Source organism: Petromyzon marinus, chromosome 79, assembly GCF_048934315.1.
Source record: "Petromyzon marinus isolate PM22_M1 ecotype Great Lakes invasive population chromosome 79, UKy_Petmar_22M1.pri1.0, whole genome shotgun sequence".
Taxonomy (NCBI): domain Eukaryota; kingdom Metazoa; phylum Chordata; class Hyperoartia; order Petromyzontiformes; family Petromyzontidae; genus Petromyzon; species Petromyzon marinus.
The window spans coordinates 24,659,117-24,722,051 of NC_133745.1; the positions used below are offsets into that span (position 1 = coordinate 24,659,117).

At 48.7% G+C, this 62,935-nt stretch overlaps 1 long non-coding RNA gene across 1 annotated transcript; it reads left to right on the forward strand.

Moving 5' to 3' along the window:
* The first annotated feature begins 31,708 nt into the window (after positions 1-31,708).
* LOC142907500 (uncharacterized) lies at positions 31,709-56,369 on the forward strand. Its single transcript, XR_012931053.1, has 2 exons — positions 31,709-32,722; positions 55,401-56,369. It is a non-coding gene; the product is annotated as an uncharacterized LOC142907500 (long non-coding RNA).
* The last annotated feature ends 6,566 nt before the right edge of the window (positions 56,370-62,935 follow it).

Here is a 62,935-nt window from a genome sequence, read left to right on the forward strand (position 1 = left end):
GGGAGAGGTGGTGGTGGTGTTTGTAGGCACGGGAGAGGTGGTGGTGGTGTTTGTGGTTGTAGGCACGGGAGAGGTGGTGGTGGTGTTTGTGTTTGTAGGCACGGGAGAGGTGGTGGTGGTGTTTGTGGTTGTAGGCACGGGAGAGGTGGTCACGGACAGGCGGTGAGTGCCGGGTGATGGAGGGGGGGGGGGGGTGAGGGAGTGGATTTCAGGGTGAGTGAGTTAATGAGGAGAATTAATAGGTGAGGAGGGTGAGTGAGTTGAAGGGTGAGGTGAGTGAGTGGGCGAGTGGTGAGTTCACGACAGGGAGATTGGGGCTGAGCGAGTGAACGCAGCTCACGGTAAAGATCCCCTGAGAGCATTCGCAAGAGTTGGACATTGAGTGCCGCTGTCAGGGTCCACACGCAAATTACTCACTTGGCATGATATACAAATTAACCATTGTAAACGATAACTTTAAAAAAAGTCCGCTATTTGTCAGAACTAATGCGATGTGCGTTTACCATATTTGTAGCACGTTATAACCAACGTCAACATCGTCATTTAGAGTAACCATTAGTCCATACGTGTCACTTGCTAATAGTCCCCGGGTCAATCACAACTTTGCCGTGCGTGCAGGCTTTGTCTCTGGCTGCTCGCTAGGGCTGCGATGCCTTTCCATGCCACAAGATGACGTTCATTGCTCCTTCCACACCGCGACAATATTTAATGCAGTGTTCTATAACGCGGTAGTTGCGTTGCTGAATAACACCGCGTTGTGTAAACTCCCTCGTTACAATGACTAATACAGAGTAAAGCACAGTCCGTGATAACAGCGTGAGATGCGTGTGTCGGCTGAACAAAGACTGAGGCCTGTGGGGAGCATCAGGAAGCATCCAGCAGCATCCCAATGCCTCGTGACGCTGTGCCCAGGCAGCCGTACAACCGCACATTCCTACTCGCGCGACGTGGTTCTGTTGACTCAATCGCGTTATATCCACTTAGCATTCGTGTTATAAAACGTGTTCCCTAATACATCCATCGTGCCATATCCAAATGGCGTCATGAAAACACGCGTTGAGGCAGAACGAACTCTATAAACTTTTTATTTTACCAGGTGAGACCCACTGAGCTATGTGGCTGTTTTTCAGAAGCGACCTGTCCACAAATGATAGATCAGCGAAATGGCTAATCACGTAGAAATGTGTAGCACCAGCCACAAATACTCTAGACAGCTTTACACCGAACTACTTGCTTGTGGTAAAACATGTTTGCGACTTTGCTGATCGAGAACTATGCAGATTTAGATTTATAGTAACATGTACTTGGTGTGAGATGAACTTCCAAACAATTTCCTTTGCTCAACATCTTGGAATTAATATATTTTTAAATGGTCAGCTTAAGTGATTCCGTGATGTTTATGTAACTTGACCATTAAGATAATCTATGGAGCACAATTATTTCAGTATTATTTTTCATAAGTAAACTTTAAACTGAACCCATATGTGATATTATATTGCCTGATTATTTTAATTTTTAATGTAGTCTACATGCTCTTCTGGGGATATTACCCCACATTTACCATTCATTGATGTTCCCTTTGACATTGGTAACTGGCATTGTCACACCATAGTAATTCATGGGCAATTATGTAATTCTCTCTGTGTCTATCTCTCTCTGCATCTACCTGTGTGGGTGTCTCTCTCTGCCGGTGTGTTTTTCTCTATATGCGGCTCTCGTGTGTCTCTTTGTGTGTGCCTCTCTCTGTGTGTGGATCTCTCGGTGTCTGTGTCTCTCTTTCCTTTTCCACGATGTGGTGTTGTATTTACATGCAAATTCTACCTCTAGCCCCGCCCACTTACCCTTGGGCTGAGCTTATCTCAAGCCAATATAACTTCGTGTTTCAGCAGCTTTCTCGCTATCTTTTTTCACCCGATGATGGTTGCTTGTGTTGCGATCGAAACGTCGTGATCTATTATTTTTTCTACCTACGTGACTTTACCGAAAGAACCAAAGAGTATTGGGATTGTAATTTTGATTGTGATCGTTGTGGTGGAGGTGGTGATGTTGATGGTGGTGTTAACGATAGCGGTGATTTTGGTGGTTGTAATGGTGGTATTGATGGTGGTAATGGTGGTTGACTATTACCCCTCTCGTGTCCTTACTTCCACCACCAGGTTTAAGAATCTGCTGGTGTCTGTGCTGGAGGTGGATGTCAGATATCTGTGCGGTCTGGAGCGGTGGACAATAGACTTCTGCAGCTCAACCAGGTGGACGCACTGGGCAGAGGGCAAGATGGTGGTGGCCTTAGAGACCCACTTACTCCCACAGAGAGCCATAGACTCACTCACAGAGTACACTCACACAGAGAGCCAAAGTCTCACTGACACAGAGCCATAGGCTCACTCACATGGAGACACATAGACTCACTCACACAGATAACCATTGATTAACTCATTGGTTTTTTCGGTAAAGTCACGTATGTTGAAATACAATAAAATTATATTAAAATAAATCAATCACGACGTTTCGACCACAACACAAGCGATCTTCATCAGTTGTAAAAACAAATAGCACATAGGGTGGCATCAACGCAACACATAGAGAGAGTTAAACTGCACGGAGGTAAATACAACAAGAAGATGAGAGACGAGAATTCAAAAAACCTAAGAAAAATTTACGTGATGCAAAACCAGTCGGCCAACGACACAGTTAGACACTTGCCTGGCAGACCACGAATTTCAGAAGAGTGCTAAATTTCGTGTTCATCCTCTGGGTTGAACATACCAGCATAGACAGAGTGAACAAATACGAGGTATAAGATAGCAGAAATACATATACAGGGACACAAGAGGTAAGAAGAGGAAAGACGGACAGAGAAGCAAGAAAAAAGGGGCCGGAGGGATGAACAGACAGAGGCTTAAAATAAGTAGTAGAGGTGGGGGGAGGGTCCGAAGAAAGCAAGGGGCACGGCAGCAGCAGAAGAGGGAGGGGCAGGAAAATGTAAGGGGGCGCAATTAGTTTAGTACAGAATTGTAAAGGTAACTTCCCCGTAGAAGTGTGTTAATAAAGAATTAAAGCTTTCGTGACTGCATAAATTACTCATTGTTTTTTTCCGTAAAGTCACGTATGTAGAAATACCATAAAATTATATTAAAATAAATCAATCACAACGTTTCGACTGCAACACAAGCGATCTTGTGTTGCAAGATCTTGTGTTGCAAGATCGCTTGTGTTGCGGTCGAAACGTCGTGATTGATTTATTTTAATATAATTTTATGGTATTTCTACATACGTGACTTTACTGAAAAAAACAATGAGTTAATCAATGGTTCTCTGTGTGAGTGAGTCTATGTGTCTCCATGTGAGTGAGCCTATGGCTCTGTGTCAGTGAGACTTTGGCTCTCTGTGTGAGTGTACTCTGTGAGTGAGTCTATGGCTCTCTGTGGGAGTAAGTGGGTCTCTAAGGCCACAACCATCTTGCCCCCTGCCCAGTGCGTCCACCTGATTGAGCTGCAGAAGTCTATTGTCCACCGCTCCAGACCGCACAGATATCCGACGTCCACCTCCAGCACAGACACCAGCAGATTCTTAAACCTGGTGGTGGAAGTAACGACACGAGAGGGGTAATAGTCAACCACCATTACCACCATCAATACCACCATTACAACCACCAAAATCACCGCTATCGTTAACACCACCATCAATATCACCACCTCCACCACAACGATCACAATCAAAATTACAATCACAATACTCTTTGGTTCTTTCGGTAAAGTCACGTAGGTAGAAAAAAAAAATTGATCACGACGTTTCGATCGCAACACAAGCAACCATCATCAGGTGAAAAAATATAGCGAGAAAGCTGCTGAAACACGAAGTTATATTGGCTTGAGATAAGCTCAGCCCAAGGGTAATTGGGCGGGGCTAGAGGTAGAATTTGCATGTAAATACAACACCACATCGTGGAAAAGGAAAGAGAGAGACAGACACCGAGAGACATCCACACAGAGAGAGGCACACACAAAGAGACACACGAGAGACGCATATAGAGAAAAACACACCGGCAGAGAGAGACACCCACACAGATGCAGAGAGAGATAGACACAGAGATAATTACATAATTGCCCATGAATTACTATGGTGTGACAATGCCAATTACCAATGTCAAAGGGAACATCAATGAATGGTAAATGTGGGGTAATATCCCCAGAAGAGCATGTAGACTACATTAAAAATTAAAATAATCAGGCAATATAATATCACATATGGGTTCAGTTTAAAGTTTACTTATGACAAATAATACTGAAATAATTGTGCTCCGTAGAGTATCTTAATTGACAAGTTACATAACCATCATGGAATCACTTAAGCTGACCATTTAAAAAGACATTAATTGCAAGATGTTGCGCAAAGGAAATTGTTTGGAAGTTCATCTCACACCAAGTACATGTTACTATGAATCTAAATCTGCATAGTTCTCGATCAGCAAAGTCGCAAACATGTTTTACCACAAGCAAGGAGTTCGGTGTAAAGCTGTTAAGCAAATTAACCACTGCACACGGTTGTAAAGCTCTCTGCCTCAAAGACAGCACTCTACCAAGTGTCACGACGCAGCTGCGCACGCCGCATGACAATAGGCGGAGTGAGTGAATCTAAGTAGACACTGACCCTGTCAAAGGGGATCCCATGTCTAGAGTATTTGTGGCTGGTGCTACACATTTCTATGTGATTAGCCATTTCGCTGATCTATCATTTGTGGAAAGGTCGCTTCTGAAAAACAGCCACATAGCTCAGTGGGTCTCACCTGGTAAAATAAAAATAGTTTATAGAGTTCGTTCTGCCTCAACGCGTGTTTTCATAATGCCATTTGGATATGGCACGATAGATGTATTAGGGAACACGTTTTATAACGTGGATGCTAAGTGGATATGACGCGATTGAGTCAACAGAACCACGTCGCGCGAGTAGGAATGTGCGGTTGTACGGCTGCCTGGGCACAGCGTCACACGAGGCATTGGGATGCTGCTGGATGCTTCCTGATGCTCCCCACGCGCCTCAGTCTTTGTTCAGCCGACACACGCATCTCACGCTGTTATCACGGACTGTGCTTTACCCTGTATTAGTCATTGTAACGAGGGAGTTTACACAACGCGGTGTTATTCAGCAACGCAACTACCGCGTTATAGAACACTGCAGTAAATATTGTCGGGGTGTGGAAGGAGCAATGAACGTCATCTTGTAGCATGGAAAGGCATCGCAGCCCTAGCGAGCAGCCAGAGACAAAGCCTGCACGCACGGCAAAGTTGTGATTGACCCGGGGACTATTAGCAAGTGACACGTATGGACTAATGGTTACTCTAAATGACGATGTTGACGTTGGTTAACGTGCTACAAATATGCTAAATGCACATCGCATTAGTTCTGACAAATATCGTACGTTTTTTAAAAGTTATCGTTTACAATGGTTAATTTGTATATCATGCCAAGTGAGTAATTTGCGTGTGGACCCTGACAGCGGCACTCAATGTCCAACTCTTGCGAATGCTCTCAGGGGATCTTTACCGTGCGCTGCGTTCACTCACTCAGCCCCAATCTCCCTGTCGTGAACTCACCACTCACCCACTCACTCACCTCACCCTTCAACTCACTCACCCTCCTCACCTATTAATTCTCCTCATTAACTCACTCACCCTGCAATCCACTCCCTCACCCCCCCCCTCCATCACCCGGCACTCACCGCCTGTCCGTGACCACCTCTCCCGTGCCTACAACCACAAACACCACCACCACCTCTCCCGTGCCTACAACCACAAACACAACCACCACCTCTCCCGTGCCTACAACCACAAACACCACCACCACCTCTCCCGTGCCTACAACCACAAACACCACTACCACCTCTCCCGTGCCTACCACCACAAACACCACCACCACCTCTCCCGTGCCTACAACCACAAACACCACCACCACCTCTCCTGTGCCTACAACCACAAACACCACCACCACCTCTCCCGTGCCTACAACCACAAACACCACCACCACCTCTCCCGTGCCTACAACCACAAACACCACCACCACCACCTCCTGCTGCTGCTGCTGTCGCGGTCTCCGCGTGGCGCCGCGGACCCAGGGGGAGTCCTCGCGGCCCAAGAGCGGCGCCACGGCTCCCCCCCTCCCGCTCCTGGCCCCTCCCCCTCGTCCCTCCTGGCCCCTCCCCCTCGTCCCTCCTGGCCCCTCCCCCTCGTCCCTCCTGGCCCCTCCCCCCGGCCCCCCTCCGCCCCCCCCCCCACCCTGCGCGGCCCCGCCGCCCATTGCAAGAATGGCGGGAAGCGGTCGCGGGGCCGACCGCGCGCCGCCTCTCGCGTGATTGGCTCGCTTCGCGTCACGTGGGGAAGGCGGAAGAAGTGTATGGGGGAGGAGCTGCGCGGTTAGGGGCGGGGCCGTGGAGTCACGTGGTTGGCAATGATTGACAATAAGTGGGCAGGGATGGCTGTACGTCAAAGCGTACGTCACATCCGGTAATGACGTTGGTATAAATAACACGCACCTTCGTGACGTGTCTCACACTTGTTTCTGTCCCGCGTGCCGTCAACACGAGCTGAGCATGGCGCTGCTGATCGTTGGCGTTCTGCTCTTGGCCCTGCTCTGGGATGGGGATCTTCATTTATCTTCGTTTTACGCTTTCCATCTCAGACTTTCACCGCGAGACCACAACGCTGCAAACGGAGAGGATGGGCCAGCAGAATGTGGAGCTCTGTCAGAAGAACAAGACGCCCCATCTGAAGCTACAGCAGCAGGAGGAGTTGATGGAGAACCGAGAGACTCTCCAGAGAGAAAACAGGGGCCTGGTTCAACAGCTTAAAGAGCGCCAGTTGGAGCTGGAGTCCACGAGAGTGCCTTACTGCGAGCGTGCGTCTCTCCGTGCGGATTTTCTCCGAGACTGCAATGCAGCACAGCGGCAAATGTCGCTGCGCTGTAAAAAGGAAGGTCTCCGTAGGTCGCTGCGCATCCACCTGAGGGAGTTGAACTTCCTGAATCCACAAAGAGGGCAGGAGCAGTTTAGGCTGCGCGGGAAGCTGGGGCGGCACGAGGAAAAGTGGCACGGCGAAGAGAAGATGCGCAAAGAGTGCCGGCATCTCAGTAGACAGCTGAAAGAGCTGAAATGCGCCATTTCTCAAATTTACAAAGATGCCACCAACGCCACTGCCACCGCCGCTGCCACAGCTGCCACCACCGCCACCAAGCCCAAGAAATGAAGAGATGTATTAATTGGGTCCGAAAATGGCTGAAACGCAAGTCGACCATTTAAAAACATTGGGGCAATTTTGAAAATGACAGCGCCCCAATTAAAACATTATTCACAAAGACAAACGTTCCCCGTATAGAATCAAGAGACTATTGGGGCAAGTGCTATTAGCAAGGAGCAGCACCTAAGAAGGCCTCCACAATACAATCACAAGCACAAACACAAAGGTCCCCCATGTAGCCTCAACACACTGTTGGGGAAAGTGTTGTACAATATATATTTATCTATGTTTAACTTATTTTGCATCATATGTAGTCAACCATACCAATGGGAGGTGTTGTTAATGAATAGTACAACTTTTGGATCCCATTACAGAGAATCGTTAGTAAGTCGAACAGTTCATAAGTCTGAATAAAATAGTGTACTGTATTTAAATTCACATACTGGAAGTGTTGTAAAATGTATTACGGTTTAACCAAAAATTGGAAGCATTGTTAAAGTCATAAATAACACGGAATATTATACATTTGCAAGTAATACTGTAATAAATACTGTATGGTAAACAAAAAATAAAGTTACGTAAATAGAAAAAAAAATTTTATTGTCACTTACCTTGAGTCTGGATGTGGGCCCGTTTGTCGGGAGGGGGCATAATGAGTCCCCATAACTGCACACGGTGGGGTTGGGGGTGAACGCCCGCAAGCACACACACACACAACAGCGACAGTCATCCCCCGAATAGCCTAGCCAGAATGTTGGGGCAAGTGCTGTTAGCCAGCAGCGCCTATGAAGGCTGGAATGTCGCACGAGGGGGTGAGTGGACAGCACCACGCCCGGCTGCCTTTGTCTCCCCAGTGGTGATATTTACACACCACACCAGGCACTTATTTGAGGCTGAGTCGATCGACAGAAAACCCAGCAACCATTAATATAATCGTTAAAGGTGTTGGTCGTGAGTGGGAATCGAACTGGGATCGGTGGGATGGTAGACAGTGTTCACCATTGCACTATCTCTCCCCACATACACACTCACAGGGGTATATGCGTCCGTGCACACACGCATAACAACAAGACAATAATCGCCATTTGCCCCTAAGTGGCAGTGACATCACCACAGCGCTTGTGCGGTGCTTGGTGCCTTTTGAGGTCACTTGAAGTGTCAAAGGCTGGCTGGCAGGAAGTCATGAATAGACACAGGTACCATGGGTTGACTTAAGGTGATGACGGGCAGATGCAAAAGCCGTGCTCCCCACTGTGCCAACTTTCAGTGTTTCAGTCGTATAGCGCTCTGCTCATTGTTATGAGTGTCGCTCCGCTGCCCTACGCTATTGCTGGAGGGCAACTGCCTCCACCTCCCCAGTAGAGTCTTTGATGAACCTCCTCCACATAGGCCTATCGCGACACTGCTGCTACCAGTCATCAGCAAGTTCAATCAGCTCCACATCCTTCTGTACCACATCAGTCCATCTCTTCTGTAGCCCATGCCGCGCCTGTTTAGCATGATCTATCCCCCCAAATTGAAGCTGCTTGGGGATGCGGTGACAGTGCATATAGACTTCATGACCCAGCCAATGGAGCCTGACTTGCCAGAAGAGCCCACTGATGAGCCTTTGTCCAGATATTTCAGGAAATTTTGGCCTCCTCACACAGTCCAGTCTGGTTAAACCCTGGATAGATCGTAGGCAGGCTAGACCAAATGTTTCAAACCATTGCAGATAATCCTAGAGAGAGAAATAAGGGAAGGCATAACTGTGGTCCAGAAGACATGAAGGTTTGTATGGAGTAACAGATCAGGTAGCTTCCATACAATGTTACGCAGCTGATGAAAATATAATGTCGCTCGAATGATTCGAAGTGAGACCTCGGCTACCAAAACAGAGTTGGTCATCAGCAAACTGCCCAAGTACGGAAATATCTCCACTCTCTCCACAACTGCCCCAAAATACATGGGGAATTGAGGGAGGGGAGCATTTTGATGATGTAAAATACCCAGGGAGGTGATTTGTTTTTGTGGGGCTGATGGTAACGGCCCATATTTTAGTAGCATGTTCCGTGTTTAGATGGAGTGTCTCCAACTCCTCCTTAGAGTGGGCAGTAATCACCAGATCATCACGAAAGCTTTAAATCGAAATTTAACCGCCTCTACGGGGAGGGATTCCACACATCCTTAAGATCATTCAACAGACTCCGGGATAAGAAGGCTCAACTAATCGAGTCTCTCACCTTTCTGAAGAGATGCTGCGACTCTAAGCTATCCGTGGTGCTAAAGTTGAGGCTTAAAGGTCGTGATCTGAACGTGGCTCTTTCACTCCAGCGCTGTCCTACCAGACAGTCTCGTCCCTTCACCTGATAAAGGCCGCTTGTGTTGTGGCCGAAACGTCGTAAGAATATTATTGTGTTATTTTATTTTATCAATTTATTATTTTATTCTCATTCTACGTGACTTTACCGAAAGAACCAAAGAAGATGAATCATTGCAGTCACGAAAGCTTTAAATCGAAATTTAACCGCCTCTATGGGGAGGGATTCCACACATCCTTAAGATCATTCAACAGACTCCGGGATAAGAAGGCTCAACTAATCGAGTCTCTCACCTTTCTGAAGAGATGCCGCGACTCTAAGCTATCCGTGGTGCTAAAGTTGAGGCTTAAAGGTCGTGATCTGAACGTGGCTCTTTCACTCCAGCGCTGTCCTACCAGACAGTCTCGTCCCTTCACCTGATGAAGGCCGCTTGTGTTGTGGCCGAAACGTCGTGAGAATATTATTGTGTTATTTTATTTTATCAATTTATTATTTTATTCTCATTCTACGTGACTTTACCGAAAGAACCAAAGAAGATGAATCATTGCAGTCACGAAAGCTTTAAATCGAAATTTAACCGCCTCTACGGGGAGGGATTCCACACATCCTTAAGATCATTCAACAGACTCCGGGATAAGAAGGCTCAACTAATCGAGTCTCTCACCTTTCTGAAGAGATGCCGCGACTCTAAGCTATCCGTGGTGCTAAAGTTGAGGCTTAAAGGTCGTGATCTGAACGTGGCTATTTCACTCCAGCGCTGTCCTACCAGACAGTCTCGTCCCTTCACCTGATGAAGGCCGCTTGTGTTGTGGCCGAAACATCGTGAGAATATTATTGTGTTATTTTATTTTATCAATTTATTATTTTATTCTCATTCTACATGACTTTACCGAAAGAACCAAAGAAGATCTGTCTATGCTGGTATGTTCAACCCAGAGGATGAACACGAAATTTAGCACTCTTCTGAAATTCGTGGTCTGCCAGGCAAGTGTCTAACTGTGTCGTTGGCCGACTGGTTTTGCATCACGTACATTTTTCTTAGGTTTTTTGAATTCTCGTCTCTCATCTTCTTGTTGTATTTACCTCCGTGCAGTTTAACGCTCTCTATGTGTTGCGTTGATGTCACCCTATGTGCTATTTGTTTTTACAACTGATGAAGATCGCTTGTGTTGTGGTCAAAACATCGTGATTGATTTATTTTAATATAATTTTATTGCATTTCTACATACGTGACTTTACCGAAAAAAACAATGAGTTAATCAATGGTTATCTGTGTGAGTGAGTCTATGTGTCTCCATGTGAGTGAGCCTATGGCTCTGTGTCAGTGAGACTTTGGCTCTCTGTGTGAGTGTACTCTGTGAGTGAGTCTATGGCTCTCTGTGGGAGTAAGTGGGTCTCTAAGGCCACCACCATCTTGCCCCCTGCCCAGTGCATCCACCTGGTTGAGCTGCAGAAGTCTATTGTCCGCCGCTCCAGACCGCACAGATATCCGACGTCCACCTCCAGCACAGACACCAGCAGATTCTTAAACCTGGTGGTGGAAGTAAGGACACGAGAGGGGTAATAGTCAACCACCATCAATACCCCCATTACAACCACCAAAATGACTGCTATCGTTAACACTACCATCAATATCACCACCTCCACCACAACGATCACAATCAAAATCACAATCACAATACTCTTTGGTTCTTTCGGTAAAGTCACGTAGGTAGAAAAAAATAATAGATCACGACGTTTCGATCGCAACACAAGCAACCATCATCAGGCGAAAAAATATAGCAAGAAAGCTGCTGAAACACGAAGTTATATTGGCTTGAGATAAACTCAGCCCAAGGGTAAGTGGGAAGGGGCTAGAGGTAGAATTTGCATGTAAATACAACACCACTTCGTGGAAAAGGAAAGAGAGAGACAGACACCGAGAGACATCAACACACAGAGAGAGGCACACACAAAGAGACACACGAGAGACGCATATAGAGAAAAACACACCGGCAGAGAGAGACACCCACACAGGTAGATGCAGAGAGAGATAGACAGAGAGAATTACATAATTGCCCATGAATTACTATGGTGTGACAATGCCAATTACCAATGTCAAAGGGAACATCAATGAATGGTAAATGTGGGGTAATATCCCCAGAAGAGCATGTAGACTACATTAAAAAATAAAATAATCAGGCAATATAATATCACATATGGGTTCAGTTTAAAGTTTACTTATGACAAATAATACTGAAATAATTGTGCTCCATAGATTATCTTAATGGTCAAGTTACATAAACATCACGGAATCACTTAAGCTGACCATTTAAAAAGACATTAATTCCAAGATGTTGAGCAAAGGAAATTGTTTGGAAGTTCATCTCACACCAAGTACATGTTACTATAAATCTAAATCTGCATAGTTCTCGATCAGCAAAGTCGCAAACATGTTTTACCACAAGCAAGGAGTTCGGTGTAAAGCTGTCTAGAGTATGTGTGGCTGGTGCTACACATTTCTATGTGATTAGCCATTTCGCTGATCTATCATTTGTGGACAGGTCGCTTCTGAAAAACAGCCACATAGCTCAGTGGGTCTCACCTGGTAAAATAAAAATAGTTTATAGAGTTCGTTCTGCCTTAACGCGTGTTTTCATAACGCTATTTGGATATGGCACGATGGATGTAATAGGGAACACGTTTTATAACGCGGATGCTAAGTGGATATAACGCGATTGAGTCAACAGAACCACGTCGCGCGAGTAGGAATGTGCGGTTGATCGGTTGCCTGGGCACAGCGTCACACGAGGCATTGGGATGCTGCTGGATGCTTCCTGATGCTCCCCACGCGCCTCAGTCTTTGTTCAGCCGACACACGCATCTCACGCTGTTATCACGTACTGTGCTTTACCCTGTATTAGTCATTGTAACGAGGGAGTTTACACAACGCAGTGTAATTCAGCAACGCAACTGCCGCGTTATAGAACACTGCAGTAAATATTGTCGCGGTGTGGAAGGAGCAATGAACGTCATCTTGTGGCCTGGAAAGGCATCGCAGCCCTAGCGAGCAGCCAGAGACAAAGCCTGCACGCACGGCAAAGTTGTGATTGACCCGGGGACTATTAGCAAGTGACACGTATGGACTAATGGTTACTCTAAATGACGATGTTGACGTTGGTTATAACGTGCTACAAATATGCTGAAGGCACATCGCATTAGCTCTGACAAATAGCGGACTTTTTTTAAAGTTATCGTTTACAATGGTTAATTTGTATATCATGCCAAGTGAGTAATTTGCGTGTGGACCCTGACAGCGGCACTCAATGTCCAACTCTTGCGAATGCTCTCAGGGGATCTTTACCGTGCGCTGCGTTCACTCACTCAGCCCCAATCTCCCTGTCGTGAACTCACCACTCACCCACTCACTCACCTCACCCTTCAACTCACTCACCCTCCTCACCTATTAATTCTCCTCATTAACTCACTCACCCTGCAATCCACTCCCCCCCCCCCTTCATCACCCGGCACTCACCGCCTGTCCGTGACCACCTCTCCCGTGCCTACAACCACAAACACCACCACCACCTCTCCCGTGCCTACAACCACAAACACCACCACCACCTCTCCCGTGCCTACAACCACAAACACCACCTCTCCCGTGCCTACAACCACAAACACCACCACCACCACCTCTCCCGTGCCTACAAACACAAACACCACCACCACCTCTCCCGTGCCTACAACCACAAACACCACCACCACCTCCTGCTGCTGCTGTCGCGGTCTCCGCGTGGCGCCGCGGGCACAGGGGGAGGCCTCGCGGCCCAAGAGCGGCGCCACGGCTCCCCCCCTCCCGCTCCTGGACCCTCCCCCTCGTCCCTCCTGGCTCCTCCCCCTCGTCCCTCCTGGCCCCTCCCCCTCGTCCCTCCTCCTCCCGCTCGCGACGTGGAGTGAACTCAGCCCCGCCCCCCCCGCCCCCCGCGTCCCCCCCCTCCGCCCCCCCCACCCTGCGCGGCCCCGCCGCCCATTGCAAGAATGGCGGGAAGCGGACGCGGGGCCTACCGCGCGCCGCCTCTCGCGTGATTGGCTCGATTCGCGTCACGTGGGGAAGGCGGAAGAAGAGTATGGGGGAGGAGCTGCGCGGTTAGGGGCGGGGCCGTGTAGTCACGTGGTTGGCAATGATCGACAATAAGTGGGCAGGGATGGCCGTACGTCAAAGCGTACGTCACATCCGGTAATGACGTTAGTATAAATAACACGCCCCTTCGTGACGTGTCTCACACTTGCTTCTGTCCCGGGTGCCGTCAACACGAGCTGAGCATGGCGCTGCTGATCGTTGGCGTTCTGGTCTTGGCCATGCTTGGGATGGAGATCTTCATTTATCGTCGTTTTACGCTTTCCATCTCAGACTTTTACCGCGAGACCATGACGCTGCAAACGGAGAGGATGGGCCAGCAGAATGTGGAGCTCTGTCAGAAGAACAAGATGCTCCGTCTGGAGCTACAGCAGCAGCAGGAGGAGTTGATGGAGAACCGAGAGACTCTCCAGAGAGAGAACAGGAGCCTGGTTCAACAGCTTAAAGAGTGCCAGTTGGAGCTGGAGTCCACGAGAGTGCCTTGCAGGGAGAGCAAGTCTCTCCATGCGGATTTTCTCCGAGACTGCAATGCAGCACAGCGGCAAATGTCGCTGCGCTGTGAAAACAAAGATCTCCTTAGGTCGCTGCACGCCCACCTGACGGAGTTGAACTTCCTGGATCCGCAGAGAGGCCAGGAACAGTTTAGGCTACGCGGGAAGCTGGTGCGTCACGAGGACATGTGGCATGGGGAAAAGAGGCTGCATGAAGAGAACCTTCATCTCAGTAGCCAGCTGAAAGAATTGAAATGCGCCGTGTCTCAAATGTACCATGATGCCACCGATGCCCCTTCCACCGCCGCTTCTGCCACCACCAGGCCCAAGAAGAAGAAGAGATTTATCCATTGGGTGCGAAAATTGCTGACGCGCAAGTCGGCCATGTAAAATCATTGGGGAAATTATGAAAATGACACCGCCCCAATTAAAACATTACTCAGCAAGACAAACATACCCCATAGAACATCAACATACTATTGGGGAAAGTGCTGTACAATATATATATGTATCTATATTTAACTTTCTTTGCATCGTATGTAGTCAACCATACCAATGGAAGGTGCTGTTAGCGAATAGTACAACTTATGGGTTCCATTCCTGAGAACTGTCCGTAAGTCGAATAGTTCATAAGTCTGAATACAATAGTGTACTGTATTGAAATCCACATGCTGTAAGTTTTTTAAGATGTTATCACGGTTCAGCAAAACATGTAAACATTGTCAAAGTCATATGTAAGACAAAATATCGTACATTTGCATGCAACACTGTAATAAATACTGTATTGTGAGCAAAACATAAAGTTACTTAAATGGAAAAAAAAAATCTGTTTTTATTGTCACTTACCTTTAATCCGGATGCTGGCCTGCTTGTCGGGAGGGGGCGTAATAAGTCCCTAAAACTGCACACACGAGGGCGGTGGGAGGGGGGTGAACGTCCATACACACACACAACAGCGACAATCATTCGCCGTATAGCCTTACCAGAATGTTGGGGCAAGTGCTGTTAGCGAGCAGCGCCTATGCAGCTTAGAATAGCACACGGGCCAGCACCACGCCCAGCTGCCTATCTTTCTCTCTCCATACAAGAGACTCACAGGCGTACATGCGTCCGTGCACACACGCACAACACAACAACCATTGTTCACCCCTAAGTGGCGGTGACATCACCACAGCACTTGTGCCATGCTCGATGTATTTTGAGGCCACGTGAAGTGTCGAAGGCTGGCTGGCAGGAGGTCATGTAATAGACGCAGGTGCCATGGATTGACTTAGGAAGATGATGGACAGATGCAACAGCCGTGCTCCCCACTGTGGCAACTTTCTTTGTTTCAGTTGTTTGGCGCTATGCTCGTTGTTTTGAGCCTCTCTTCTCTGCCCTATGCTGTTGCTGGAGGGCGACTGCCTCCACCTCCCCAGTAGCGCCGTTCATGAACCTCCTCCACAGAAGCCGATCATGACACTGCTGATACCAGTCATCAATACGTCCAATCAGCTCCACATCCTTCTGAACCACATCAGTCCATCTCTTCTCTAGCCCGTACCACGCCCACTTAGCGCCATCTATCCAGCCAAATTGAAGCTGCTTGGGGATGCCGTGGCTGTACAAACGGACTGCATGACACAATCAACGCAGCCTCGCTTACTGGAGGAGCCCACAGATGGGCATTTGTCCAGATATTCTAGGAATCTGTGAGCTCATAAAGTCCAGTCTGGTTAAACCCTGGATAGATCGTGGGCAAGCTAACCTAAATGTTCCTTTCGAGAGAGAAAAGGGAGGGTATAACTTTGGCCGAGAAGACATGAAGATTTGTATGGAGTGGCATGCCAGGTAGCTTCCACACTGTGTTGAGCAGCTGATGAAAATATAATGCTGCTCGAATAATTTGAAATGAGACCTCAGCTCCCAAAACGGAGATGATCATCAGCACACTGCCCACTCCACTCTCTCCTCAGGTGCCCCAAATACATGAGGAATTGAGGAAGGGAGCATTTTTATGATGTAAAATACCCAGGGAGGTGATTTGTTTTCGTGGGGCTGATGGTAACGGCCCATATTTTAGTAGCATGCTTCATGTTTGGCTGTAGTGTCTCCAACTTCTCCTTAGAGTGGGCAGTAATCACCAGGTCATCCGCATTCATAATATTATTTAACAATATAGATTCATACCATGACCGGCTCGGGCATCGATCAGCCTCCCATTATATCTATACCAGATATAAATTCTACTGGTACATCCATGGAAATAGTCTCAAACTACGTAGTCAAAGAAAATGTTCAGTCGTGTAGGGGCCAGAGGACATCCATGTCGCACATTACTCACACATTCTATCATCCCTTAGCTCCATTACGTCGATTTCCCATGAGACACAGCAGTTGTCTTTATATTGTTTATATATGCTTTATCGAAAGAAGAAAATAGTATATTTGCTTTAATTACTGTAACTCTGTGTTTTATTTAGCTTTGGTAATTTGGGTGATCCAGGTCTCTCTTGCAAATGAGACTCATCATGGTCGCTTTAGTTCTCGCCTTGTTCAACTCAATAAACTGGTACTCACTCCATTATGAACCTACCCACTTCCTTAAATCTATGACTCACGTAAATACTCCCTCTCTCTCCTCATGAGTCATATATTTACCTGATCACACAATCACCCGATCATTCACTGTGTCAACCTCACTCACGCACTTTTTCATGCTCTCAAGAATGACCCACCCATTCTATCACTACATTAATCACCATCCCCTTCCCTCATTGACCCACTGGTAAAATTAAAATACTCGACAGCAACAACACGTGAGATTGTACTCAGGCTTACACTCACATGTGTAAAGAAGCTCCTTTGCAGGTTCCATTTGATAGATGATTTATTTCACGATAACGTATTTACAACGCAAGAGTACGACTCACACGAACCTTCCCCCGTATAGTAACCTGTACCTGTTTCAACCCATCTCCACTGCCCCCACTATAAACTTTGCCATCCAAGAGAAGTGAAGTAGAAGACAATAGAGTCTGCTGAGAGAATCTACCGGGGAAAACTGCTGAAAGTTACCAGGGCGTGGCCGTGCGGGTATATAAGGGGGAGCATGGCCCGCAAATGGGGTGATGCCTTGGGGACTGAAGAACAACTGCAGGTGGATGACATCGGGGCCGACTGTTGGAAATCAACATGGTGGAAACCATCAAGAAAGACTGTTCGAGATTAATCTACTCTATTAGAAACCACCGGGACTGCAGATAGTCATAGCCTTGTGCAACGTGTGAGTTGCACTCTCACCTTGTAAATATGTTATCGTCGGGAATAAATCATCTAGAAAATGAAACCTGCGAAGGAGCTTCTTTACACATGTAAGAATGCAGGACATGCTTTATCAGCAGGCCGTTGTTTTTGTCTACAACAGACTTATGCACACGATCTTGAAAATGGCATTTGATTAGGATTGTCACCTGCAACCCATTATGAAATCGTCCAACTACCAAAACCCTTGTCTGCATTATACCTAAGACTTTTGACTTGTACATCTCGTAATTTTCAGACGACGGGTTGACCAACGTGGCAATGTTATTTTCTCATTTTATTGACAGTAAACAAAAAACATGGCATAGTTTTTAATTTCCCTGTTAACTTGTACATACGAGTGAAACGGTGGCACAATGGTTTGTGCATTGCACTATGAATCAGGCCACTTGAGTTTGATTCTCGGTTATAGTTAACATCAAACAAACTGACCATGAGCCTTTTCGTTATCAACCCACGTTGAAAAGCATGATGGCGTATGGTGAAACAATCTCCATGACTGATCCAGTATGGGAAGACTTCACCCATGACAATGGTTATACATTTATCATTGTTTTTGTTGTATATTAACACCCAAGGAGTAACTTCATACCTGTTAGCCAGCCTATATATACTCATAGATAAACTTTCGCCTAAACAGCACCATTGGGATGAAGCTGACTTGGTATCTTCCATACTCTTTGGTTCTTTCGGTAAAGTCACGTAGGTATAAAATAAAATAAATCACGACGTTTCGGGTGCAACACAAGCGTCCGTCATCAGATGGCAAAGCATGATCTGCTGTTGAGGCAGAATGTTTAAAAGAGTTTTAAATGGGTGTAGCCCAAGGGCCAAAAATAAGTGGGCGGGGCTAGTGATGTTAATGTGAGAAATTAGCATGTAAATGTAAGAACGGAGAGCGGCCTCCTCATAGAGGGCATGAAAGTGGCTATGTTAATGTGAGAGATTAGCATGTTAAAGTAATATCGAAGAGTGGTGGAATCCAAAGGCATGAGAGTGCAATCCAAAGGACATGTGAGCATGAGAGATCTAAGAGAGAGGCATAGAGAGAGACACACAGAGTCGGAAATAACAGCTGACATAGGCAGGTAGGATGGAAATATCAGAGTCATAAAGAAGGTACACCACTCTGTGCTATCGTCTCCACCAAAGAGTATGAATCCCTGCATTCATGAAAGCTTTAATTTAAGATTATTCCAGCAAACTTTACCGTCTTCTACCTCGAACCTTCCCTCGTACGGTACCATGCACCTGTTTCCACCCATCTCCACTGACACCACTATAACTTTTGCCATGTACAGTACCCTACATCACCCTCTTCTGCCCATAAAAATATCTGTCCCGGCTAAAACTCTAATTTAACAGGTCCCTGCAGGGTGGGCTGGTAGGAACATTGGAATTTTGCGCAATTTTATTTTTACACCCCAATAGCACGAGATTTCACTTCGTTAAAGTATTGAAAGGGGACGGACGGACGCATTAATCTATTGCAAGCTGGTACACTCATCTATTGCAGGCTGGTACACTCAGTTTACAACTTCGTTCCTACCAGTAATAGGGAACTCTATGTGGGAATCAATGGGATCGCACACGGGATTCAGTGATGTGGGCATGGAGTACAAAACATTTAACCTCTGGGTTAATGCTTAACATAGGCGCTTGAATCAAGGGGGGGAAGGCATTACAACCCAACTTGACCATTCAGTATCATCACCAAACTCTTACGTGGGCTGCCCTATTGAAGGTGTACATTCTTAGGCAAACAATACGCAACATCATTAGCCCTACATTTACAACAAGCCATCAATATGTACTGTAGGTGTGGTCGAGCAGCACATTCGACCTGGTGACACTCCTTCTCGGCACCTCTCTAAATTAGTCCGTCGGCCTCCCTCATCGTGGCCATCTTCATTCCGGTCGATCCTGAGAGGAGAGTGCCGGGGCAGTATTTCTGTGAGGAGGATGCTCCCCTCCCTGGCATTCATCACGACGCCCCTGGACACGGCTTTGTGAGCCTGAACGATCCCTTGTGATGTCAGTTCTCTATATGGTTTAGGGCGACTCGGATTAACCACCCATCTCTGGCGTCCCATTTGGATGCGAACACTTTGCGGGCAGAGGATTTTAACAATTCCACTGGGCTTTGCCAAGGATGGTGTAGTTTGGCGGATTTTCTAACCCGGACCTCAGGACAGTGTAACCAGGCCCGATCACCCTGTTCAAAGGGTACAGGCGTCTCCGTTCATTTCCGCAACCGTTTGTTTGCTATTTGCGACCTGCCTGACTCTGCTATCGCGGCTTCACGAGCTTCACAGAGCTTTTTTAGTGGCAGTCTGAGGGAGGCTGGTGACGACACAACTTTAGCAGGGAAAGCCACCAGTTGGTCCTCAATAGGTGGCTCAGGGTCTCTCCCATACATCAAAAAGAAGGGGAAGAGCCCGGCCGATGCATGTGGCACTCTACAATATGCCCCTAGGACCCCTGGGATGTGCAAGTCCCAGTCCATCTGATCACCATTTACAACATGGCACAACATTGCGGACAGCGTGCGGTTAAGCCTATCTACTTGTCCATCACACTGCAGGTGGTATGGTGGCGTTCGAATTTTTCTTAGTGCCCACGATATTTCAAACCTCTCGCAACAGGTTAGTAGAAAAATTCTGACCCTGGCCTGCTAGACGTTTCTCAGTGGGGCCCTTGTCCAATACATAGCCATGGAGAAAGGCTTCTGCTATTATTGCAGCCGTTTGGTCATTTATCGGCCATGCAACGAGCCAGTGTGTGCAATACTCCATCCCCTCGAGCAAATATTTATTTTATCCTTGCTGTTTTAGGAAATGCACCCAGGATATCCAACGCTACTAGTTCGTTTACCCTCACCACTGCGATCGACTGCAGTGGAGGCTGTATAGGATGGGGAGCAGGTTTCCTTTTTGCACACTCCTGACAATGATTACCCGCTCGCGTACATCTTTTGACATCACTGGCCAAAAATATCGAGCCTGCAGTGTGAGCAATGTGTTTCGGTGGCCCAAGTGCATTTGTTGTTTGGCGTGCACTTCTAGTATCAACTGTTTTTGCAAGGGTTTTTGCACCACTAGGCAACAACGCTGCATCTTCATGTCCCACCTCATCAGGAGTCCTCGCCATGGGATGAATGGCTCCCCATTTTGACCAGTTTGAGCACATTCAGCTGCCTGTGCAGCCAATGACTGTATAATTTCATCCTGTTTTTGCAATCGGATTCATTCGGTCCTTATCAGCCCAAGATCATGATCTGTGGGTGGTACATCATTTTCTATCATTGCTGTGTTTATTGACATCACCTGTCTCGGCGAGTCAGGGAGGGTCGGTTTACACCATGCTGCTCCTGTCGCTGCTGCTACGAACGATCTCACTAACTTTTTCCACTTAGCCCGAGATGTTGGCCGAATTTTCCCTGTTGTTTCACTCCAGGTCGATGTGATCGAGTGGTGTGCTAGTGATGTTGGTGATGAGGGTTTTGGAAATGAGGTGCACGTGTGATCTGGCTGGGTGTACAGGCGACACGCCTGGGTGTTTCTTGGTTGTCTCGGGATGACTTCCCCTCGGCAACCTCTCGCGATGTGGCCCGACCTCCCGCAGTGGTAGCAGTACATCACCGCATGGTCCTGAATTCCTCCGTGGTTGTGCCATGGTCGCTGATGCTGTAGTTGACACCTTGAATCGTTGAACCCCTGGATGGCCACAGCCATCTCTTCCAAGGTCGCCTGCAGATCACCCTCCATGCTGGGCATTGCGGCGGTCCCTGTTGTTGCTGTCCCTGTTGGCTCCGTTGGTCCTCCTGCTCCTCCATTCTCCATCACCCTTGTCACATGGGCTGCTACTTCACATGGTGCCCTGGGATCTGTGTGTGCCCAGAGGCATTTAGCAAACTACATTGAAGTTTGCTCACTCTCTGGCAAAATCGGCAATGTAATGCCACTTTGATAGAGGAGAATTTGTAGCCGCTCCGCCACTAGCACGTCTCAGGTTGTCATGTCCATCCTTGGAAATGCCACATCTGCAACCGCATGCAAGGTACTTCTATAAGCCATCAGTGGCTCGCTATCTCCTCTTCTCCAGGATGAAAATTGCTGCCTTGCGCTGGACGCAGGACAGAAAACATCGGCCATCCCTTGACAACCTTGTTGGGTTGTGGCAGGTTGATTTTCCGGGATCATAAAGAAGGCCAATAGTGCTTTGTCATCCAACACCGTAGGCAGCAGTCGTAGCACTTCATCGTCAATCAATCGGCTGACTCTGACAGCTGCTTCAAATCTTTTGATGAATGCAATACAATCACCTCCCGTATTTTTATGCATGGTGGTCAAGGTCTGTTGAACAGCTTCTAGTTGTGGTTGAGTCATTTGATTGGTTCCCGCCTGCTGCTCGACGGGGGGAAGTGATGGCTGCTGCCCTATGGCGCTTTCTCCTCGCCATTGCGGTCCATGGTGGAGATGGATCTGGTTTCAGCCGCGCACTACCTGTTCCTTCCTCTTCTCTTTTCTTCATCATCGAAATTATCAGTCGATCCACCACTGAGGTAAGGTGGTCCAACCTGTCCAACAGCTGCCGCCAATTTTCTTTGTTCGGCGATGCTGGTTCTTGGGTCTTTGGCGGAGCATCCACTTCCATCGGGAACTTGGCTGCCAACGGGGTCCGGCTCTCACTCCCGCCATTTGCCGAGTTTGAAAAACCTGGAGCGCTTAGGGTTGATAACTCGTTCTCTGCAGGAGCTCTTCGGCGGGTCTTCCTTCTTGAACTTGTAGACTGTATCCCACCACTGCCACCAGAAGCTTCTTTGCAGGTTCCATTTTTGAGAAGAGAGTGCAACTCACACGCTTCACAAGGGTATGACTATCTGCAGCCCCAGTGTTTTCCACTACATTCATCTCGAACAATCTTTCTTAATGGTTTCCACCATGTACAACAGTCGGCCCCGATGTCATCCACCTGCAGTCGTCCTTCAGTCTCCGAGCTAGCGCCCCAATTGCGGGCCTCGCTCTCCCTTTTCTACCCACGCAGCCTCGCCCTGGCAGCTTGCAGCAGTTTCCTTGGTACATTCTTCCAGCAGACTCAACCGTCTTCTACGTCCTTTCTCTTAGATGGCAAAGGATATAGTGGTGTCAGTGTTGATGGGTGGAACAGATGCAGGGTACTGTACGAGGGAAGGTTCATGTGAGTCGTACTTTTGCGTTGTAAATACGTTATCGTGAAATAAATCATCTAGACAATCTAACCTGCGAAGGAGCTTCTTTAAACACGTGAGTGTTAGACTGCGTATTTCCATTTTACCAGTGGGTCAATGAGGGAAGCGGATGGTGAGTAAGGTAGTGAGTGATGGGATGAGTAGGTCATTGGTGAGATTGTGAAATAGTGCGTGAGTGATGTTGGCACAGTGAATGATCAGGTGGTTGCCTGAGTTATCAGGTCAATATATGACTCATGAGGAAGGAGAGGACGTATTTATGTGAGTCATAAAGTAAGGGAAGTGGGTGAGTTCATAATGGAGTAAGTAGTAATTTATTTAGTTAAAACAGGCGAGAACTAAAGAGACTAGGATGATTCTCATTTGCAAGAGAGACCTGGATCACCAAAATAACAAAAGCTAAGTAAAAACACAGAGTTACCGTAATGAAAAGCATATATAAACAATAGAAAAACAACTGCTGTGTCTCATGAGAAATCGATATAATGGAGTTAAGGGATGATAGAATATGTGAGTAATGTGCGACATGGATGTCCTCTGGCCCCTACACGACTTAACATTTTCTTTGACTACTTAGTAATGAGACGATTTCCATGGATGTACCAGTAGAATTTATATCTGGTATAGATATAATGGGAGGCTGATCGATGCACGAGTCCGGTCATGGTATGGCTCTCTATAGTTAAACCATATTATGAATGCGGATGATCTGGTGATTACTGCCCACTCTAAGGAGTTGGAGACACTCCATCTAAACACGGAACATGCTACTAAAATATGGGCCGTTACCATCAGCCCCACAAAATCAAATCACCTCCCTGGGTATTTTACATCATCAAAATGCTCCCCTCCCTCAATTCCCCATGTATTTTGAGGCAGTTGTGGAGAGAGTGGAGATATTTCCGTACTTGGGCAGTGTGCTCATGACCAACTCTGTTTTGGGAGCCGAGGTCTCACTTCGATTCATTCGAGCGGCATTATATTTTCATCAGCTGCGTAACATTGTATGGAAGCTACCTGATCTGTTACTCCATACAAACCTTCATGTCTTCTGGACCACAGTTATGCCTTCCCTTATTTCTCTCTATAGGATTATCTGCAATGGTTTGAAACATTTGGTCTAGCCTGCCTACGATCTATCCAGGGTTTAACCAGACTGGACTGTGTGAGGAGGCCAAAATTTCCTGAAATATCTGGACAAAGGCTCATCAGTGGGCTCTTCCGGCAAGTCAGGCTCCATTGGCTGGGTCATGAAGTCTATATGCACTGTCACCGCATCCCCAAGCAGCTTCAATTTGGGCGGATAGATCATGCTAAACAGGCGCGGCATGGGCTACAGAAGAGATGGACTGATGTGGTACAGAAGGATGTGGAGCTGATTGAACTTGCTGATGACTGGTAGCAGCAGTGTCGCGATAGGCCTATGTGGAGGAGGTTCATGAAAGACTCTACTGGGGAGGTGGAGGCAGTTGCCCTCCAGCAATAGCGTAGGGCAGCGGAGCGACACTCATAACAATGAGCAGAGCGCTATACGACTGAAACACTGAAAGTTGGCACAGTGGGGAGCACGGCTTTTGCATCTCCCCGTCATCACCTTAAGTCAACCCATGGTACCTGTGTCTATTCATGACTTCCTGCCAGCCAGCCTTTGACACTTCAAGTGACCTCAAAATGCACCAAGCACCGCACAAGCGCTGTGGTGATGTCACTGCCACTTAGGGGCAAATGGCGATTATTGTCTTGTTGTTATGCGTGTGTGCACGGACGCATATACCCCTGTGAGTGTGTATGTGGGGAGAGATAGTGCAATGGTGAACACTGTCTACCATCCCACCGATCCCAGTTCGATTCCCACTCACGACCAACACCTTTAACGATTATATTAATGGTTGCTGGGTTTTCTGTCGATCGACTCAGCCTCAAATAAGTGCCTGGTGTGGTGTGTAAATATCACCACTGGCGAGACAAAGGCAGCCGGGCGTGGTGCTGTCCACGCACCCCCTCGTGCGACATTCCAGCCTTCATAGGCGCTGCTGGCTAACAGTACTTGCCCCAACATTCTGGTTAGGCTATTCGGGGGATGACTGTCGCTGTTGTGTGTGTGTGCTTGCGGGCGTTCACCCCCAACCCTCCCGTGTGCAGTTATGGGGACTCATTATGCCCCCTCCCGACAAAAGGTCCCACATCCAGACTCAAGGTAAGTGACATTAAAAACATATTTTTTGTCCTATTTACGTAACTTTATTTTTTGTTTACCATACAGTATTTATTACAGTATTATTTGCAAATGTATAATATTCCGTGTTATGACTTTAACAATGCTTCAAAATTTTTGTTAAACCGTAATACATTTTACAACACTTCCAGTATGTGAATTTAAATACAGTACACTATTTTATTCAGACTTATGAACTGTTCGACTCATTAACGATTCTCTGTAATGGAATCCAAAAGTTGTACTATTCATTAACAACATCTCCCATTGGTATGGTTGACTACATGTGATGCAAAATAAGTTAAACATAGATAAATATGTATTGTACAACACTTTCCCCAACAGTGTTGAGGCTATATGGGGGACCTTCGTGTTTGTGATTGTATTGTGGAGGCCTTCTTAGGTGCTGCTCCTTGCTAATAGCACTTGCCCCAATAGTCTCTTGAATCTATACGGGGAACGTTTGTCTTTGTGAATAATGTTTTAATTGGGGCGGTGTCATTTTCTAAATTGCCCCAATGTTTTTAAATGGTCGACTTGCGTTTCAGCCATTTTCGGACCCAATTAATACATCTCTTCATTTCTTGGGCTTGGTGGCGGTGGTGGCAGCTGTGGCAGCGGCGGTGGCAGTGGCGTTGGTGGTGGTGGCATCTTTGTAAATTTGAGAAATGGCGCATTTCAGCTCTTTCAGCTGTCTATTGAGATGCCGGCACTCTTTGCGCATCTGCACTTCGCCGTGCCACTTTTCCTCGTGACGCGCCAGCTTCCCGCGCAGCCTAAACTGCTCCTGCCCTCTCTGTGGATTCAGGAAGTTCAACTCCCTCAGGTGGATGCGCAGCGACCTACGGAGACCTTCCTTTTTACAGCGCAGCGACATTTGCCGCTGTGCTGCATTGCAGTCTCGGAGAAAATCCGCACGGAGAGACGCACGCTCGCAGCCAGGCACTCTCGTGGACTCCAGCTCTAACTGGCGCTCTTTAAGCTGTTGAACCAGGCCCCTGTTCTCTCTCTGGAGAGTCTCTCGGTTATCCATCAACTCCTCCTGCTGATACTGTAGCTTCAGATGGGGCGTCTTGTTCCCCTGACAGAGCTCCACATTCTGCTGGCCCATCCTCTCCGTTTGCAGCGTCGTGGTCTCGCGGTGAAAGTCTGAGATGGAAAGCGTACAACGAAGATAAATGAAGATCTCCATCCCAAGCAGGGCCAAGAGCAGAACGCCAACGATCAGCAGCGCCATGCTCAACTCGTGTTGACGGCACGCGGGACAGAAGCAAGTGTGAGGCACGTCACGAAGGGGCGTTATTTATATAACTTCTTTACCGGATGTGACGTACACGTTGACGTAACAGCCATCCCTGCCCACTTATTGTCAATCATTGCCAACCACGTGACTCCACGGCCCCGCCCCTAACAGCGCAGCTCCTCCCCCATACTCCTCTTCCGCCTTCCCCACGTGACGCGAAGCGAGCCAATCACGCGAGAGGCGGCGCGATGGGCGGTGGGGGGGCGAGATCACTCCACGTCGCGAGCGGGAGGAGGAGGGACTAAGGGGAGGGGCCAGCAGGGACGAGGGGGAGGGGCCAGTTGGAACGAGGGGGAGGGGCCAGTTGGAACGAGGGGGAGGGGCCAGGAGGGACGAGGGGGAGGGGCCAGGAGGAACGAAGGGGAGGGGCCAGGAGGGACGAGGGGGAGGGGCCAGGAGGGACGAGGGGGAGGGGCCAGGAGGGACGAGGGGGAGGGGCCAGGAGCGGGAGGGGGGGTGCCGTGGCGCCGCTCTTGGGCCGCGAGGCCTCCCCCTGGGCCCGCGGCGCCACGCGGAGACCGCGACAGCAGCAGCAGCAGGAGGTGGTGGTGGTGTCTGTGGTTGTAGGCACGGGAGAGGTGGTGGTGGTGTTTGTGGTTGTAGGCACGGGAGAGGTGGTGGTGGTGTTTGTGGTTGTAGGCACGGGAGAGGTGGTGGTGGTGTTTGTGGTTGTAGGCACGTGAGAGGTGGTGGTGGTGTTTGTGGTTGTAGGCACGGGAGAGGTGGTGGTGGTGTTTGTGGTTGGAGGCACGGGAGAGGTGGTGGTGGTGTTTGTGGTTGTAGGCACGGGAGAGGTGGTCACGGACAGGCGGTGAGTGCCGGGTGATGGAGGGGGGGTGAGGGAGTGGATTGCAGGGTGAGTGAGTTAATGAGGAGAATTAATAGGTGAGGAGGGTGAGTGAGTTGAAGGGTGAGGTGAGTGAGTGCGTGAGTGGTGAGTTCACGACAGGGAGATTGGGGCTGAGTGAGTGAACGCAGCGCACGGTAAAGATCCCCTGAGAGCATTCGCAAGAGTTGGACATTGAGTGCCGCTGTCAGGGTCCACACGCAAATTACTCACTTGGCATGATATACAAATTAACCATTGTAAACGATAACTTTTAAAAAGTCCGCTATTAGTGAGAACTAATGCGATGTGCATTTAGCATATTTGTAGCACTTTATAACCAACGTCAACATCGTCATTTAGAGTAACCATTAGTCCATACGTGTCACTTGCTAATAGTCCCCGGGTCAATCACAACTTTGCCGTGCGTGCAGGCTTTGTCTCTGGCTGCTCGCTAGGGCTGCGATGCCTTTCCATGCCACAAGATGACGTTCATTGCTCCTTCCACACCGCGACAATATTTACTGCAGTGTTCTATAACGCGGCAGTTGCGCTGCTGAAGAACACCGCGTTGTGTAAACTCCCTCGTTACAATGACTAATACAGGGTAAAGCACAGTCCGTGATAACAGCGTGAGATGCGTGTGTCGGCTGAACAAAGACTGAGGCGCGTGGGGAGCATCAGGAAGCATCCAGCAGCATCCCAATGCCTCGTGTGACGCTGTGCCCAGGCAGCCGTACAACCGCACATTCCTACTCGCGCGACGTGGTTCTGTTGACTCAATCGCGTCATATCCACTTAGCATCCACGTTATAAAACGTGTTCCCTAATACATCTATCGTGCCATATCCAAATGGCGTTATGAAAACACGCGTTAAGGCAGAACGAACTCTATAAACTATTTTTATTTTACCAGGTGAGACCCACTGAGCTATGTGGCTGTTTTCCAGAAGCGACCTTTCCACAAATGATAGATCAGCTAAATGGCTAATCACGTTAGAAATGTGTAGCACCAGCCACAAATACTCTAGACATGGGATCCCCTTTGACAGGGTCAGTGTCTACTTAGATTCACTCACTCCGCCTATTGTCATGCGGCGTGTGCAGCTGCGTCGTGATACTTGGTAGAGTGCTGTCTTTAAGGCAGAGAGCTTTACAACCGTGTGCAGTGGTTAATTTGCTTAACAGCTTTACACCGAACTCCTTGCTTGTGGTAAAACATGTTTGCGACTTTGCTGATCGAGAACTATGCAGATTTAGATTCATAGTAACATGTACTTAGTGTGAGATGAACTTCCAAACAATTTCCTTTGCTCAACATCTTGCAATTAACGTCTTTTTAAATGGTCACCTTAAGTGATTCCGTGATGGTTATGTAACTTGACCATTAAGATAATCTATGGAGCACAATTATTTCAGTATTATTTGTCGTAAGTAAACTTTAAACTGAACCCATATGTGATATTATATTGCCTGATTATTTTAATTTTTAATGTAGTCTACATGCTCTTCTGGGGATATTACCCCACATTTCATTGATGTTCCCTTTGACATTGGTAATTGACATTGTCACACCATAGTAATTCATGGGCAATTATGTAATTCTCTGTGTCTATCTCTCTCTGCATGTCTGTGTGGGTGTCTCTCTCTGCCGGTGTGTGTGTCTCTATATGCGTGTCTCGTGTGTCTCTTTGTGTGTGCCTCTCTCTGTGTGTGGATGTCTCTCGGTGTCTGTCTCTTTCCTTTTCCACGATGTGGTGTTGTATTTACATGCAAATTCTACCTCTAGCCCCGCCCACTTACCCATGGGCTGAGCTTATCTCAAGCCAATATAACTTCGTGTTTCAGCAGCTTTCTCGCTATATTTTTTCACCTGATGATGGTTGCTTGTGTTGCGATCGAAACGTCGTGATCTCTTATCTTTTCTACCTACGTGGCTTTACCGAAAGAACCAAAGAGTATTGTGATTGTAATTTTGATTGTGATCGTTGTGGTGGAGGTGGTGATATTGATGGTGGTGTTAACGATAGCGGTGATTTTGGTGGTTGTAATGGTGGTATTGATGGTGGTAATGGTGGTTGACTATTACCCCTCTCGTGTCCTTACTTCCACCACCAGGTTTAAGAATCTGCTGGTGTCTGAGCTCTAGGTGGACGTCGGATATCTGTGCGGTCTGGAGCGGTGGACAATAGACTTCTGCAGCTCAACCAGGTGGACGCACTGGGCAGGGGGCAAGATGGTGGTGGCCTTAGAGACCTACTTACTCCCACAGAGAGCCATAGACTCACTCACAGAGTACACTCACACAGAGAGCCAAAGTCTCACTGACACAGAGCCATAGGCTCACTCACATGGAGACACATAGACTCACTCACACAGATAACCATTGATTAACTCATTGTTTTTTTCGGTAAAGTCACGTATGTAGAAATGCAATAAAATTATATTAAAATAAATCAATCACGATGTTTTCACCGCAACACAAGCGATCTTCATCAGGTGTAAAAACAAATAGCACATAGGGTGACATCAACGCAACACATAGAGAGCGTTAAACTGCACGGAGGTAAATACAACAAGAAGATGAGAGACGAGAATTCAAAAAACCTAAGAAAAATTTACGTGATGCAAAACCAGTCGGCCAGCGACACAGTTAGACACTTGCCTGGCAGACCACGAATTTCAGAAGAGTGCTAAATTTCGTGTTCATCCTCTGGGTTGAACATACCAGCATAGACAGATCTTCTTTGGTTCTTTCGGTAAAGTCACGTAGAATGAGAATAAAATAATAAATTGATAAAATAAAATAACACAATAATATTCTCACGACGTTTCGGCCACAACACAAGCGGCCTTCATCAGGTGAAGGGACGAGACTGTCTGGTAGGACAGCGCTGGAGTGAAATAGCCACGTTCAGATCACGACCTTTAAGCCTCAACTTTAGCACCACGGATAGCTTAGAGTCGCGGCATCTCTTCAGAAAGGTGAGAGACTCGATTAGTTGAGCCTTCTTATCCCGGAGTCTGTTGAATGATCTTAAGGATGTGTGGAATCCCTCCCCGTAGAGGCGGTTAAATTTCGATTTAAAGCTTTCGTGACTGCAATGATTCATCTTCTTTGGTTCTTTCGGTAAAGTCACGTAGAATGAGAATAAAATAATAAATTGATAAAATAAAATAACACAATAATATTCTCACGACGTTTCGGCCACAACACAAGCGGCCTTCATCAGGTGAAGCGACGAGACTGTCTGGTAGGACAGCGCTGGAGTGAAAGAGCCACGTTCAGATCACGACCTTTAAGCCTCAACTTTAGCACCACGGATAGCTTAGAGTCGCGGCATCTCTTCAGAAAGGTGAGAGACTCGATTAGTTGAGCCTTCTTATCCCGGAGTCTGTTGAATGATCTTAAGGATGTGTGGAATCCCTCCCCGTAGAGGCGGTTAAATTTCGATTTAAAGCTTTCGTGACTGCAATGATTCATCTTCTTTGGTTCTTTCGGTAAAGTCACGTAGAATGAGAATAAAATAATAAATTGATAAAATAAAATAACACAATAATATTCTCACGACGTTTCGGCCACAACACAAGCGGCCTTCATCAGGTGAAGGGACGAGACTGTCTGGTAGGACAGCGCTGGAGTGAAAGAGCCACGTTCAGATCACGACCTTTAAGCCTCAACTTTAGCACCACGGATAGCTTAGAGTCGCGGCATCTCTTCAGAAAGGTGAGAGACTCGATTAGTTGAGCCTTCTTATCCCGGAGTCTGTTGAATGATCTTAAGGATATGTGGAATCCCTCCCCATAGAGGCGGTTAAATTTCGATTTAAAGCTTTCGTGACTGCAATGATTCATCTTCTTTGGTTTTTTCGGTAAAGTCACGTAGAATGAGAATAAAATAATAAATTGATAAAATAAAATAACACAATAATATTCTCACCACGTTTCGGCCACAACACAAGCGGCCTTTATCAGGTGAAGGGACGAGACTGTCTGGTAGGACAGCGCTGGAGTGAAAGAGCCACGTTCAGATCACGACCTTTAAGCCTCAACTTTAGCACCACGGATAGCTTAGAGTCGCGGCATCTCTTCAGAAAGGTGAGAGACTCGATTAGTTGAGCCTTCTTATCCCGGAGTCTGTTGAATGATCTTAAGGATGTGTGGAATCCCTCCCCGTAGAGGCGGTTAAATTTCGATTTAAAGCTTTCGTGATGATCTGGTGATTACTGCCCACTCTAAGGAGGAGTTGGAGACACTCCATCTAAACATGGAACATGCTACTAAAATATGGGCAGTTACCATCAGCCCCACAAAAACAAATCACCTCCCTGGGTATTTTACATCATCAAAATGCTCCCCTCCCTCAATTCCCCATGTATTTTGGGGCAGTTGTGGAGAGAGTGGAGATATTTCCGTACTTGGGCAGTTTGCTGATGACCAACTCTGTTTTGGTAACCGAGGTCTCACTTCGAATCATTCGAGCGACATATTTTCATCAGCTGCGTAACATTGTATGGAAGCTACCTGATCTGTTACTCCATACAAACCTTCATGTCTTCTGGACCACAGTTATGCCTTCCCTTATTTCTCTCTATAGGATTATCTGCAATGGTTTGAAACATTTGGTCTAGCCTGCCTACGATCTATCCAGGGTTTAACCAGACTGGACTGTGTGAGGAGGCCAAAATTTCCTGAAATATCTGGACAAAGGCTCATCAGTGGGCTCTTCCGGCAAGTCAGGCTCCATTGGCTGGGTCATGAAGTCTATATGCACTGTCACCGCATCCCCAAGCAGCTTCAATTTGGGCGGATAGATCATGCTAAACAGGCGCGGCATGGGCTACAGAAGAGATGGACTGATGTGGTACAGAAGGATGTGGAGCTGATTGAACTTGCTGATGACTGGTAGCAGCAGTGTCGCGATAGGCCTATGTGGAGGAGGTTCATGAAAGACTCTACTGGGGAGGTGGAGGCAGTTGCCCTCCAGCAATAGCGTAGGGTAGCGGAGCGGCACTCATAACAATGAGCAGAGCGCTATACGACTGAAACACTGAAAGTTGGCAGTGGGGAGCACGGTTTTTGCATCTGCCCGTCATCACCTTAAGTCAACCCATGGTACCTGTGTCTATTCATGACTTCCTGCCAGCCAGCCTTTGACACTTCAAGTGACCTCAAAATGCACCAAGCACCGCACAAGCGCTGTGGTGATGTCACTGCCACTTAGGGGCAAATGGCGATTATTGTCTTGTTATTGTGCGTGTGTGCACGGACGCATATACCCCTGTGAGTGTGTATGTGGGGAGAAATAGTGCAATGGTGAACACTGTCTACCATCCCACCGATCCCAGTTCGATTCCCACTCACGACCAACACCTTTAACGATTATATTAATGGTTGCTGGGCTTTCTGTCGATCGACTCAGCCTCAAATAAGTGACTGGTGTGGTGTGTAAATATCACCACTGGGGAGACAAAGGCAGCCGGGCGTGGTGCTGTCCACTCACCCCCTCGTGCGACATTCCAGCCTTCATAGGCGCTGCTGGCTAACAGCACTTGCCCCAACATTCTGGCTAGGCTATTCGGGGGATGACTGTCGCTGTTGTGTGTGTGTGTGTGTGCTTGCGGGCGTTCACCCCCAACCCCACCGTGTGCAGTTATGGGGACTCATTATGCCCCCTCCCGACAAACGGGCCCACATCCAGACTCAAGGTAAGTGACAATAAAAACATATTTTTTTTCTATTTACGTAACTTTATTTTTTGTTTACCATACAGTATTTATTACAGTATTACTTGCAAATGTATAATATTCCGTGTTATTTATGACTTTAACAATGCTTCCAATTTTTGGTTAAACCGTAATACATTTTACAACACTTCCAGTATGTGAATTTAAATACAGTACACTATTTTATTCAGACTTATGAACTGTTCGACTTACTAACGATTCTCTGTAATGGAATCCAAAAGTTGTACTATTCATTAACAACACCTCCCATTGGTATGGTTGACTACATATGATGCAAAATAAGTTAAACATAGATAAATATATATTGTACAACACTTTCCCCAACAGTGTGTTGAGGCTACATGGGGGACCTTTGTGTTTGTGCTTGTGATTGTATTGTGGAGGCCTTCTTAGGTGCTGCTCCTTGCTAATAGCACTTGCCCCAATAGTCTCTTGATTCTATACGGGGAACGTTTGTCTTTGTGAATAATGTTTTAATTGGGGCGCTGTCATTTTCAAAATTGCCCCAATGTTTTTAAATGGTCGACTTGCGTTTCAGCCATTTTCGGACCCAATTAATACATCTCTTCATTTCTTGGGCTTGGTGGCGGTGGTGGCAGCTGTGGCAGCGGCGGTGGCAGTGGCGTTGGTGATGGCATCTTTGTAAATTTGAGAAATGGCGCATTTCAGCTCTTTCAGCTGTCTACTGAGATGCCGGCACTCTTTGCGCATCTTCTCTTCGCCGTGCCACTTTTCCTCGTGACGCCCAGCTTCCTGCGCAGCCTAAACTGCTCCTGCCCTCTCTGTGGATTCAGGAAGTTCAACTCCCTCAGGTGGATGCGCAGCGACCTACGGAGACCTTCCTTTTTACAGCGCAGCGACATTTGCCGCTGTGCTGCATTGCAGTCTCGGAGAAAATCCGCACGGAGAGACGCACGCTCGCAGTAAGGCACTCTCGTGGACTCCAGCTCCAACTGGCGCTCTTTAAGCTGTTGAACCAGGCCCCTGTTTTCTCTCTGGAGAGTCTCTCGGTTCTCCATCAACTCCTCCTGCTGCTGTAGCTTCAGATGGGGCGTCTTGTTCTTCTGACAGAGCTCCACATTCTGCTGGCCCATCCTGTCCGTTTGCAGCGTCGTGGTCTCGCGGTGAAAGTCTGAGATAGAAAGCGTAAAACGAAGATAAATGAAGATCCCCATCCCAAGCAGGGCCAAGAGCAGAACGCCAATGATCAGCAGCGCCATGCTCAGCTCGTGTTGACGGCACGCGGGACAGAAACAAGTGTGAGACACGTCACGAAGGTGCGTGTTATTTATACCAACGTCATTACCGGATGTGACGTACGCTTTGACGTAAGAGCCATCCCTGCCCACTTATTGTCAATCATTGCCAACCACGTGACTCCACGGCCCCGCCCCTAACCGTGCAGCTCCTCCCCCATACTCTTCTTCCGCCTTCCCCACGTGACGCGAAGCGAGCCAATCACGCGAGAGGCGGCGCGCGGTCGGCCCCGCGACCGCTTCCCGCCATTCTTGCAATGGGCGGCGGGGCCGTGCAGGGTGGGGGCGGAGGGGGGCCGGGGGGAGGGGCCAGGAGGGACGAGGGGGAGGGGCCAGGAGGGACGAGGGGGAGGGGCCAGGAGGGACGAGGGGGAGGGGCCAGGAGCGGGAAGGGGGGAGCCGTGGCGCCGCTCTTGGGCCGCGAGGCCTCCCCCTGGGCCCGCGGCGCCACGCGGAGACCGCGACAGCAGCAGCAGCAGGAGGTGGTGGTGGTGGTGTTTGTGGTTGTAGGCACGGGAGAGGTGGTGGTGGTGTTTGTGGTTGTAGGCACGGGAGAGGTGGTGGTGGTGTTTGTGGTTGTAGGCACGGGAGAGGTGGTGGTGGTGTTTGTGGTTGTAGGCACGGGAGAGGTGGTCACGGACAGGTGGTGAGTGCTGGGTGATGGAGGGGGGGGTGAGGGAGTGGATTGCAGGGTGAGTGAGTTAATGAGGAGAATTAATAGGTGAGGAGGGTGAGTGAGTTGAAGGGTGAGGTGAGTGAGTGGGTGAGTGGTGAGTTCACGACAGGGAGATTGGGGCTGAGTGAGTGAACGCAGCGCACGGTAAAGATCCCCTGAGAGCATTCGCAAGAGTTGGACATTGAGTGCCGCTGTCAGGGTCCACACGCAAATTACTCACTTGGCATGATATACAAATTAACCATTGTAAACGATAACTTTAAAACAAGTCCGCTATTTGTCAGAGCTAATGCGATGTGCGTTCAGCATATTTGTAGCACGTTATAACCAACGTCAACATCGTCATTTAGAGTAACCATTAGTCCATACGTGTCACTTGCTAATAGTCCCCGGGTCAATCACAACTTTGCCGTGCGTGCAGGCTTTGTCTCTGGCTGCTCGCTAGGGCTGCGATGCCTTTCCATGCCACAAGATGACGTTCATTGCTCCTTCCACACCGCGACAATATTTACTGCAGTGTTCTATAACGCGGTAGTTGCGTTGCTGAATAACACCGCGTTGTGTAAACTCCCTCGTTACAATGACTAATACAGGGTAAAGCACAGTCCGTGATAACGTGAGATGCGTGTGTCGGCTGAACAAAGACTGAGGCGCGTGGGGAGCATCAGGAAGCATCCAGCAGCATCCCAATGCCTCGTGTGACGCTGTGCCCAGGCAGCCGTACAACCGCACATTCCTACTCGCGCGACGTGGTTCTGTTGACTCAATCGCGTTATATCCACTTAGCATTCGCGTTATAAAACGTGTTCCCTAATACATCCATCGTGCCATATCCAAATGGCGTTATGAAAACACGCGTTGAGGCAGAACGAACTCTGTAAACTATTTTTATTTTACCAGGTGAGACCCACTGAGCTATGTGGCTGTTTTTCAGAAGCGACCTGTCCACAAATGATAGATCAGCTAAATGGCTAATCACGTTAGAAATGTGTAGCACCAGCCACAAATACTCTAGACATGGGATCCCCTTTGACAGGGTCAGTGTCTACTTAGATTCACTCACTCCGCCTATTGTCATGTGGCGTGTGCAGCTGCGTCGTGACACTTGGTAGAGTGCTGTCTTTGAGGCAGAGAACTTTAAAACCGTGTGCAGTGGTTAATTTGCTTAACAGCTTTACACAGAACCCCTTGCTTGTGGTAAAACATGTTTGCGACTTTGCTGATCGAGAACTATGCAGATTTAGATTCATAGTAACATGTACTTAGTGTGAGATGAGCTTCCAAACAATTTCCTTTGCTCAACATCTTGCAATTAACGTCTTTTTAAATGGTCAGCTTAAGTGATTCCGTGATGGTTATGTAACGTGACCATTAAGATAATCTATGGAGCACAATTATTTCAGTATTATTTGTCGTAAGTAAACTTTAAACTGAACCCATATGTGATATTATATTGCCTGATTATTTTAATTTTTAATGTAGTCTACATGCTCTTCTGGGGATATTACCCCACATTTACCATTCATTGATGTTCCCTTTGACATTGTAAATTGGCATTGTCACACCATAGTAATTCATGGGCAATTATGTAATTCTCTCTGTGTCTATCTTTCTCTGCATCTACCTGTGTGGGTGTCTCTCTCTGCCGGTGTGTTTTTCTCTATATGCGTCTCTCGTGTGTCTCTTTGTGTGTGCCTCTCTCTGTGTGTGGATGTCTCTCGGTGTCTGTCTCTCTTTTTTTTTCCACGATGTGGTGTTGTATTTACATGCAAATTCTACCTCTAGCCCCTTCCCACTTACCCTTGGGCTGAGCTTATCTCAAGCCAATATAACTTCGTGTTTCAGCAGCTTTCTCGCTATATTTTTTCGCCTGATGATGGTTGCTTGTGTTGCGATCGAAACGTCGTGATCTATTATTTTTTTCTACCTACGTGACTTTACCGAAAGAACCAAAGAGTATTGTGATTGTAATTTTGATTGTGATCGTTGTGGTGGAGGTGGTGATATTGATGGTGGTGTTAACGATAGCGGTGATTTTGGTGGTTGTAATGGTGGTATTGATGGTGGTAATGGTGGTTGACTATTACCCCTCTCGTGTCCTTACTTCCACCACCAAGTTCAGAATCTGCTGGTGTCTGTGCTGGAGGTGGACGTTTGGATATCTGTGCGGTCTGGAGCGGTGGACAATAGACTCCTGCAGCTCAACCAGGTGGACGCACTGGGCAGGGAGCAAGATGGTGGTGGCCTTAGAGACCCACTTACTCCCACAGAGAGCCATAGACTCACTCAGAGAGAGCACTCACACAGAGAGCCAAAGTCTCACTGACACAGAGCCATAGACTCACTCACATGGAGACACATATACTCACTCAAACAGAGAACCATTGATTAACCCACACAGAGAACCATAGAGTCACTCGCACAGACTCACACAGAGAGACATAGACTCATGTAGAGGACTATATGCAGTACATCCTCGTCTTTTATGTAATGTGTTTCGCTTAGCGCACACCACACCCACTATAACTCGAGTAGCACATGACGGACTGCTCTTATGAGTGGTGTGGGTGTTGGCAGCGTTGTTCTGTATTGCTGGGAGCTGATGCTGTACCGGTGCGCACTGTGTTACATGGCGTGTCATCCTCTTCCTCAGCCTTTGTTCCAGCATCTGTGTGTAGTGTCATCTCACTCACTCCCTTATAGTTTTCACTCATCATATCTCCCTTTCATGTCCTTTGTATGTATATTGATGAATGTAACACAATTTTTTATTATTATTTGGCTGCTATAAATTTCCACGTCATAAGCTACTTCATTCATCTATCATTTGTCGCCAATTCGCTTCTGAAATAGAAGCTAATAGCTTAGAGGGCTTTACTAGGTAAGATAAAAAATAGTTAATTTTTATTTTTTTGTGATTTGCTTACCTTTCCTATACTTTTCACTTCGATTGTGTTTTTGCATCGTTTGTTTTTGTAACTTTCTGTACCACCCCAACTGGAAATCTGTGAAAAAGGGCTTTTTAGATTCCTCCAGTATAAATAAAGATTATAAGATAGATCTTCTACATATACACAACACATTTAAAATAAACATAGAAAACAGTGTACTGTACTCTCAATTAAAAATAATAATGAAAGTTATATTGTGCTAAAACGGAGTCTCCCCCTTTACCGTTTTTCCTTGTAGAAACGTTTTCTGCTTGACGTAAAATAGCTTTAAGCAGCAATTTTCGACAACGCAACCCCCGTGTTAAGCAAGGATATGTTGTACTCACTTACACAGAGAGACATAGACTCAAACTTGATTTGGCACTTTCGTGACTGCAGGAATTACTCTTTGGTTATTTCGGTAAAGTCACGTAGACATAGACTCGCACAGAAAGCCATAAACTCACTCGAACAGAGAGACTTGGAGTCAATCACACAGAGCCATCGACTCATTCAAACACACATGATGATAACAGATACCCATGAACTCACATTGAGACCCATGGACTCACACAGAGACCAGTAAACTTACCAGACCCGTAGACTCACAGAGACGCATAGACTTACAGAGAGGTATAGACTTACACAGAGACCCATAGACCTACAGAGAGGTAAAGACTTACACAGAGACCCATAGACTGGCGAGCGAGATTTGAACTCGGATCACCAGATTTGTAGCACAGCACATTCGCCGATACACTACCGTTCACCTTACACACTCACACACGCATTCACATGCTCACTCATTCACGCAACCAGACGCTCACTTACACATTCAATCAATCACTCAATCACTCGCGTTTTATTGCATGTAGCAATATCTTCAGGAGTTAAATGTCAATTATTGAGGTCTGTTAAGATAAGCGAGTGTGTGGGTGTGTGGATGACATAGCAATAGTGGGTGAGTAGGTGAGTGAAGAGGTGAGCTAAGTAGCATGTTGCAGGTCTTCCCCAGGACAAGGCGGGTCATATTTAGGGTGTGTAACATGTTGATTGACTGGGTTGAGTGTTGTGTGTTTGTGAGCGAGTAGGTGAGCTCACTCGAATGTCGCAGGTCTCGCCCAGCGTTTTCCAATCAAAGATTAAACAGATGAATGAGTGGTGGGATTTTTGTTATTGTTTTCAGGTGAGCAGCACCACCTTAACACAAATATCTGTATTACACCTTCATCCATGTAATAGCTGTGTCCGTCTTACACCTCCATTTTCTTAGAAGCCTCTGGATTTGACATAGGGCATCATTTCTGTGTGTGTGTGTGTCTGTGTGACCCAGTCCTGGACCTTCCCTCGGTCGACTCACCCTCTAAAGAGTACCTGGTGCAGTGTCTATAATAAACATCAGCAATTGGGAGAGACAAAGGTGGCCGCGTGCATGGTGTTGGCCACATCACATCCCCACAGCGGATTTTGGTGAACCATCGAACAAAGACGGTCGCTGCATCGCGCTTTCAGAAGAGCTTCTGCGGCCGTCTCGAACGCTCTTCCTTCTGATATCAGGAAGCCACTGGAGCTGTGCACTTTTACATCTCGATTGAAAACTAATTTCTTTAGAACTACTTTTTGTGCTGAGTTTGATGTCCTTCCCCTGCACCTCCGATTAGCATGGTTGGCTACGTACCGTGCAAAAGAAGTTCAGCATACAAAATACATACCACCCCCTCGTGTGTTCCACAGCACAAGGATCCACAACTTGCCCTAACATGTCTATTGAGGCTACTTTGGTGACCTGTGTGGGTGCATAATTAATTCTCATTATTTAATGAAATGGCCTTCATCAACAAAGGACACGAGTCCATTGAGGGACGGGGACAGCGTGGGGCCCTTCGTGGAGCTGATTCTCACAATGGCGGAGGAAGAGTTACAGGGATGCAGCAGAGGAGGGGGTGGCACCACACGATGTTCATGCTGAGAGTGAACGTGGCACTAGGGGAGGCTCCGGAGTTGGGCCTCCTCAGGGCGACTAGCGATAGAGTGTAGAAGTCGAGGTGAGAGTGACTCGGGGAATGGGGGTGAGGTGAGTCGAGGGGTGACTCGAGGAGTGAGATTAGTGGAGGGGTGACTAGGGGAGTGGGCGTGCACCTGATTATGCACGAATGTGAGTGGACTACCCATGCATTCATCATCATTATCTGCATCATCACCAGTGGTAAATCCACCTTCTGCGGCCAGACCACCAAGATTATATGGCCTTCCAAATATACATAAAGAAGATACACCCTTCGTCCTATCGTCTCCCCTATCAACTCCCCCACCTACAAACTGGCTCGTTTTCTGTCTGATATCCTGCGACCTTTTACTGGAAAAACCACCTCTGCAGTACTAAACTCTACTCATCTGGTATCGACAATCAAGGGTATTTCCCTATCCCCAGACGACCTGCTTGCCAGTTTTGACGTGGTTTCCTTATTCACCAAAGTTCCTGTACTTGACACCATCACAATCATTGAAGACTTGGTTCATCAAGGACTTTATACTGATGTACCACCCCTGGTGAGACACTGCTTAACCAACACATACTTCACCTGGAATGGAGCTTTCTACAAACAAACTGAGGGCACCCCAATGGGCTCCCCCCTATCTCCGGTTGTAGCCAACGTGTTCATGGAAAAAATTGAAACTGACGTCATCCAGACTGCCACTCTACGCCCGACCTTATGGAAGAGGTACGTGGATGACACTTTTGTCATCTGCCCACATGGCCTGCCTGCTCTAGACCAATTCCTCGACCACATCAATTCCATACACCCTGCCATCAGATTTACCATGGAAGTCGAAAAAGATGGCAAGCTACCCTTTTTGGATGTCCTAATTAAAAGGAGACCTGATGGTTCAATGAGTCACTCTGTCTACAGAAAAGCTACCCATGCGGATGCTACCTTAAAACCGGATTCCCACCACCATCCATCCCAGAAGAACTCCCTCATCAAGACTCTATACCATAGAGCCCAATGCATTTCCGACCAGGAACACATTGCCAGTGAACTCAAGCACGTACACCAAGCTCTCAAGGCTAATGGTTTCTCCGACTACACAATCCGCAAAGTCATCACTCCAGTCATGAAGAAGGATCCGCTTGAGGAGCCATTCAAAACCATCACCTTACCTTACATTGCGGGGGTCACAAAAAAGATCTCCAAAACCCTGAATAAACACAAGATCCAGGTCCGATTCAACACAGTACATAAAATCCGTGATCTGGTTCCTTCTGTAAAAGATGTGATTCCAGACATACAGTACCCGGGTGTTTAAAAACTAAGTTGCCTCTCAGTTTAACACGTAGGCTTTCGCGACCAATATTATTCATAATAAAGGTTTTTGGGTTAGATCGTGTTATTTATAAATGTGTCGTAACCCTCCACGACCCGACATGACCAATCAGCAAAAAAGTGTCACGTTGACAAGAGACAAATAATTCACTACTTTAGCCCACCGGTGTGTTGAAGAGTGAATCCACAACATTTACAGTTTGGGTACGACGTTTCGCTGGTAATTATGGTTTTTTAAATTTTATTCAGTATCTCAGCGGAGACAAAAACAAAACAAAGCAAAAACCGAGGGGCCGCACCCTCGCTCGCGCCATAAAGGCCCCGCTCGGCCACCGACCCATCCTCTGGACCGGAGTCACCCCTGCCCTCCCCCACCCCCCCAACCGCCCTAGCCCACCCTGGGTAGCAGCCACTTCCATCGTTCCCTTGCGGCATCGCGCCCCATTTTCACCCGGTCCACCTCCACCACCCTTTCTAACAATCTCCTCGCAACATAACATGTCTCCAACGGGGACATCAGGGACCCCTCCAGCTCCTTTCGCGCTTTCCACAGCGCCTCCTTCGTCACTCCTATTACAGCCCACACCTGGTCCCTGTCCTCCCTCCCCACCCCCCGCAGCTCTCCCCACATGACGTCCCATGCCATCACCCTCGACAGCGCGAAACGGGCCAGCAACGGCTTACTCCTCCTCCAGACCTCGTGGGCAAAAGGGCACGTCACCATCACATGCGCTGCAGTTTTGTCCGCGTTGCAGCCCCTCAGGCACTTGGGGGTATGCGCCATTTGGCGGCTGTACAAGAAACCCCGCGTCTCCAACCTTTCCCAGACAGCCAGCCATGATAGGTCCCTCTGCTCCTTCGTGAGCGCTGCCGACAGCACATTCCTCCAAATCTTCCCGTGCATCTCCCTCCTCGCACCGGCCACCTCGTCACAGGCCTCCTCCTTCTCCGCCACAGTCCGCACCTCTCTGGGAGCCCACCGGCCCCCCCACCGGTTCAGGCTGTGCTGCCCGACGTAGCTCCCCACCACGTCGCTGACCCAGCGCCCCCGCCAGTCCAAAGGAGTGCTCCTTCCTATCCCAGTCATCCCGAGCCCCCACAACCCGCAATTCAGTCGATACCTCATATAACACGCTGACTTGCCCCGCGGCTCAGCAGAGAAGAACAGCCGCAGCGCATTGCAGACAAAAGTCGATTGCAGGGTATACCCCACATTTGGGGCACCCCTCCCCCCATTCCGGACCTGCAGACACACCACGGCCCTCCATCCCTCCCCCCCAGATAAACCTGAAAATCGCCGAGGTCAAGGCCTTAGCCTCCCTCCCACCTGGCGGGAAAACCTGCGCCAAGTAGTTTAGGGATGGTAATATTTCTGTATTTACCACCATAATCCTACCGGCCATCGTGAGCCGCCTCCCAGCCCAGTTACCGAGACAGCCCTTTGCCTTACTCACCCCCTTCTCCCAGCTATTTTCCCCCATCCTATCCCCACAGAAGAACACCCCCAGTATCTTTATCCCCTCTGTTTGTAGACTCAGTTCCGACGGCCAACCCTCGAAAAGCCTCGAGTCTCCAAACACCATCAGCTCACTTTTCCCCACACTAACCTTCAATCCGGAGGCCGCGCAGAACCTCCCCATCCCCTCCATTGCCCTCCATGCCGATGCTACGTCCCTGCATAGCATGGCCACATCGTCCATGTACAGGGTCACCTTTCCCTGCTCCTTGCTCCCCGGTATTACCACCCCCCTAATCCTCTGGTCATTCCTGATCATCTGCGCCAGAGGCTCCATGCACATGACAAATAGTACTGGGGACATCGGGCATCCCTGCCGCACCCCGGATCCCACTGGAATGATCCCGGAGCATTCCCCATTTATCAGGAGCCTGGCCCTGAGCCCCTCATAGAGTCGCTTCACCCACTCCACCAGGGGCCCACACACCCCCATCCTCTCCATCACCGCCAGCATGAATTCATGAGAGAGGCGGTCGAAGGCCTTGTCCAGGTCCAGACTTAGGATCCCCAACGGGCACCCCCTCTCTCTCTCGCCCTCAATCACCTCCCTCAAAACCACCAAAGTGTCTGCGATCCTCCTCCACGGGACCGCACACGTCTGGTCCGGCCCCACCACCTTCCCCAGTCGCCCCGCGACCACCCTTGCCACGATCTTGTAGTCCGCATTCAGGAGGGTTATTGGCCTCCAACTTCCCAGGTCCCTACGATCCCCCTTCCCTTTATAAATCAACGTGACCAGACCCTCCCGCAGGAGTTCCCAGAATTTTATGTAGAATTCCGCTGAGATCCCGTCTGGGCCTGGGGTCCTGTTCTTGTTCAGCCCCTTCACCGCCCCTTCCACTTCTTCCCATCGAATCCTCTCGACTAGCGCCTCCGGGTTCTCAACCCTCTTCCCCAATGCCCCCAGCAGCTCCTCCCTCCGTCTCCCATCTATCCCTTTCCTCTCATACAACTCCCCATAAAAGTCCTCTGCTACACTAATCATCCCTTCCGTTGTCACCTGTCTACCCCTAGTAGGACTAACCAGCTCCCTCATTTCATTGTCTCCCTCCCTACCCGCCTTAAAGAAAAATCTTGTACACTGCTCCCTATCCTCTTGCCCTGACCCTCGCCGTATACACTAATTGCCTAGTCCTCTTTTCCAGGACTGAGGGTACCCTCCCTTTCAACTCGTTTATCCTTTCTCCCACCGGGAACCCTAGCTCTAGCAGTCTATACAGCCTTTCTAACCTAGCGTTCCACTGTCTCAATTCCCTACCCACCCCCTTCCTTCTACTATAACGCTGAAAGAACGTTCTTATCCTACCCTTTATCTGCCCCCACCACTCCACCCTCGTGGGGAAGCACACCTGCAGCGTCCTCCAGCTGGTATATGCTCACGTGAAGTCCTCCGCCACCTCCTGATCCACCAGCAAGCCCACATTCATCTTCCACACACCCTTCCCCCTCTTCACCCCACCTGGGATCACAAGCCCCGCCACCACCATTCTGTGATCCGAGAGGGGAAAAGGTTCCACCCCCGCACTTCCCACATTCACCTTGTCGGAGACGAAAATAAAGTCGATACGTGACTATGTTCCCCCACTCTTATCCGCCCACGTGAACCCTGGCCGCGTGCCATGCACCCTCCTGAACGTATCCACCATCCCAAAGTCCTCCATCAACTCCCTCAGTTTCCTGGAAGAGGAATCCAACTTCCTCCTCCCCTTTAACGATGCCAGATCTGCCAGACATAACGGGCAGTTAAAATCGCCCCCCACAATGACCTGCCTCCTGGTGGCCAGTAGGCCCGCCAGGCTCTCCCACACCTCCGTCCTGTCCATACATTGTACCGGGGTATACACATTTATCAGCCGTAGCTCCACACCCTGGTAAGATGCATCTACACAGAGGAGCCGACCCGGTATTATTTCCTGGGTCCCTTCCACTCTCATTCCCCTTCTTCCTAGGAGGGTAACCACGCCTGTACATCTGTTCCCGTTGCTGCCGGACCAAATGTAGTGTCCCTTCCATTCGTCCAGCAGAGCCTCCGACCCTAGGGTATAGGGTAGGTGACATTCTTGGAGGAAAATTACGTCACGTCTGGTGATCTGCAGCCACTACATGATCGCCCCCCTCCTTCCCTTCCCCTTCATTCCTCTCACATTAACAGATGCTACAGATATGTCCATGCCGAGGCATGCATTATTCCGTGTCGGACTCCGGTGCGCGCTCCCCCCGTCTGCCTTTGTCTGCCTTCTCCTTCACCTTTTTTCTCCCCTTCAACCTCCGGGGCTTCACCCAGATTCCCCCGAATCCGGCGAGGATCCTGAGAGGCTCGGATCTTGCTGGGGACTAGCTTCTTCAGAACTCTGTCCAGTTTACTTTTTCTGCCCCCCGATTCCTCCCATTCGTCATCCGCTTCTTCCTCCACCCGCTGCCCCTCCTCGCCCTCCTCCTTGCCCATCACCTCTGCCCAGTCCCCCACTAGGGTTTCCGAGTCCTCTTCTCCATCTCCCCTCCCCTCCTCCCCCTCCAGTGGTGGTGGTGCTCCCTCCCCCACAGATCCCCCCCCCTCACCCTCCCCGGGGGGTCGTGGTTCCTCCACCTCCCCTTTCCCTTCCCCTCCGTGCTCGCGGCCCGCTTCCCATCCAGCCGCCTCCTCTGCCGCCTCCTCTACCTGTCCACTCCGATATGCCCGCACCCTGTTAGCTTAGGACTCTGGGCAGGTCCTATACAAATGCCTTCTGCTGCCGCACAGGTTGCAAAGGGCCGGCTCCCCGCACTGATCCACCGTGTGGTCCAGCGCCCTGCACCTGTAACAAATGCGTGCCACGCACGCTGCTGCCAGGTGCCCCCCTCCCCCACACCTCCTACACAGTTTGGGCTGTCCCGCATAGACAACGTAGCCCCTGTTCCCCCCAATGTTCAATGCGCTCGGGACGTGCCTCAGTGCCCCCCCCCCCCTCCGTCTTCAGACGCACCCTCCATTGTTTGGCCCCCATCCATATCCCCGCCGCATCCAGCACCTTCTTGCAACCTGACAGAACCACACAATGCTGCCTCAGCCACACCTCCACGTCCTGATCATACAACACTTCATTATAAAGGAACACGGTCACAACCTTTGTCTCCAGGTCCGACAGTAACCGCGTTCTCATGGACGTCAGCGGCTTCTCCCCTCCCTTCCCCTCGAAACGGGCAAGGAAATTTTGCAGCAGAATGTTGGTGTTGAAGCTCACATCAAACGCCCTCCCCCCCCGGCAGAGCAATCAAACAATAGAGGTCCTCCACCTCCACCCGCAGCATCCCAAGCACCACCGACCTCACGAAGGTCGTCCTGTCCAGGGTCACCCCCTCTTCCACATCTTCCTTGAATTCGACTCGCACGCAGTTGTGCCTCCTGGCCTGCATCAGGGTCAGGCCCGCCCCAGCTCTGCTGCGCCACCTCCCCGCTCCTCCGCCGGGCCTCCCCACACCCACCGGGCCAGCGCCCGCGGTCTTCTCCCTCGACTGCCCCTCCCTCGGCCCCTAGGCTGCAGGCGCCTCTCCTGCCCCTTCCTCCCCATTCTGGTCGGGGGCACTCCCACCCCATCCTCCCGGCACTCCCCCTCGTTCTCCTCCCCACTCCTCCCTCCCCGCACTCTCCAGCCCATCCACCCCCTCCACTCTCTTCCCTCGTTGCACCTCACCCAACATCACCCCTGCACCAGACGGGCCCGCGCCGCTCCTCCGGTCGCTCACAGCACCCCGGGCGCCTTCCTTGGTCCGCGACGTGCGCCGCGACTCCGTCTCCATCCCCGCCATCTCCACGTGCTCGCTGCAGCGGGGTCACTCCTCCCGCAGCGCCTGTGGCTCCCCCACCCTCCGGCAACAAGGCCACCCCAGACCACCCGGCCTGGGGCCCTCGCACACCCCGGGGTGGCTGGAGAACCCACGGGACACCGACGAGCGCCGCAGTAGTGCGTCAGGAAGAACAGGAACGCGTTTCGCTGGCAATTACTCCAGCAGCATCGGGCAATTCGACAGAATGGTAAAGCCCTCGCTTGCTCCCGGTCTTAAATAGAGCAGCAGGGTGACGTCATCATTTAACTCATTTCAGGTGCAGTGAATTGAGGTGGAGGGGGGGGGAGTATTGTAATTATGTAATCGATTAGTAATCAGTCAATGGTTATGATTAGTAATGAGTTGTAGATTAGTAATTAGTTGTAATGTGTGTCAGTGATTATATGCTATGTTAGTAATCCGATAATTAGTATGTTTCCCCTATAAGGAATTGTAATATGTATTGTTTAATAATACGCTTCCAGGCCGCACTAAGCCTGTAGCTGTCAGAGCGATTAAAGTTATTTTTATTACTCTCAATTTCAATGGATTCTCTAATTAGTCTTTGCCAATAATAATTAGTTTTACACAACACTTCAACGTTATCAAAATCAATTGAGTGTCCTTGTTGACAAGCATGTTCTGCCACTGCCGACAGTTGTGTTTGAGATAATTTAATATTTCTTTGATGTTCTTTTAGTCTTACCCTGATGTTACGTCCCGTCTGTCCAATATAGCATCTGCCACATAAACAATTTATCCGCTATACACCTTCTGTTGATAATTTAGGTAATGCGTCTTTAGTGCAAGATAATAGTTTTTGAATTTTGTGTACTGTACCAAATCTTACTGTAATGTTTTGCTTTTGCAAAACACGGGATAATTTGTCAGTTACTCCTGAGATATATGGAAATTTTATTGTTTTAACAATCTGATCGCTTTCAGCAGTATTGCTTTGCGATCGTGATTTGGCATTCAGTGCTCTGTCAATTTGAGCATTATTGTAGCCATTCTGTCGTAGTGTGTCTTTAACGTGTTTGATCTCTCTCACTAGACTTTCACCACCTGACACTGTTTTAGCCCGATGTATGAGCCTCTTGATAAGAGAGGATTGCTGAGCTGGATGATGATGCGAATCTGCATTCAGATAGGCATCAGTGTGCGTTTGCTTTCTGTAAACGCTGTGTGTTATTTTACCGTATAGGCCATGTCCAAGCAAAATATCTAGGAATGGGAGTGTGTTATTCACCTCCATTTCCATGGTGAACTGGATGGCCGGGTTTTTTGCATTGAGATGATTTAGAAAATCATTAAGTGAATCTTTACCATGTGGCCAGACAACCAAAGTGTCATCCACATATCTAAACCAAAAAGATGGTTTTAATGTGCTCGAGGCAAGTGCTCTTATTTCAAAGTTTTCCACGTACAAATTTGCTATAGCAGGGGATAAAGGAGAGTCCATCGCTGCTCCTTCCTTTTGTTTAAAGAAATCCCCTCTCCATAAGAAGTAAGTGTTATTTAAACAATGGTCAGCAAGTTTCGGAATATCTTTTGGTAAACCTGTATTCTTTACTAGTGTATCAAGTAATTTAAGCGATTCGTTCACTGGAATCTTATCGAATAGAGAAATCACGTCAAAACTTACCAAAATATCATTAGGATTAAGTTTAATATCTTTAATCACATTCACAAGATGTTCTGAATTTATTATGAATGAAGATGTCCTACCGATGTAGGGCTGTATTTGTTTAGTTATATATTTTGTTAATTGATATGTGGCAGAGCCAATTGTACTGACTATGGGTCGTAATGGGATGCCGATTTTATGAATCTTTGGTAGCCCATAGAGTCTAGGTGGTTTTGAGGCCCTTGGCTTAATTTGGTATTGCTCATGGATATCGTCAGGGGACAGTACAACGTCTTTGACCATAGAGACCAATTGGGCTGAGTTAAGTACTGCTGAGGCGGTCTGGCCAGTGAAAGGCAGCAAGGTATCTGACAGAAAATGGGCTAGTCTATAGGTAGAGGAGTTGATTGTGGATACGATGGGTCGTAGTGGGGTGCCTTCTTTATGAATCTTGGGAAGACCATAGAATCTAGGGATCTTGCAGCAGAAGGTTTTAGGGAGGGACGTTTAGTTGGGTCGATTAGGGAGGTCGAACTTGTGATGATCTTGTTGGTTTTTATCACTAGGCTATTGGTAGGGTCATTTTTAATTTTTGAGTAACTTCCATCGTTGAGCAGATTCTCGATTTTGTTGTTGTATGAATCTTTATCCATAATTACAGTAGCGTTGCCTTTATCGGCTGAGAGGATGACTATATCACTTCTGTTTTTTGAATTCGCGAGTTCAGAGCGTTCATTTTTGCTGATGTTACTAATGGGTTTCTTAGCATTCTTAAGAATAGTGGCTATTTCAGCTCTCGTAACGTCTGCTTGGATGTGTCCTACGCCTTTGAGGGCTACATCGACCTGAGAGATGGTATCATCTACTGGTATGTGTTTTGGGGTGACAGCAAAATTCAGTCCCCTAGCCAGTACTGTTTTCAGATTGTCCGAAATCGGGGTGCTACTCTGATTAATGACGATTTTGTCAACGTCTATTTTTGTTATATGTGGAACTGGGTTCTTCTTTGATAGGTGGTTTAATTTAGAAATCAGGTTAGCTTTACATTTGACTGACAGTGAATCAGCAGAAGAAGCAGTCATGTTGTCTACGTGATTCCAATCAGAGGATGACATTTTTTGTGTTAACATTAAATGAGCTTGTAGGAGAGTCCTGTCTAAAGTATCGAGTTCAAATCGGAGTAGCCTTATCCTCTCTGAGATTAAAGATAGGCTGGTCTTAAACAGAATCTGTTTAGAATTCGGAGAAGATACAGCAGCAGAAGTGAGTGTGAAAGCGATGGGTATTACCTTGTGATCGCGGCATCTTTTGAGGAAGGTCAGCGTCTCGATGAGCTGTGACTTCTTGTCCCGTTGTCTGTTAAAAGCTCTAACAGATAGGTGAAAGCCCTCACCGTAGAGGTGATCAATTCTAGATTTAAAGCTTTCGTGACTGCAAGGATCCATACTCTTTGGTTATATTCAGTAAAGTCACGTAGGTAAAAAATAAAACAACAAAAATTACGACGTTTCGGCCACAACAAAAGCGGCCTTCATCAGGTGAAGGGATCAGGCTGTCTCGAGGACAGCGCTGGGGTGAAACACAGCCACGCTCAGACCGCGACCTTTAAGCTGTGTGCGAGGAAACAAGGTGCCTTGACAAAGGAATTAGCATGAAAATTAGCATTTGATTGGCCGACTTAGCATAGAGGTGGTGTACGTGCGGGTGCACTTGCCGTTTGGCGCGGGGGGGGGGGGAGTTTACCTATTGATGGTGTGAAAAGGGAATTTTTAAGAGCTGCGAAAGTTTGGGGTACCTCTACTTGAAAAATATACTGTACCATTGAAAATTAGTTTAATGTTTGGTTCGATTTAGAACATCTTTCAAGGCACCTTGTTTCCTCGCACACAGCTTAAAGGTCGCGGTCTGAGCGTGGCTATGTTTCACTCCAGCGCTGTCCTCGAGACAGCCTGATCCCTTCACCTGATGAAGGCCGCTTGTGTTGTGGCTGAAACGTCGTTATTTTTGTTGTTTTATTTTTTACCTACGTGACTTTACTGAATAGAAACAAAGAGTATGGATCCTTGCAGTCACGAAAGCTTTAAATCTAGAATTGATCACCTCTACGGGAAGGGATTTCACCTATCTGTTATAGCTTTTAACTGACAACGGGACTAGAAGTCACAGCTCATCGAGACGCTGACCTTCCTCAAAAGATGCCGCGATCACAAGGTAATACCCATCGCTTTCACACTCACTTCTGCTGCTGTATCTTCTCCGAATTCTAAACAGATTCTGTTTAAGGCCAGCCTATCTTTAATCTCAGAGAGGAGAAGGCTACTCCGATTTGAACTCGATACTTTAGACAGGACTCTCCTACAAGCTCATTTTATGTTAACACAAAAAATGTCACCTTCTGATTGGAATCACGTAGACAAACATGACTGCTTCTTCTGCTGATTCACTGTCAGTCAAATGTAAAGCTAACCTGATTTCTAAATTCAACCACCTATCAAAGAAGAACCCAGTTCCACATATAACAAAACTATACGTTAACAAAATCGTCATTAATCAGAGTAGCACCCCGATTTCGGACAATCTGAAAGCAGTACTGGCTAGGGGACTGAATTTTGATGTCACCCCAAAACACATACCAGTATATGATATCATCTCTCAGGTCGATGTATCCCTCAAAGGCGTAGGACACATCCAAGCAGACGTTGCGAGAGCTGAAATAGCCACTATTCTTAGGAATGCTAAGAAACCCATTAGTAACATCAGCAAAAATGAACGCTCTGAACGCGCGAATTTAAAAAAACAAGTGATATAGTCATCCTCTCAGCCGATAAAGGCAACGCTACTGTATTTATGGATAAAGATTCATACAACAACAAAATCGAGATTCTGCTCAACGATGGAAGTTATTCAAAAATTAAAAATGACCCTACCAATAGCCTAGCGATAAAAACCAACAAGATCATCACAAGTTCGACCTCCCTAATCGACCCAACTAAACGTCCCTCCCTAAAACCTTCTACTGCAAGACCCCCTAGATTCTATGGTCTTCCCAAGATTAATAAAGAAGGCACCCCACTACGACCCATCGTATCCACGATCAACTCCCCTACCTATAGACTAGCCCGTTTTCTGTCAGATACCTTGCTGCCTTTCACTGGCAAGACCGCCTCAGCAGTACTTAACTCAGCCCAATTGGTGTCTATGGTCAAAGATGTTGTACTGTCCCCTGACGATATCCTTGTCAGCTTCGATGTGGTCTCTTTGTTCACCAAGGTCCCAGTACCTGATACCATTGAAATAATTGAAAATTTGGTCCAACATGGACTAGACCCCAATACACCTGCACTGGTTAGGCACTGCCGCAACAATACCTACTTTACGTGGAATGTCTCCTTCTACAAACAAAATGAGGATACCCCCATGGGATCCCCCTTGTCACCAGTGATAGCCAATATTTTCATGGAGAAATTTGAATCAGACGCCATCCAGACTTCCACCCTCAGACCTTCCCTGTGGAAGAGATATGTGGATGACACTTTCGTCATTTGGCCACGTGACCTCCCAGCTCTGAACCTTTTCCTACACCACATCAATTCCAGACATCCCGCCATGAAATTCACCATGGAAGTGGAGAAAGATGGCAAGCTACCATTCTTAGATGATCTGTTTGAGAGAAGACCTGATGGCTAATTGGGGCGTTCTGTCTACAGGAAACCCACCCACACAGATTCCTACTTGAAACCTGATTCCCACCACGACCCAACCCAAAATAATTCTCTCATCAAAACTTTATACCATAGGGCTCATTGCATTTCGGACCAACACCACCTGACCAGTGAATTAAAACATGTACACCTGGCCCTCAAAAGGAATGGATACTCTGACCGTACCAACCGCCAAGCTGTTTTTCCCTCCATACAGAAAATACCACTTGATACTCCGGTCAAAACCATCACACTACCATATATAGTAGGCGTTACTAAAAAGATTTCCAGAATTCTAAACAAACACAAGATCCAGGTCCGGTTCAATACAGTACACAAAATTTGTGATCTGATCCCATCCGTGAAAGATGTCATTCCTGACTTACAGTACTCCGGGGTTTACAAAATGAGTTGTACCTGCGGTGATTGCTATATCGGGGAGACAAAGCGACATGTCTCTGACCGAATTCGCGAGCACAAATCAGATTTGAAACACGGCAAAACGAATTATTCTGCCGTAGCTGATCACTGTTACAACGCTGTGGGTGATCACGATATAATTTTCTCCGAAACCAAGGTTCTTTGCAAACCCACGGGTTTTTATCAGAGATTTGTTCACGAGGCAATTCAGATCTACAAACACAGACACAATTTCAACCGAGAAGATGGTTTCAAATTAAGCAACCATTGGAAAGATGTTCTAAATCCAACCAAACATTAAACTAATTTTCAATGGTACAGTATATTTTTCAAGTAGTGGTACCCCAAACTTTCGAAGCTCTTAAAAATTCCCTTTACACACCATCAATAGGTAAACTCCCCCTCCCCCCTCGCCAAACGGCAAATGCACCCGCACGTACACCTCCTCTATGCTAAGTCGGCCAATTAAAAGCTAATTTTTTATGCTAATTCCTTTGTCAAGGCACCTTGTTTCCTCGCACACAGCTTAAAGGTCGCGGTCTGAGCGTGGCTGTGTTTCACTCCAGCGCTGTCCTCGAGACAGCCTGATCCCTTCACCTGATGAAGGCCGCTTGTGTTGTGGCCGAAACGTCGTGATTTTTGTTGTTTTATTTTTTACCTACGTAATACATCTGTAGAGTAGGAGTTAGTGACGTCATGTCACGCTTGCCCTCTGGTACAATGACGTCACGGATGGTGACGTCATGGACAGGGGGCAGGACAGTGACGTCATGTCCCCCTGGGGGATTTAAGCTGGAACCCGTCACGGGTTCAGGGTCGTTGCGGAAGACCAGGAATGGGTGAAGTTGGAAGTTGGGACCCAGGGTAGGGGGAAATTAGCACCAGGCTCCGGGGAGCCTGGGGTGAGCTAGGGACTTCCCCAGTACCCCTACCCTGGGGGAGCGATGGGACCCAGGTTGTGGGGAAATTGGCACCAGGCTAGGGTAGCCTGCGGGTGCTAGGGACTTCCCCAGTACCCTTACCCTGGGGTGTGGAGCGTAGGCAGTGAGGGGGCAGTACACGGAGTCGTGTCCGAAGACAAGTCTTTAATAAAACAGCTGGCGCAAGCCCCTACATGAAGATCTGCCTCCAAGTCGTCATTTACGCCTCAACAACTGGCGTCAGAAGTGGACTTTTTCAAGGCGATGCTCTTGAAAAGGCAGAACCCACCTGTTGCGTCTACCAATGACGCAGAGGCGGTGACCTGGGACCGGACGACCCCGGGCTCCGTCGCCCCGGTTATTGCGGCCACGGCTGGTGTGTCTACCGCACCAGTGGAGGACATCGGGCACGCTGGGGAGACGGCCTCCATTACAGGTCCTCCAGCGACCACGTGGCAGGCCGCCGCCATCTTGACCATCGCGGCGGAGCATTGGTCAGGAGCGGCCATTTTGGAAGTGCCACATGGTGCGCAGCCTGCTACTAAAGCAGCTGTGGCACGGGAAGGAGCCGCGAGGAGAGGATGCCATCGTCGCTGCAGGGGGCTGGCGGGGGAGGCCCGGAGGGCATGCGGGGGCCGCGGTGGGGCCGCCATTTCGGCGGCTGGCCGGGATGCTGTTCCCGCCAAAACGCCGTTCCCGCCATTTTGGCGGGGGCGCTGTTCCCGCCAAAATGCCGTTCCCGCCGACGTCAACACCTGTAGAGGCTGAGCTCCACACTTCAAGTGGCGCCCCGACTTCTGTTCGAGCGCGGGCGGCGGCTGCAGTCGCAAGAGGAGTCCGTGTTGGCATGCAAGATTCTTCGGGGCATCCCAGCGCTCCACCCTGCCGTCTTCCGCTCGTCACAGCTTGTCAGGCGAGGCGTGACGCGACACACACCGGCGTGCGCCGGGTTGTGAGTTAATGTTATTTTTTTATTGTTTTCCCCACCGGTATGCGGGGCGTCCAAATGATTTTGATAACTTGCGTCTGTCCGTGGCGTTCGTGCCGGGTGTCCGCGTGTACATTATTGGTTCATTACAGCGTCGGGGAGTTATCTTAAGATCCAGTGGATTGCCGAGTTAATGATTTGTTGACACTGTTGGTTGCCGTTGCGGAGTCGCGATTGTTTTAGGTATACAGTATGGAGCTTCGCTTGTGAGTTGTCACCGTGTGACTGTGGAAAACTGTTAATGTATAGCTGTGCTGTGTTTGTTAACAGAGTATGGACTGTATGGAGCATTGCTCGAGATGGTTGGCTTGTTCATCATTGTTAATGTGTAGCTGTGCTGTGTTTGTTAACAGTGTATGGACTGTATGGAGCATTGCTCGAGATGGTTGGCTCTATGCAGACTGCATGGACTGCATATACTGTATTACCCCATTCGACGATTATTGGGCGTTTTGTGTATTAATTTTTTTTTCTGCTCCTCAAATTGGAATGCCCGAGTCCCATGGTAAATGTTGAGGGGCATTTTGAAATGCAAATATCAATTTGTATGTGTTGTGAGGGTGTGAGATTGCAGTTGTGCGGGGGATGATTGCCTTGGTTGGTGGCTCTGCCGTCATTGGTACGGAGCATTTAAATCGAGATGGTGACATGCTGCCAGTGTTGGAATTGTGGTGCTGGCTGTCAAATTTCTTGGGGCGCAGATCCTGACCAGGATGGTCCAGGGGGTGTTGCGTGCCTGACATGTCAGTTGTGGTACCGTCATGGTATGGCTGACGGCTTGACCTGGCCGCCCGGAGATTGAAACACTCCGTGGTGTGGATAGCCTAGTAGGGGCTGTGCGCTCACATGGCTCGGAGAGTGTGGTCCCGTCGTGCTACGGCGGACGGCTTGACCTGGCGGCCCGGAGGTTCAGACCCTCCGTGGTGCATCTGGAGCTGTAGGCTCGCCCTGCCAGCCTGGAGATCGAGACACTCCGAGGCGCGTTGCAACAGGCTGGTGATTCGTGTTGTTCGGGCGTTGTCCGGTTGCATTGAGACTGTATCCTTCCGTTGTTAGGGTGCATGTTGTGCAGTAAGTGAGCGCTAGGCGGTTCTTCCGTCTTCGCTTCATCATCTTCTAGTGGATGGAATGGTGGCTGGGGGTCGGGGAACCCTGCCACCCGTGTTGTGTGGGTGAAGGTGATACAGGGGTACCCCGGAGATCAAACTTAATTCGTTCCAGACGGCTATTCCAACACCAATTGGTTCGGGTTCTGGTGCATTCCATCTCCGAAGTTCTACTGTATTTGGGTTTATCGCGGCGTTGGTTGTGCATCCAACGCGTCTGAATTTGTGGTTATTTTTTTTCTTCTCTCGCGCTGGCCGCAATCCCCTCATCTCCACTACTCAGGGGCCAGGTGTCTGTTGTGTCCGCCGAGCCGGGCCGCACGAGTTGTGATGGCGCGAGCGATGCCATGCCTTTGTGTGCGCCTGCAGATGCCCCGCCAGTAATTCCACCAGCGGCGCCTCACCTGGCGGATTGGCCGGCGGACTGGAAACATGCCAGCACACCGCCGATTCTGACGCCGACGCGGCACGGAAGAGCGGACCGGCGTCGCGCACACGCTCGCGGGGCGTGCGGATACGGTGACGGCCAGTGAGGCCGTTTCTTCATCCCCTACCTTCGTCGGACACGTTCCGGTGTCCGGTGTGGGGACCGTCTCCAAGTTGCCCTGTACTGTGCTGCCCTAGTGTTGGGTTATGTTCTAGCAGCCGGTCCTGTTCTCTTCACACACATGTCACTTACACTCTTTTGATGTAGTTGTCTTCACATTCGGATGTCCGGGCTTTGCGAAGTTTATGGTGATTGCTTTATGTTAATTCTATTTATTATTTGTGAGAATATGCTGCTACTTATAACAGAGCATTTAATTCATAATTTTTTCACGTTTTACCTGGAGGGGATTAGTTATCTATTTTCAATCAATAACAGAGATAACGGCACGAGAATGATGGACAAGGTGGTCTCTCGTCTAAATAGGAGTGGTCTAGGTTTAGTTCCCATTAAATATTTATTTGCAAACAGGTGAGAACGTCGTGATTTAATGTAGTTGTTTTAATTTTTAATTTATTTTCTTTTTTTACCTACGTGACTTTACAAAAAAAAACAAAGAGTATAACGGGGGATATTTGTCTGTGTCTGAGAGAGGTGTTGTGTGTGACAAGAGGGTGTGTGATTTAATATAGTTTAATTTTTTACCTACGTGACTTTACAGAAAAAAAACAGAGTCGGTGACGTATTTATACGTTAAAAACACTCCACATGTACCCTCACCGAGCGAATCTAAGTAATTAAAATACAACAGAAAAAACAGCACCATGCATTGCTATTCTATTTTGTACTCGCGAAAGTCTAATGTGTTGATGAAATCGCATTGGGGTCAAAAATAAACATTCTTGCATCAACACGCGTGTGAGTAACACAAATGATCCTCTACAACTGAAAAGAAAATCGCGTTGAGGAGAAGTGAGCACGGGAATATTTACGACAAGGCCTAAAGTTGCACATCGCATACGACTTGGGGGGTCGACAGCTGTAGGCACTGCCGCGCAGTTGACACCCACTGAGTTGTAAAGTCACGCGCGGTGGTTAAGGCCCCGTGACGTTTACCCGCGATGCTTCGCGCGCGCGTGTGTATGTGCGTGTAAACGCCTGTGTCTGTGCGTGTAAACGCGTGTGTGTGTGTATGTGTGCATGTGCGTGTAAACGCGCGTGTGTGTATGTGTGCGTGTAAACGCGTGTGTGTCTGTGCGTGTAAACGCGTGTGTGTCTGTGCGTGTAAACGCGTGTGTGTGTATGTGTGCATGTGCGTGTAAACGCGTGTGTACGTGCGTGTAAACGCTTATGTGTGTGTGTATGTGCGTGTAAACGCTTATGTGTGTGCATGTAAACGGTTATGTGTGTGTGTATGTGCGTGTAAACACTTATGTGTGTGTATGTGCGTGTAAACGTGTGTGTGCGTGTAAACGCGTGTGTGTGTATGTGCGTGTAAACGCGTGTGTGTATGTGTGCATGTGCGTGTAAACGCCTGTGTGTGTATGTGCGTGTAAACGCTTGTGTGTGTGTATGTGCGTGTAAACGCTTATGTGTGTGCATGTGCGTGTAAACGCGTGTGTATGTGCGTGTAAACGCGTGTGTGCATGTGCGTGTAAACGCTTGTGTGTGTGTATGTGCGTGTAAACGCTTATGTGTGTGCATGTGCGTGTAAACGCGTGTGTATGTGCGTGTAAACGCGTGTGTATGTGCGTGTAAACGCTTGTGTGTGTGTATGTGCGTGTAAACGCTTATGTGTGTGTGTATGTGCGTGTAAACGCTTATGTGTGTGCATGTAAACGGTTATGTGTGTGTGTATGTGCGTGTAAACACTTATGTGTGTGTATGTGCGTGTAAACGTGTGTGTGCGTGTAAACGCGTGTGTGTGTATGTGCGTGTAAACGCGTGTCCGGCAAAACAACCCCCTACCTCCTCGCGGTGCCGGACGGGCAACTCTGTCGTGGACAGCGCTGTGGGGGAGTTCCAATTTTGATTGGCTCCTCCCCTCATGGCATATGTGTCCACCACAGGGGCTAAACGGGGGCTCTGGACGGGTGCGAGGGGCTGGTAACCCCTCCACCTTCAATTAATTACCACAAAACCACGAATTAAACTGAAATATGTAACAACTAAGCTTGTGCCGGAGGCCCCGGGGGGCCAGGCGTCTATGACGTCTCCTGGCCAAACCCCAATTGGCGGAGCCAGGAGATTGAATACCTACCCTCGGGGCTACTCCAGAAACAACGAAAAGCCACTACGGGTGGCCACGTGGAATGTTCGAACGCTCACTGCAGAGGAGAGGCTGCCACTCCTCTGTCGGGAGCTGGACCGGTACCGCCTGGATCTATGCGGCATTCAGGAGGTCCGGTGGACCGGCTCTGGCTCCTGCCACCATGAGGGGTGGACAGTCCTCTACTCGGGGCAGCGGACTGCCAAACAACAGGGTGTGGGTCTTCTTTTGAATAAAAGAATGAAGGGGGCGTGGGAGCGTGGCGGTGAGGTGTGGGAAGCTGTAAGCCCCAGGCTACTTTGGGCTCGCCTTCCCATCAACCGGAGGCGAGGAATGGTGGTCGTGGTTACTTATGCCCCCACCGAAGATGAACATCCGTGGAGGGATGCAGGCAAAGCCGATGAGTCAGATGCCTTCTATGACCTCCTGTCACAGGTGCTGGCTAAAGTGGCCCCTCGGGATAGAGTCATCATGTTGGGTGACTTCAATGCCCGAGTTGGTCATGATACTGGCACCTGGTCTGGAGTGATTGGAGGGCATGGGCCAGATCAGCTCAATAACAACGGTAGGAGGCTGCTAGATTTTTGTGCAGCCCATGGGCTTGTAATTACCAACACGCTGTTCCGGCATCGGCGCATCCACACAACATCATGGATGCATGCCGGGTCCAAGCAAGAACATCTGCTGGACTACATAGTGACGGACCAGCGAATGCGAGCCCATGTACTTGACACCAGGACCTACCGTGGAGCTGATCTGCCCTCTGACCATCGACTAGTCATCTGTAAGATGCGCCTGCCATTCTTCCACTCCGGTGGTGGGTGTACACCCAGGACCCCATTCCAACCTAAAGTGGCCTGGTCTCAGTTATCTGATGAAAGTTGCAAGCGAGAATTTCATCATCGCTTGCGGCTGGGATTGGCATCGTCCCCGACTCCTCCTGATGTCGAGGGTAAATGGGCGAGGTTTAGGACTGTGACTCATGCAGCTGCAATGGCTGCTTTGGGTACGCGGTCCAGACCTCCCCAGACACCCTGGATGACAGAGGAGTTGTTCAGGATGGTTGAGAAAAAGCGACAGGCCCACTGTCATCGGCTACAGAATCCCACGTCAGAGAATGAGGAGGCTTACAGCAGCCTTCGCTCGGAGGTTCGGAGAGCCGTGAGGCGCTGCAAGGATGGGTGGTGGTCGCGGGTTGCTGAGGAGATGGAGTCTGCCTCAGTGGCCCGTGATCACAAATCTCTATTTAACTCCATCAAAAAAGTAACCTGCAGCGCCACACCTATTACCATCATTAGGGGAAAAAACGGTGATCCAATTTCCGACCCCCAGGAACAGGTTCGCAGATTTGCTGAGCATTTCTGTGAGGTCCTGGGGGAGGGAAAATCCCTCAGCCAGGAAAACATCGTGGCACAAAGTGAGGATGACCCTGCTGAGGCTGCGGTGCCTCAAATATTGGATGAAGTCACCCCCTGTGAGTGGCTGGCTGAGGTGCCATCTGCTGAGGAAGTATTGAAGGCGATCCGGAGTCTGAGACCAGGAAAGGCAGCGGGCAGAGATGATCTCCCAAGCGAAATGCTGAGGGAGGGTGGCGTTTGTGCACAGACTGCCCTATATGACATCATAACAACAGTCTGGACCACTGGACGGGTTCCGCAGGATTGGAAGGATGCCCTGGTGGTCCCCCTTTTTAAGAAGGGGGACCGCACAGACTGTAACAACTACAGGGGCATCTCACTCCTCAGTGTGCCGGGAAAGGTCCTGGCAAGGATTATTCAGCATCGCCTTGCCAGGCACGCTGAGGAGAGGCTTGCGGAGCCCCAATGCGGTTTCAGGAAAGGGCGGTCCTGCACAGATGCCATATTTTCTGTCCGTCTGCTACAGCAGAGGTGTAGGGAATTCCAACAAGACCTACATCTCTGCTTTATTGACCTGGTCAAGGCCTATGATACCATCAGTAGGCCTGGGCTCTGGGTCGTTCTTCGTGCTTTTGGAGTACCTGACCCTCTGCTCACGATCATTAAGGACCTTCATGATGGTGAGCGGGCCCGGGTAAAACTACGTGGCCGGGAGTCAGAGCCATTCCCTGTACACCTTGGGGTGCGACAGGGATGTCCTCTGGCTCCCACATTATTTAACATCTATTTTGACCACGTAGTTCGTGAAGCCTTCAATAGCTGTACCGGGGGAATCTCCATATGGTACAGATATAATGGGAGGCTAATCGATGCCCGGGTGCGGTCAAGGGATGGCTCCCTATTGCTCAACCACGTTATGTATGCTGATGACTTGGTAATAGCTGCTCAGTCAGAGGAGGAGTTGGAGACGCTGCTGCTGAGACTGGAGCGTGCCACTAAGAGGTGGGGCCTTACCATCAGCCCCACCAAAACTAAGCACCTGCCTGGGTATTTTGTACCATCGGACACTCCACCCCCACAACTCCCAATCGGTGATGGGGCAGTTGTGGAGAGAGTGGAGAGTTTCCCATACCTGGGCAGTGTGCTTATGACTGGCTCCAGTTTAACAGCAGAGGTCTCACTCCGAATCAGTCGAGCGGCAATATCTTTTCATCGGTTGCGTAACGCTGTGTGGAAGCTACCTGGTCTGTCGCTCCGCACTAAGCTTCAGGTCTTCTCGGCCACGATCATTCCCTCCCTTCTCTACGCTTGCGAAACGTGGACCCCCCTAATGGAACATCTTCGCCGGTTAGAAACATTTAGGCTGACCTGCCTACGATCCATCCTGGGTTTAACCAGACTGGATTGTGTGAGGAGCTCACAAATCCTTGAAAGATCTGGGCAGGGTCCCATCGGTGAGCTCCTCCGGCAGGCAAGGATGCGATGGCTGGGTCATGTAGCCCGCATGCCCAGCCACCGCATGCCGAAACAGCTTTTGTTTGGCCGGATTGAGGGGGCTAAGCGGGCGCGGCACGGGCTAGAGAAGAGATGGAGTGATGTGGTACAGGAGGACGTGGAGCTGAGTGGACTTGCCGATGACTGGTACCAGCGGTGTCAAGATCGGCCTCTGTGGAGGAGGCTCGTGAAGGATGCTACTGGGCAGTTGGAGGCAGTCGCCCTCCAACAACAACGGAGGGCGGAGGAGCGACGCTCACAACAGCGAGCGGAGCGCCGGGTGGCTAAAGCACAGCAGGTTGGCACAGTAGGGGGCACAGGTGGTGCATCAGCCAGTCATCTCAGTCAGTCGACCCGTGGCACCTGGGTCTGCCCCGTGACCTCCTGCCAGCGGGCGTTCGACACTTCACGTGGCCTCAGGGTGCACATAGCCTGGCACAAGCGTCGTGGTGACGTCACCGCCACTTAGTGGCGAATGGCGGTTGTTGTTGTTGTTGTTGTTGTAAACGCGTGTGTGTATGTGTGCATGTGCGTGTAAACGCCTGTGTGTGTATGTGCGTGTAAACGCTTGTGTGTGTGTATGTGCGTGTAAACGCTTATGTGTGTGCATGTGCGTGTAAACGCGTGTGTATGTGCGTGTAAACGCGTGTGTATGTGCGTGTAAACGCTTGTGTGTGTGTATGTGCGTGTAAACGCTTATGTGTGTGTATGTGCGTGTAAACGCTTATGTGTGTGTATGTGCGTGTAAACGCTTATGTGTGTGCATGTGCGTGTAAACGCTTATGTGTGTGCATGTACGTGTAAACGCTTATGTGTGTGTATGTGCGTGTAAACGCTTATGTGTGTGCATGTGCGTGTAAACACGTGTGTGTATGTGCGTGTAAACGTGTGTGCGTGTAAACGCTTGTGTGTGTCTGTGCGTGTAAACGCGTGTGTGTGTATGTGTGCATGTGCGTGTAAACGCGTGTGTATGTGCGTGTAAACGCTTATGTGTGTGTGTATGTGCGTGTAAACGCTTATGTGTGTGCATGTAAACGGTTATGTGTGTGTGTATGTGCGTGTAAACACTTATGTGTGTGTATGTGCGTGTAAACGTGTGTGTGCGTGTAAACGCGTGTGTGTGTATGTGCGTGTAAACGCTTTGTGTGTGCATGTGCGTGTTAACGCGTGTGTGTATGTGCGTGTAAACGTGTGTGTATGTGCATTTAAACGCGTGTGTGTATGTGTGCATGTGCGTGTAAACGCGTGTGTATGTGCGTGTAAACGCGTGTGTATGTGCGTGTAAACGCTTGTGTGTGTGTATGTGCGTGTAAACGCTTATGTGTGTGTATGTGCGTGTAAACGCTTATGTGTGTGTATGTGCGTGTAAACGCTTATGTGTGTGCATGTGCGTGTAAACGCTTATGTGTGTGCATGTACGTGTAAACGCTTATGTGTGTGTATGTGCGTGTAAACGCTTATGTGTGTGCATGTGCGTGTAAACACGTGTGTGTATGTGCGTGTAAACGTGTGTGCGTGTAAACGCTTGTGTGTGTATGTGCGTGTAAACGCTTGTGTGTGTGTATGTGCGTGTAAACGCTTGTGTGTGTGTATGTGCGTGTAAACGCTTGTGTGTGTGTATGTGCGTGTAAACACTTATGTGTGTATGTGCGTGTAAACGCGTGTGTGTACGTGTAAACGCGTGTATGTGCGTGTAAACGCTTATGTGTGTGTATGTGCGTGTAAACGCTTGTGTGTGTATGTGCGTGTAAACGCTTGTGTGTGTGAACGCCTGTGTGTGTATGTGCGTGTAAACGCGTGTGTGTGTATGTGTGCGTGTAAACGCGTGTGTATGTGCGTGTAAACGCTTGTGTGTGTGTATGTGCGTGTAAACGCTTATGTGTGTATGTGCGTGTAAACGCTTATGTGTGTGCATGTGCGTGTAAACGCTTATGTGTGTGTATGTGCGTGTAAACGTATGTGTGTGTATGTGCGTGTAAACGTGTGTGTGTGCGTGTAAACGTGTGTGTGTGCGTGTAAACGCGTGTGTGTATGTGCGTGTAAACGCGTGTATGTGCGTGTAAACGCGTGTGTGTATGTGCGTGTAAACGCGTGTGTGTATGTGCGTGTAAACGCTTATGTGTGTGTGTGTGCATGTGTGTGCCGTTTAGGCCTTTATAAGCGCTAACAGCTACACGATGGATCTTTGGCTTTGTGTTTGTAAACGCGTGTGAGGAGCGTTGGCGCCGTGGTTAGCGCACTGCGCTATGACCCACTCATATTTGACATTGTTGACGAATATCTTAACTGGTCTTGGGCTTCCCCTAATTGAGGAGCCAAAGGCGGCTGGGCGTGCTGTTAGCCAGGAAACCCCTGG